General features: G+C 36.8%; 1 protein-coding gene and 1 pseudogene across 1 annotated transcript; one reads left to right on the top strand and one right to left on the bottom strand.

Moving 5' to 3' along the window:
- Window positions 1–16,578: 16,578 nt before the first annotated feature.
- On the bottom strand, window positions 16,579–20,158 carry LOC132613230 (uncharacterized). The gene is made up of 3 exons (XM_060327267.1): window positions 19,868–20,158; window positions 17,142–17,195; window positions 16,579–16,728 (listed from the first exon to the last, which is right to left on the bottom strand). The coding sequence occupies exons 1-3, from the start codon at window positions 20,156–20,158 to the stop codon at window positions 16,579–16,581; spliced, it is 495 nt and encodes a 164-aa protein (XP_060183250.1).
- A 37,349-nt stretch (window positions 20,159–57,507) lies between these two features.
- LOC132613229 (protein trichome birefringence-like 42) lies at window positions 57,508–68,612 on the top strand (annotated as a pseudogene).
- The last annotated feature ends 3,477 nt before the right edge of the window (window positions 68,613–72,089 follow it).

Here is a 72,089-nt window from a genome sequence, read left to right as displayed (position 1 = left end):
TTGAGTTGTAATCTAACTTGAGCCATGATTGTTAGTGTGTTTTGAGCAAAAATATTGTTGGGGGATAATAGTTGATGTTGAGAATGTTTTGACGTTATTATACTCGGTGTATTTGGAAGAAGAAACTGCGTAAGTGTTGAATACAAGCATATATCGGGTTGCCCAATTGTATATCTTTAATGTTGTGGATATGAGTTTAACGAAGATCATATGAGGTTGTTGTGTCGATTGTTGGTTGTGGTCTTTGTGGTGATGATTAAGAAATAGGGGAAAGTTGCCCATTTCACTTTAGAATCGAGTTATCATTGATATGCGTGATATACTAGCGCCATCTAAGTTGTATATGTATTCCTTTGTTATAGGATTGACGCTCGAGTTGTGATAAGCTTGTTGTTGGATTGCTTGGACGATTTGAGGTTTGTTAAGGCTAACTTTCCTTTTTTTTTTTTTTGGCATGATCCTTATGAACCGAACATAAACGTAACGCTATTCCATAATGACTCTATTCCTAGTAGTTAGAGATGTTCTATGATGATTCATGTTCTATGATGTTGTTTTCAGTAAGTCCGTTTTCAGATTCAGTATGTTCTCATAGAAACACTTGTTGAAGAAAATTCTATCTCATAACAATGTTCGGAGGTATAACGACCTTACGTCACTCCGATTGGTTCAAAATGTACTCTTATCGTATTCATGCATTGCATTATATATATATATATATATATATATATATATATATATATATATATATATATATATATATATATATATGTACAGACCTATGACCCCTCAGGCGTTATATACGCGTATATTATGTATTATATATGGGGTATGAGGAAGGTGACAGTGTTATATACGCACTACCACCTGATCAGTTGGTCACATGATAATGATGCCCACAGAGGCCGATATGATACGATGGGATGCCCACAAAGGCTTGAAAGGCGTTATATTTACACATACACAATATTTATGTATATCATTGGCCCACAGAGGTAGTTCAGACATACAAGTTGTATTCATTTCATCCTATGTACTCTTATGTCTCTTTCATGTTACTACCATGCCTTACATACTCAGTACTTTGTCCATACTTACATCTTTTTTCTGGGGGCGCTGCGTTTCATGCCCGAAAGTTTAGGTAGACAGGTTGACGATCCACTACTGTAGGCTGTTGTTCAGCTGATATTGGAGTACCCTCTTGTTCCGGAGTTGCTGTTGTATCTTGGTACATTATACTTTTGTGTGCACATGAGTACGGCGGGGCCCTGTCCCGACCTTATTATGTCATATAGTCCAGTAGAGGCTTGTAGACAGTCATGGGTTGGTTAGACGTTGTATGACCCCCTTCGGCCGACATTTTTGTTGTATAGTATTTCATGATGGCCTTGTCGGCTTGCACAATTTTTGTCCAGCATAGTTATGTAGTATGTCTTTTCGGGTCATCCCTTTTTCAACATATTTCTCTTATGATCTTGCAGATTTTTTTTTATTTAATGACCCTTGAGGTCCACTCTTGTTTATGATTATGATAGGAAAGTACGATTAGTGGTGCTCGGTAGGTAGAGCTCCGGTGCTCGTCATGGCCCTCCGATTTGGGTCGTGACAATTTCTTGAAAAATACTCATGAGATGATATATATAATATACTCACAGGGTATCATAGAGGATCATGTTCATTTATTCAAAAAATACACTTTCCTCAAAAAGCATTCTGTGGTATCATCATCTTATATACATATAATGAGATGGTATCATGGAGGATTGCTTCAATGAGACACTCCCCAGTCTTCCATGGTACCATCATCATATATACCATATTCTGAGATGGTATCATGGAGGAATGCTTCAATCCTTCAATGAGACACTCTCTTAGTCCTCCATGATACGATCATGATATATAAATATATTGAGATGGATTTATAGAGGATTGCTTCAGTTCTTTTCTTAGTTTTCCATGATACCATTATGATATATAAATATACTGAGATGCTAGCATAGAGGAAGTGTTTTGGGCGAATGGTACTCGGGTAAATATTTCGGCCGGCTGGGTAAAGCGAAATTAGTTTAGGAAGAGACATGAGCGGATAAGTTTTTTGCATTTAAGGATATTTTGTGTTGTTTTTCCAAAATAGAACCTCGATTGCCCAGATGGGGAGAAACTAAAAAGTAGTGGGCCCGATTTAGAGTAAGTCTGTGAAATGTGGTCCTTAGGCCCATGGGTCAGTCTGCAATCTCTGACGATTTTTAAAGGTTTTTATCATTTGAAACAGCTGATAATAGGTTATTTAACAAAAAAAAAAATTACATCCATAGAAAGGGAGGAAAAAGGAAAATGGTATTATATTAAACTACTTATGAGGTTTGATCCTTCATTTTAACGACAAAAGGCAAAGGAGCTGAGCAGCAATCAACAGTGGTTCATCAAGGTCCTCTTTATTTTTCGCATGATTTTTTATGAATTCAAAATCATGTAGTGTATATTTCTTCCTATGTCAAAAGTCACAACATTTTATTGATACCTCCCATCATATTTGAGGGAAAAACTTAATTATGTGTTTTACATAATTAATATTAATTGTGAAGTTTCTTTTCGTCTCACAAAAAATAAGTTCAAATCTGAGTTCATAAATTTTGGGTCCATTTTTTATGAGATAAAAAAAGCTTCACATGACTAGTGCCAGTTGTGCGAGGCGCATAATAAAAAAATTCTATGTACACATACAGAAATGAAAAACTGATCACAAGAGCTCGTGATCATATAATCTAAATTCGAGAATTAACATATTTAATTTTTTAAATAAAATTGGTGATTACATTTTTTATTTTTAAAATAATTTTTTACATACTTAAAAGTTACAAAAGTATTCAAACTCTTATATTTCATGTTAAGACTATTTAGAAATATTCTTCAAGATTGTAATAATATAAAAGTTTATTTGTTCTCCAAATAGCAATAGCGCAACACAATTTTGACCATTAAGGAATAATTAAATACATCTCCACTCCTCTTTATTTGAACATAGAAATAACTAAATAATTTAGAAATGCAATAAATTCATACATTAGTTATTGGGATAATTTCAGAGACCTCCCTCCAGATTTGACATCATAACACTAATTTCTCTTGTGGTTTACGATATTACGCTTACCTCCCTTATTTTGATTCTTTTGTAACGATTCTTTTAATCTATTTATTATTAATATAAAAATTATGTTGTGAATAAATTTCCTTTTAATATAGTAAAATCAAAGTACAAAAGTTCCGTCTTATAGGCAAAAGTTGTCTGTGTTGCTCAAGTTGTCACAAATTATGACAAATGTGCAAAATTTGGTATTATACCCATCATGTTAAGTTGGTAACAAGTTATGATATATTGCCAAAAGTTGCTTGTATTTTTTAATTAATCAAAACCTTTTCCTCTGCTTTATAACAAGTCATTTTTATAATCCACAAAATAAAATTCTACATCTTTTTAATTAAAGATGTATGTTGTTAAATTAGTGTTAAAAAGATACGATTGAACTTGAACATGATTAGTTGTTTTTTTTAAAAAAAATAAGTCAATCAATACAATTGGAAAATCATGCTCAACAAGCAACATATTGCTATATCTTCAATCTCTATAGCTTATTAAAATGTCTCGAACTCCTGCCTCATAAGCATAACTAACTTATATACACATTACAATTAGAACTTATGTATGATGGGCAACAAAATTTGTCCAGCGTATTTTTTTAAGAAGCGACAAAAATTCAAAACCACCCTTTGTGATATCCTATTTCTGCAATTTTATGCATGAAATTTGCTTTGGATGCCTGGTTTAGTGGTTGGTTTGCACAAATAGTCATTTGGTCTTCTATTTTAAAAAACCACTTTTTTAAAATTTGAATAGTGTGGTATGAAATTCGAAAGTGTTCACCCGATCTGAAGTATAAAATTCAAACAAATAGTATAATATTGAAAATGGCTAACTCTTAAATATAAGGCCACGAAAGTGGCAACCTAGTGTTTATAACATCTTGTATGAATCATGGAAGCTTGGATTAATTCATAATTATTGGACATGAGTCAAATCCAAACATATTGGCCCATCAGATAATCCAACTTGAGTCAAACCATCATCCACCCGAACCAGATCAACTTTTTGCGCGGATTGTCCATGGACTGGTCTTTAATTTTTGAAAAACTAACACAAATAGCTATCTTTTAATAGCTTCTAACTAGTTATAATTACAAGTTGAAGATTTACAATTCGTAGCTGCTTTTGGCTGTATTTCAATTGTATCTCGCATTTTTGAAATACAGTGAAATATAGCGAAATAGAGCGAAATACAGAGAGATACAAAACACGTTAGAGTAAATTTAGGCTCTATTTTTGGAACATATTTTAAAAAACAAAATCTGAGAGAAAAAATAGGTTATATTTTTGGAACATAATATTCTTTTCCTTTTTAAATAGTAAGTCAAATTAAATCAACCATATTTCACACAAATCAATGAAGAGTAAAATCAGGCCCTATTTATGGAACAATTTTTTTTTTTTAAATTATGAGATTCAATTTAAAACTTCCCATAAATCACGCATAACGGTTGTTCTTCCATAAAAGCTTACGAATCTCTCTCAACTTTTATCAGAATCAAAACTTTTTCAATTAAAAAATCACTAAAGATTTAAAAACTTCCAAATACAGAAAAATATACACTGAAATATAATGAAATATGGTTAATTGTTTAAGAAATATAAAGTTGTAGTATGCGTATATACAATGGAATACAATGAAATATATCAGAAACTGTTTCATAAATTAGAAATACAAAATGCAGAAATACATCGAAATACAGCGAAAACACAAAAGTCATGAAAACAAAGTGTAGTAAAAATAGGCTCTATATTTGGAACATTCACTATATTTACACACAAAAAAAAAAGATAAATACATTGAAATACGGCAAAATAATATGCTGAAATACACTGAAATATACTGAAAATTAAATATACTGTTTGTTAATACACAGAAATACACTGAAATATACTGAAACATTTTATCAAACACTTGGTGGGCATGAAGGTCCACAACTTTCATCAATGGTGTTCTCATGGGAAAAAAGCGAGTCGTCTCAGATTGCTACAAAAAGGACGTTATCCGGAGATAAAGACTTTCAATTGGACTAGTTAATAACGCTTCACTCCGTCGTCCTTCACCGTTGTTAGAGCTATTTTTTCACTCCGTCGTCGACCATGGCTTCACTCTGTAATTTTCTCAGCACCTTCTCTTTCATCTCTGCTTTCTTCAATCAGCTTCAACACTACATCTCTTGGCAGCTTCATCTTCAGCTGAACAGCAACTCTATTATTCGTCTTCGAAGTCGCCATATCAGAAGCCGATCTTCTGCTCAACATAAGGCACTCTAGTCGATCCTTTGCACTCATATGAACAATAGATTTCACCCTTCTTGTAACCTTTCTAGTAATTTCTTCTTTAGGAAACGAAGATGATATTTCACTTATTTGAACAACAGATTTCACCTTTCTTATCCGGAGACCCTGCTGCTACTACTTTAAGATTCTTCCAATTTGTAAGAGAAAATGAGATTTAGGGTAGGTGATGGAACATAGAGAGAAAGAGGGGTGAGGGAGAAAATAGATTTGATAGGTGAGAGAAAATTATTTGGAAAAACAAAGATTGTTGGTAAGTGGGAGAGAGGTACCTTATTTTTAGGGAAATACACTGCAGTTACAAAAACAAGTTATAGATGGTAATTTGATAAATAATTAAGCTACCAAATATAATTAAAAAAAAGGTAGCTATTACTAATAAATAAGTCTTAGAGGTAGTTATGGGCTGTAAATTTTCCTTAATTTTTTCTCCTCAAATCCCTGGTCTTTAATTTTTACACTACTTCGCATACAATATAAATGTGGGCCAAAGTATCCTTATTCGTATGTCTATGAACCCAGAGATTCTGTGTTCGAACCGAAGCAGAGTAAAAATAAAACAAATAATTAGCAAGGCAAGATTTTCATAAAAATTATGTCTATTCGGGCAAAGTTATATAGAAATTATTAGGGGTGGGCATGGTCTGGTATGGTACGGTATTTGAAATTTCGGTTCGGTAATTTTGATTTTCGGTATTTAAAAATACTCTACCATTACTGTATCAAATTAATTCGGTATGGTTCGGTATTTTTAAGTTTGGTTTCGATATTTTGCAGTACGGTAATTCGGTAACCATGTTTTGTTCCACTACGACTTACATATATACATATAATAAAGAATTATGACTTTGACTATTCAAGAAACGTTTTACGTTTTAATTATATTATACTAACACCTTACACGTGTAAAAATATTCAAAAGAAAGTACAAGCAATGCCCTTCGTTAATCAATTACACAAAAAGGGCATTTCAATCATGATATATGTATACTTCGGTACACAAAAAAAGCATTTCAATCAATTATATCATACTAACATCTTACCCATGTAAAAATATTCAAAATAAAGTACAAGCAACTACAACGTCTAAACAATTAGTTTGTACTATTACTAATTATTGTAGGAAATCAATCCGTAATTTGTATTGATGTATGAAAGTCATTATATACAAAGTAGGTATCTCACTATCAGAATGATACTCGGCTAAATTATAGGACCTAATTACTATACATAAGGAAGAGAATATTTACAATATTTACATAGCTCACACCCCCGCAGTCGAAGCGGGAGGTTGTCGTACGCTTAGACTTTCCCTGAAATCATCAAAGAGCACGCGCGGAAGACCTTTAGTGAAGATATCTGCGATCTGGTAACGGGACGGGACGTGAAGAACACGAACTTCTCCACGGGCAACATTCTCACGTACGAAATGTATGTCCATCTCAACATGTTTAGTGCGTTGGCGCTGAACTGGATTACCTGATAGGTATATGGCACTAACATTATCACAATAAACCAATGTAGTTGTCCGGATGGGACAACAGATCTCCAAAAGAAGGTTGCGAAGTCAACAGGACTCAGAGACGACATTAGCGACGCCACGGTATTCGGCCTCGGCACTCGACTTAGACATAGTAGGTTGCCGTTTGGATGACCATGAGAGGAGATTATCGCCAAGGAAGACACAGTAACCTGATGTGGATCGGCGAGTGTCTGGACAACCATCACAATCTGCATCTGTATAAGAAACAAGAGAGGCAATGGAGGATTTGTACAGATGGAGACCAAACTCAATAGTACCTTGAATGTATCGGACTATGCGTTTAAGAGCATGCATATGTGCAACCTTTGGATCATGCATGTGAAGGCATACTTGTTGAACCGCATAGGAGATGTCTGGTCTTGTGAATGTAAGGTATTGCAACGCGCCGACCAACTTACAATATTGGGTGGGATCATCGCAAGGAGGCCCGGCCGTGGCACCAAGTTTGGCTTTGGTGTCGACCGGTGTCTGACTTGGCTTACAGGCAGTCATGCCCGCACGCTCTATAATATCTGCTGCATAATTTTTCTGAGAGAGAAACATGTCGTGTGAAGTGGGGGTAACAGCGATACCCAGAAAATAGCTTAGAGGGCCCAAATCCTTCATAGCAAATTCGGCACTAAGCAGAGACATGATGGATTTTCTGAGAGCATCTGTGGAAGCTGTGAGAATAATATCATCAACATATAGCAGAATGTAAGAAATGTCAGAACCACGACAATAAATAAAGAGAGAGTGATCAGATCGGCTATGTGAGAAACCAATAGTGGAGACATAGTCTGCAAAGCGTTGGAACCATGCACGGGGAGCTTGCTTAAGTCTGTACAACGATTTCTTCAAGAGACAGACATGATGTGGATGCTTTGGATCCTTAAACCCAATAGGCTGATGCATATAAACAGTCTCATTAAGATTACCGTGTAGGAAAGCATTCTTGACGTCCAACTGATGAATGGGCCAAGAGTGTGCAAGTGCAATGCTCAAGACAATACGAATAGTAGTCGGTTTGACAACCGGACTGAAAGTCTCGTCGCAGTCAACTCCAACCTGTTGAGACCTGCCATCACAGACAAGACGGGCTTTGTGCCTCTCAAAAGAACCATCAAATTTCTTTTTATGACGAAAAATCCACATAGAACGAATAAGATTCACATCAGTGGGACGTGGAACCAACTCCCACGTCTTATTACTAATTAGAGCATTATATTCATCAACCATGGCAGCTTTCCAATTGTGGTCATTTAGAGCACTGACAGGATTTCGTGGGATAGGCGAGATGGAGGGAGTGCTAGAAGTATTTAAGTTGAACGGTTGTTTGGGCTTAAAAATCCCATGTTGGCTTCTAGTGACCATGCGGGTGGGCTGCTGGGCAGTCACGGGTGGGGCAGTGGGGGGTTGGGGCTGTGGGGCAGTGACCGTGGTGTTGGACTGCTGGGCAGTGGGGGGAGAGGGCTGTTGGGCAGTCACGGGTGGAGCAGCGGGGGGAGGGGCTGCTCAGCAGTGGGGTGGAGGGGCTGGACCGAGGGAACGACGGGTGGAGGAGGCTGTGACAGAAAATGCAGGGTATATGGAGAAATCCCATGGTCCAAAAAATCATAAGAAGTTGGGGTTGGTGAGTGCAATTTGGAGAAGGGAAATTGAGTTTCCTCAAAGATGACATGCCTTGAGATGATGATTTTGTTGGTGGATAAATCATAACATTTATATCCTCTATGATTCAACGGATAGCCCAAAAATACACATGGGGTGGATCTTGCTTGTAACTTATGAATAGTTGTAGATAGAAAAAGTGGATTGCATAGACACCCAAAAACCCGGAGATGAGAATAGGAGGGGGTTCGTTGATAGAGAACTTGCGTTGGTGATTTATACCCAAGGACTTTGGTGGGAAGTACATTAAGGAGGTATGTGGCCATTTGGAGAGCATGATGCCAAAAAGAGGGGGGCATGGAAGAGTGGACAAGAAGAGTGCGCACTATGTTGTTAATGGATTTAATTTTTCTTTCCGCTTTGCCGTTTTGAGGAGAGGTATGGGGGCAAGAAAATCGGAAATTTAAACCATTTAAGGCGCAAAAAGATTGAAAATGCCCATTGGCGAACTCCCGCCCATTATCACATTGAATGTTTTTAATGTCTCTTTCGAATTGAGTCCGTATTAATGCCTTAAAAGATAGAAAAGTGGAATAGACTTGGGACTTGTTAGAGATTGGAAAAGTCCAAAGAAAATTACTATAATCATCAAGAAAGAAAACATAATAGCGGTGCCCATTAGAACTTAAAACAGGAGATGTCCATAAATCACTATGAATGATATCAAACGGCATAGTAGTAAATGACAATGAATCATAAAATGGCAATTTAACATGTTTCCCCAAAGGACAAGAGGTACAAAAAGAAGTTCGGGCCCTATTACATTCAATTAAGGCATTACTACGAAGAGAACTAAGGATAGCATTTCCCGGATGGCCGAGTCGGGAATGCCACAAGCTAGGTGATGCGACAATGAAGATGGATGGTGGAGTGGTCCATTTTGTGGCAATGATAGGATACAATTCCCCGGTGCTCTCACATCTCATTAGGCGGCTCCCCGTCGGTAAATACTTCACAGAAAACCCAAGAGGATGAAACTCAACAGAAACATTATTGTACTTAGTGAATTTACGTACGGAAATAAGGTTTTTGATGAGTTTTGGAGCATGCAAGACATTTCGGAGACGTAATTGATGATTAGGAGGGGGTAGGGATGTATGACCATAGCCTCGAATTGGAATAGTGCTACCATTACCAACAATGATTCCAGAATTATTGCTCAAATTAAAATAAGACGTGAGAGTACTTGAGTTGGCAGTATTGTGGGAAGTCGCTCCGGTGTCCATGTACCAATTATCATCCGGTTGATGCATGGATAGAGTGTGCATGGCTGCCTCCACGTCTGTCGGAGTGTACCCAGAATAGGTCGGACCATGCATGGAATAGGCCTGCTGAGGTCGTGGACTCGCACCGAGAATGCCGCTGCCGAGCCGCGGTGTGGTGGGACGCTGCTACCACTGTCTCGTCGGATACGGGCAAGGGGAAATTGGCCACTGCTGGGGTGGCCAGGCAGGCCAGTAGTAGCCCCCTGCCGGTGGCTGTCCCGTCGGCCACTGGCCGTTGCTGGTCTGTCCGCCGCCGCCGCGGCTGGATTTCCCGCGGTTGTTGTTGTTGTTGCTGTTCCCCTTTCCCTTTTTCCTGTTAGAATTCCTGCCACGATTATTATCACAACGGTTAGTTGAATTAATGTTGCCGCCAGGTGGCGGGGAGGGAGTATCATTATCAACAAGTAGAGCCACGGGACTAGAATCGCGGGCACGTTCCTTGGCTGCTGCGTCTTCGAGCTTGAGTCTAGAGCACACTTCAGAGAAAGAGGGCAGCACATCCTTCTATTGGATGGTGGTGACAAAGTGTGCATATGTCTCCGGTAAGCCTACAAGGAGGCGTAAGACCAGACGTTGGTCGGACACCGGCGACCCCACATTAGCAAGCTGATCCACGTGAGCCTATTATAATTGGCCATAACTGAGCCGAAGTCGGCCATTTTTGTGGTGGTGAATTCAGTTTCAAGGTACGCTGCCCTTGAGTGCTTGTTATCTTGGAAAAGTTAAGCAACTCGATTCCAAGCCTTCTCTGCAACATCATCCGCCACGAGAATAGAGGTAAGAATATCATGGGATACGGTGGCGTATATCCATTGAAGGACCACCGCATCTAGCCGTTTCCAGAGCGGAAGGTTAGCCGCCTTTGTTGCATTGTACGCGGTGAGTTCAGTGGTGTCAGTTGGTGGTATGATGTGTTCAAGTACGGAGTGGACGCGGGCTAGAACTTTGAATAGTGTCGCCCATTCGTGATAATGTCCGGTTTCCATGTCTAGAGTGATTGGGATTAAAGATTTCACATTCGTGACGGTTAAAGCAGAATGAAAATTTTTGTTGTCAGCCATTGAAGAGAGAAGAGGGAAGAGGACGGGTGGCGGCTACGGCTAGGGTTAGGAGAGAAGAGGGAGGTGGACGACTAGGGTTTAGGAAGCTAGGGTTTTTAGGATAAACCTAGTCTGATACCATGTAGGAAATCAATCTGTGATTTGTATTGATGTATGAAAGTCATTATATACAAAGTAGGTATCTCATTATCAGAATGATACTTGGCTAAATTATAGGACCTAATTACTATACATAAGGAAAAGAATATTTACAATATTTCCATAGACTATTACATAGTCTATCAATTATATATTTGTTATTTCATATATATATATATATATATATATATATATATATATGAATTGTATATGTAACTATATGGAATACTTTGGTATGATATTCAGTATGATATTCGGTATTTTCTTTTTCAATACTGTATACCGTACCAAATACGAAACTTTTCAAAAATGCATACCAAATACCGCACCAAATACCATAATACTAAAACCGCGGTATCAAAAATTTCGGTTTCGGTATGGTAATCGGTGTATACCCTACCGTGCCCACCCCTAGAAATTATGCCTTGTCCGACATAGTTCTGCAGGATAACTTAATTTCTACAGAACTATGCCGCAAGGCATTGTTTCTATGTAAACTATGCCACACAAGGAATAATTTCTATGTAACTTTGCCCGAATAGACACAACTGTTATGAAACCTTGCCTTGCGATATATATATATATTTTTTACTTTGCTGGTTTCGAACCCAAAATTTCTGGAGCATTTTTGGCCACTTTTTATTAATTAAAGTGCCGAAGGACAAAAATTAAAGACCAGCGATTTGAGGAGCAAAAATTAAAGACCACCCCCAAGATAAGGGCAATCGTGCAAATTGCCCAAACCAGATAAAGAAGAACAGTGTATCGTTGCTGAGCAAAGCATACAAGATTTCAGTTTAATTAATATTACAGTTGAGCATGAAGTCAAACATTCCTGTAATATAGTGATCCTAATGTAACATATGACGTGATATTAATGTTTTCAAATTCATCCAATACTTACGTTAAAGTATAAGTAGAGACGGAGCTAGGATTTTAAGCTTGTGATTCCCACTAAAATGACCTAATATGCAATAACAACTGGACAAAAAGACTCCAAGGGAAATCGCCCCACGTCAAGGACGCAAGTGATAAAACAAGGTTCTTTCGCTGCCACTGAGCCAACAACTCCTCAGTATAAATACAGGGTTCGGGCTATGGAACTCACACCCGATATTCTGGATCCGTCCCTGAGTATAAATACTTCAAATAATATTAACTTTTTATTTTTATTTTTATTTTCAGTAACGGACACATTTCTCTTTTTGTAACTATCAAACATGTGCCTCTAACGTGTGTGTATATATATATTGATGATTCTCCTCCCCTTTGATCTCCCTTTGATCCCCCTTTGCTGAGCTATTGCTCCTTTGGTGACTTGAACCCACAACTCTAGAGCTGTATGTTGGGGGTGCTAACCATCTGAGCGACCTGCTCTTGTACATGAGTAAGTATACATATATTTGTAATAAGTAGTTCCTTTAGACTAATAAGCACCTTTTTAAAACAACCTCTTCTTTCTAAATATACATTGAACTATGTCGTTGAAAATTTTAGGCATTTATCGAAAGGGAAAATTTTCTATATACGAAATTAGGCTCATATTTACGAAATGTAGCTGTATCTTTCTATTTACCAAACAACATAGCCGGGATTTTTGTTTTAAAATGTGTACAAGAAAAGTGAAAAACAAATTACTGCTTAATTTATACAACTAATTATGCCCATCATTCACGCTTTTAACGGATTTCGTGTGATGATCTTCACCAATTAATGTTCTCCCCCATCCAAAAATGTGCGATCTTCTTCCCCAAGTTTCTTCAGTTTTGTTCCAAAAATCCCAATCTCATGAATGATGGTTGTAGGCCTATTGAATCTCTGGCCGATGTTGCAACCGTAAGAGGAGGAATGATGAATAGAGGGTGATTGGTCATAGAGGTAGTAATGTGAAGAAAGAAAAAAGGAATAAGAAAACTCTAAAAACCCAAAATTAGGGGGAAAGATCAAATTTTCCCTTGACGTATGCTAAAGGTTCAAATTTACCCTAAACTATGAGAAAGGTTCAACTTTACCTCCCTTAAAAAATTAAATCATAATTGCGTAACACGTGGCATCACTAGGTGCTAAGCTTCCACCGTTTAAAAATAAGGTCAAAGTCATTCCATTCGCATAGTTCAAGGACAAATTTGACCCCAATTGTTAACGTAGGGTAAATCTATTCCATTTTGCATAGTTCAGATAAATTTGACCCTTTACCCTCGATAGAATAACATTAGATTGCCAAGATAAAGATCGTAATGAGCATTTTCTCTGGCAAAGGACTTCAATTTTCTAGTTGATCCATGACATACTCAGATATGTTATACGTGTCCACTTTCAAAACTAAGGGTCAGGATCTAGTCAACTTAAAGAAAACCTTAATCATAGTTAACTCTAGTCGTTCACTCTTTATCTTTCCCAAAATGGTAAATAATTACCTCGAAAATATTGTTGTAAATTTCCTTTTGTGGAGATGTATTTTCTTACCATGAACATCACTCATTCAAAGGAGAAATGGTGCAAAAATTACGAAAGAGAAATAAAAAATATTTATAGGGTGCAAAAAATGTCACAAGAAGAAAAAGAAAATCAGTGAGACTAGTTTTTTGGTGTACAAGTTGTTAAAATGTTAAGTGAATAATTGACGACACCAAAAGAAAAATGTTACTATTTGTTCTTACGCTATTTTTACTGCGTAGACATAATATACATGTGCTCTTTTGCTTCTTATTGAAGAAATCATTAATAACCGTTGATGTTAATCAACAAGAAATCAAGGTTTAGAGAGAAAGAAGGAGGAAGAAGGTAACACAGAATTTAGAGAAGATTATTTCATTCAATGAGTAGTATGTTATTTTCTTGATTCATTTGTACAATATACAAGTGTATATATACACAGTTGAATCTATGATAAGTTACTCATAACTGTCGTTACGAAAATAACTAAATGTATCTCAACTTTCCTAACTAACTGAACTACTTTCCAGAAGAGCTGATATTGCAGTTTTGCCCTTGCTCACTGATTTCACTTTGTTCAACAGTCCACCTCAAGCTAGGAGTTATAAAGATATTGAGAAGTCCTAGCTTGGACCATATGTACTGATGTTGAGCTTTAGTCGGACCTTTTGTAAATATATCAGCAAGTTGATTTGTAGTATTGATGTATTCAGTTTTCACTATACCTTGTTGGATTTTGTCCCTGATAAAATGAAGATCTATCTTAATGTGTTTTGTCCTTTCATGAAACACAGGGTTTGCTTCTATTTGGATGGCAGATTTGCTGTCAGTATGAATTGTAACTGGTAGAGTTATTTTAACTTCAGTTTCCTTCAATAAGCCAAGGATCCAGGTTAGTTCTGCAACTGTTGCTGCTAAACTTCTGTATTCAGACTCAGCAGAACTTCTTGAGATTGTAGACTACTTCTTTGATTTCCAGGAAATCACTAAATCACCAATTTTGACTAGGTAACCAGTAACTGATTTTCTGTTCTGAGGGCATGCAACCAAATCAGCATCACAAAGGGCAGACACTGTTTCTTATGAGTTGTTAGCTAATAGAATACCCAAACTAGGTTGATCTTTGACATATCTAACAATTCTGAGTGCTGCATCTAGGTGAAACTTCTTTGGTTGTTCGAGGAATTGACTTAGTGTATGTACACTATATGATATGTCAGGCTTGATAACAATTAAGTAGAGAAGCTTGCCTATAAGTCTTTGATAAATATTGATGTCTTGAATGATCTCATCATATGCATGCCTTTTATCTGCTACATGATCATCATGCCTTGTATCTGCTATATGATCATCGTACTCCTTTGTAGTGAGTTTGACACTACAGTCAATGGGGGTGCTTATAGGCTTGGCACCAGATAAACCAAGTTCAGAAATGAGTTCTAATGCATACTTTCTTTGATGCATTAGTATTTCTTTACTGGATCTTGCAAATTCTATCCCCATAAAGTATTTCAGTTCCCCTAGATCTTTCATTTTGAAAGCTTTCTGCAGTGCTTCCTTTGTTTCTTCTATTTGTTCTAAGTGATCACCTGTAATTAGCATGTCATCTACATACACGAAGACCAAGATGATTCCTTTACCAGTCCTTTTAGTGAATAAGGAGTGATCATACTGACTTTGTGTGAATTGCATTTGAATTAGAGCCTCAGTAAGTTTGAAATTCCACTGCCTTGGTGCTTATTTCAGTTCCTACAAGGATTTGATGAGCCTGATGTTGGTTTATACTCCCCCTGGCTCTTGAATCCTTGTGGTAATTCCATGTAGATTTCATCATTGGGATCACATTCTAAGAAGGCATTGTATACATCCATCTGATGTATGTGCCAATGTCTAATTGCTGTAACTGCTAGAATTGATCTTACCGTAACCATCTTAACAACAAGAGAGAATGTCTCTTGGTAATCAATCCCTTCCTTTTAACTATAACTGTTTACTACCAATCTTGCTTTCAGTCTCTCAACTTTACCAAAGGCTTTATACTTGATTTTGTAAATCCACTTACATCCTATAGGTGTTTTACCATCAGGAAGACACTATGTCCCAAGTATGGTTGTCTTGTAAAACAACAATTTCTTCTTGCATTGCTTCAAACCACCTAGGATCTTTAGATGCTTCTGCATATGACTTTGGTTTAGTAACATTTGAGAATGTTGTAAGAATGGATTGGTATTTGGGTGAGATAGACTGATATGATATATAGTTTGCTATAGAGTAATGTGTGTTTGTACTGAGATTTTGAATAACAAATTCTTTCATCCAAATATGAGGTTGTTTGATCCTACCTGATTTTCTACTTGGTTCAGTAGGTAATGGAGCTGTTTGGATCTGAATATGACTTTGAGGATCAGTACTGTGACCTTGAGAGGTAGTATGACCGTTGTTTGAAGTAGGTAGATCAATATTTAGATTTACAGAATTAGTGTTTGTAGGACTTGTAGAAGTTGTATTTGAGTTTTGAAGGTCAGTATGGCTTTGAGGAGAATGTGTAGGATCAGTATGACTTGTAGTTAAGTGTTGATGAACTGGTAAGACAGGTTGCTCAGCTGTTGTGTCATCAATAGTATGAGATAGATTATGTAGAAACAAGGGATGTTCTGATGTACTCCATTCAGTTTCTCTGAAACTAACATCTCTATTGACAAAAAATAGTTTGTGCTTCATATCATATAATATATAGCCTTTTTGTACCTTAGAGTATCCCACAAAAATTGCAGTTCTTGTTCTGGATTGCAGTTTATCAGTACTAGTTATATCTTTTTCATAGTATAAACAGCCTAAGACTTTCAGATGAGAAATAGAAGGTTTCTTGTGATAGAGTTTTTCATAAGGTGTCATACCAATTACTGATGAAGGGAGTCTATTAATGAGTTATACTGCAGCTTTGACACACAGTCCCGAAAACCTCAATGGTATGTTTGTATGAAACCTGACTGCTCTTGTGATTTCTAAAATGTGCTTGTGCTTTATTTTAGCCACTCCATTTTGCTAAGGAGTATAAGCACAAGATATTTGATGTACAATTCCCAGATATAAGAACAACTTGCTACAAAACTCATTTACAAACTCAGTACCATTATTAGACCTTACAGTTTTCACAGTTTTACTGAATTGAGTTTTCACATACTGTAGGAAATACTGTAAAACAACATATACATCTGATTTGAACTTAAGCAAATAAACCTAAGTCATTCTTGTAAAATCATCAACTATAGTCAAGAAGCATTTATTTTCATTATGAGTTTGAACCTTATAAGGGCCCCATACATCTATATGGACTAAATCAAATCTAACTAAAATTTGATACAACTACTAAGAAAAGGAAGTCTACACTGTTTTGCACAATGGCACACATTACATCTCTTGAGAGTTTTCACAATGTTATCAGAACTAGCAGAGATCAACTTGCTCAGTACACTACAGAAAGTATGTCCAAATCTACTGTGCCACAAACTTATTTCTTCTTCACTGATCAAAGTTGTTCCTCTAGCTTCTAGACTCAGGTTTCCTTATGAGATTCCAGCAGTTCATAATGTCTTATTTAGCAGTACATATAGTCCATCCTGCAGCTTACCAATCTCCTTCACCCTCCCATTGATGAGATCCTGAAATAAACAGAAATCAGGTGTCATGACCCAATTTACCAAGTAGTGATGGTGCTAGTCCCACTGTACTAGTAAGCCAACACCAATCATTAACAACCCAAAATAAGCATAAATACTAAAGCAGAATTAAGCATACAAGTCAATTTCAATTCTTAACGATCTTAAATAGAAATACTTAAGTAGTTATTACAATTTCCCCCCAAAATCTGATATAACCATAATACAAGGACTACTAAGAGTATGAAATAGCTTGAATACATAGAAAACTGTCTGAACTGAAGAAGACATAAAATAAAGGATAAAGAGAATCTGGATCCATCCAGAATCCAAAGAACTCATCCCGGTCTCTTAAGTAAGGCTCTAGCGGGCAGCCTGGTAGTCACGAGCTTTACTGGTGCTAGGAACCGAGTCTGCACAAAAAAAGGTGCAGCAAGGGTAGCGTGAGTTCAATAAACAACGGGTACTTAGCATGCATCATTGACTTACCCTTTCCGAAATAGAGACGAGGATTGGTTGCGATACCACAATCACACTTGTCCGCCATTAGTCCAAAATTCAGGATAACCATACTTTAACGATTAACCTCAAATAGCAAACAGAATCCAAGAAAAGGCAAGTCAAATACCAACAATCACAACAATAACATAAGATAAGATGAATGAGATGCAAAAGCAATGCAAGGCCTTTGTCTCCACTTTCCGATATACACATGTTCGAATATTAACGAATCGTGACCCATAGGGGTCTCATGAGGCCCGTATATCATCGCTCCGAAAAGTCATCGGATCACGGACCGCTCTGGTAGCAACCTCGGATGATGGTTTTCACATATCATATCTCAAGTACCTGTCACTTAGCCGACCGGACCCATTTGTCAACGGAACGGGCTAAAAGCATCATCACTCATCCAAAATAAGATCCCATCGGACTCACAATCATATCCTCAAATCGTATGCATGAATACATATAACGTATGAATATGGCATACATCAAGTCAAGAACAAGCATATAAGCATGGAATCTATCCTCATATTTACAATATCATAAAAACTTCACCTTTTTACTTTCCTTTTACTTTATTGAGGATATATGAGCGGTATACATGCAAACAGACAAGACAGGCAATAACAATAAGAGACATAAAGTATGGGCATCAGACCTCAATCACAGATCCAAAGGATCGTACTATTCTATTAGCTAGTGCCCAAAGCATGGCATTCAGACCAACTATACAATTGAAATTGCAAAAATACCCATAACATGATGACGGGTATCCAATACTGGTGCTCGTCACCTCACGAGTATCGGAACCCCTTTAATTCGCCCCAATTCCCTCTTATTAGATTTATTTTAGCCAACACACACATTCAAGAAAGAGTTCAAGGTCTCAACATGCCTGGAATTGCCGAATCTCGAATCACGAAGACCGTTGCCGTTCCACATAATCTCCAAACGGAAAAAGTCTAATCAAATATGGATAATACGTTAGAACACAAATCCAACAACACCCATATTTCTACATAATCCAAAATTCCCAAATTAAGCCCTAAAATTAGGATTCCGAACCCAAAAGGGCAAAACAGTAAATTGAGCCTAGAATCACGTTTTTCATGCTTCATATAACTCATAAACTGAGAATCATCCGATAATAATCACTAATTCATGCTCAATTTCTAAACCCCCTAATTCTTAGGTTGGGTTCCAAAACCCTTCAGTATTTCTCCTAAGCATGGGGTTTTGATTCTAACCATGAAAATAATCATAAATTAGAGTTAGGAGACTTACCCATTAATTCTTCCTTGAATTCCCTTCAATTCGCCTCCAAAATTGCTCTCAACTTAAGGGTTTAGAAATGGAATGTCCAAGGAAGGAAGCCACTTAAAACATCATTCTGCTCAGCGAATTGCGCACCCAAGTTCGCACCGGTGGAAGAGACCTCGCCACGGCACATTCCCACAAAATATCCCAAGCTCGCGGCTACGTACACGCTCGTGCAGGGAAATCTTCGCTGGGGCGGACCAAGGCCAACCCAGCTGTCCTTCGCTCTTGCAGGCCTCCTCTCGCCGGAGCATTTCCACAGGGGCAGGACCCCGTTCGCGCCTGTGCGAACACCAGAACCAGAAAAAATCTGGTTTTTACTCTCTTAACCAAAATCCCGAGACTCTCCCGGAACCTCCCCAATACAAACCAATTATGCAGACACATATAAAAATGCTACGAACTTACTCGTGCACTCGGAATTCCCAACAGAGGTCTTGTTGACCAAGTCAACCCCGAATGGGCAAACACCAACTTTCCAACCAAATGTTAAAATTCCCCCAAGACCCTCGAAAACTGAACCAAACACTGAAAAAACCTAGATTCGATGTTCCGAAGCTAATGGAACCGACGAAATTTCCAAAATGACACAAATACCCCCGATAATGCCTAAAGTCAACCCAACACTTAAAGATTCCTTAACTTAACAAATTTCCAAATTAAGAGATTTCGACTACCTCGAGAACTGTGCCAACCACGCCCACTACACAACTATCCAAAACAAGTACAGGGGCAGGTTCATAATGGCCAAATAGGCAAAAATGAGAAAACAACCAAAATGACCTAATGGGTCGTTACATCATCCACCACTTAAACACATGTTCGTCCTTGAACATGAAAGAAAGAAGAGATACCTGAATCACTAAAAGAATGGAGGTATCTAATCCGTATAATTGATCAAGTATTACTGAATCCCATCTAATCACATAAGAGCCATCCGAATGGTACTTCTTTAGCATCGAAATATGAAATACGGGGTGAATACCCAACAAACCAGGAGGCAAAGCCCACTCATAGGCTAACTCACCAATAAACCGAATGATCCCAAACTGACCAATGAACCTGAGGGCTAATTTTCCCTTCCTTCCGAACCTCATCATACCCTTCATGGGTGAAACTTTCAGCAATACTCGCTCACCAACCATGACCCTGAAGTCGTGAACCTTCTGACCCGTACAACTATTTTGTCTAGTCTGAGCTATAAGAAGCCCCTCTTGAATCTCGCAACAAGGCTGTACCCCGAGTTCTCACCTCAATGCATCAAACCAACTAATTGGATAACAACACCTCCTACAATATAAGGCCTCAAGGGTGCTAACTCAAAGCTCGAACGGTAACTATCATAGACAAACCCCGCTAAAGGCAGAAATTGATCCGAAAGGGCGCCAAAATCCATCACACAAACCTGCAACTTATCCTCATGAACCCGAATAGTGCGCTCGAGCTGTCCATCAGTCTGAGGGTGATATGATGTACTAAGCTCCACTCGAGTACCCAACTTATTTTGCATAGATCTCCAGAATGAGATGTAAACTGAGTGCCTCGATCCGTAGCGATAGAATAGACACCCTATGCAAACAAACTAACTTTTGAAATTCAAACCTGTCCAATTTCTCTGATTTGCTAATAGTCTGAATCGATATACAATGAGATCACCTAGTCTATCGATCTATAAAGACCCAGATATGAATCACATTTCCCCAACTACCAAGGTAATCCTACTATTCTTCCATAGCAATTTGCTTCTCTACTTGATTTGCCAAAGCTTCCTTTAACTTAGCCAAATATTTTGATCCTCGCACGCTCGGTCCGGCCTTACTTAAAATACCTGAATTTGATTATAACCATAACTCTGACGCAATTCGATAGATTCCACAATTGTCATTATAGTTGCCATAATCTTCTAACTGAAACCGTCAGCCATAGTCAACTATACCCACCAAGTACTCTAATTCCATTTATCTTTCTTGCACACCTTCCAAAATCATCTTTAGTACCATGGATCCTTAGAAATCACCCTATCACAAACCATGAGTACAAATCAAGACTCCGTCTATCCAGAAAAGGATTTGTGCTTACCCTGAGCAAATCCCAAGCATTCCAATAAAAAACAAACCTTATCCAAAGCCGATTGCGCAAATCTGAAATCTAATAGTTCGTTCCGATTAGTTAAAACCACTGAATCAACACTCAATATCTGAATCTTTTTATTCTTCAAGCAACATACTGAGCAGATCATCCTCGGGGTTATCTTGACACGCCAATGCTGTAAAATCAACTAATCACTCCAAAAACCTCCCTTATCCATTTGTACCTCCTCCACATCACTAGGCATCTCCACAGACAGATAAAATTTGCCCGCAAGCAGTCGTCACTAAATTTTATCAAATTCCCTTGTAACCTTCATACGCTCGGCAATATGCAATACCTCTAATTGAACTGAAGACCATCAAATCGTTAGACACGAGTTACTCGAATAGCCATAAATCTTTTGGTAACATAACCATAAGTCACCTGACATTACAAGAACAGACTTGGCTCGGTTAAGACGCATCATACCCTGAATGTCACCAATAATCAGCCGAACCATTACCAAATCTCTATAAGTGAATATTAAACCTTCCATAAGTCTGTGGTGATCCATTCTAATCCGATGTTTCTCCTTAACCTCGTGCTGGCATTTCCAACCTCAAAATCTGAAATTTGCCCTAGTAGTCAATCAAATACAAACGAGCTATACCTTAAGACAATACATCTTCATATCCGTCAACTCGCACTACTCGCCCAAATATGATCAACTTCAAAGAATCCTAATTACATCGATCTCTCTGTTCATTGTATTTCCACTAACTTGTTAATCATTTCAAATATTCCACAGTACATAACCTTAAAATTTCTGAGTACCATACTTATTACGCTTTTAGCAATTCCAAAAGTATCACTCTTACAATCCATAAGTCTTACCTCGCACGATACCCTCAGGTCATCTGTATTTGAAATACTCAACCATACAACCTATCCATCAACACCTCATTATCGTCTCACCTCAGAATTATAACTCCAACTTTCCATAGAGCCTGCCCTTTATTAATCAACTCTTACTTGTCCATTCAAGTATACTGTAGAAATACCCATGTTAGTAACACACACGTGGCCTTCTCATCAATATTCCATCATAAAGTCCCTCTGGCACCTGCCAGTCCCTAAGTCAAATCATAAATAGACTTCCTCAAGCAGACGTACCATTCCCACACCCAACCAAATAAGATAACATAATGCCACCATAACCCGCACATGATTTAAGTGGTCACGCTGATACAAATCCAAGTTATATGAACCTAAATCCTTAGAAGCCGATAGTAAGATTCCCTTTATCCCGAATATCTAGTTTCTATCTTACATTCAAGCCCACGTTTATCATCATCAATCAGAAATTACTCAAACCTACTAAGGGGTGGATCGAAATATCATAAATCTTAAAAAATAGCCAAATCAGTCATAGAGATAGTAGTAAGCCTAGATCTAGAGCGTCTGAGAGTTTTCTTTGCCTCACTCGAACCTTATAACTGAATGCGCTTCTAAGTCGAATGCATCACATATACCATTCCACATGATACCTTCCTACCAAAAAATACCTGACCAACCCTAGTTATCCCAACAATTGATCACTGCCGATGCAACATCTCAAACACTATGAGGTGGTCCATAATCTGTCGGAAATCCTTGACTAATACACCTGACTCTTTACCAACGACCTCATAAAGCTCATACCAGTTTCTTTGTCAAAATTATTAATAGGCGAATCGTTCTTCCATCTTGGTTCATGAATTAACCAACTCCGCACAAATACCTAAAGTCCTTAGGTGAAATCACTGCCCTTTGCCTAGCCTATTTCCACTGATCCTCAATTTAACTGCTGAAATGTACTTCACGACTTAAATTATTTAACACCTACTACTAATCATAGAACCCGTTGAGCCAATTACATAATCACAAAATCCACATTCTCTCTAAATTAGGACAACAATTGATAACTCTCCAAGTAGTCAAATCCTTACACTCATCCATCGCTAGATTCGTTCTTATTAACCAACCACTGTTTTCCCCAGGAGCCTACAACATAGTCCACATACCGACTAACCCATGATTCTTAGCAACATTTCATAAACGAAAGGGGTCTCACATAATCAACTGACCCGAAGCTCAAAATAATTCCTTCTTGTCACCATATTCCCGAGATATCAATCGAACCAGCAACGCGACCCTTTACTAAAAGACGATTCCCTACTATTCCTACAAGATTTAGTTACCAATAGTAACCTTTGCCCATACAAGCTCATCCACCACTTATGCTTGTCTTATAACTGAGAATGGTCCATTTGAATTCCTTTCATTACGTCTCTGTTCCGTCAAGTAGCTAAAGACTTTTCACACACATCCTGAACGAAGTCCTAGTTCCTTATACCTTACTATATAAGTCATCTTTCCTGATTATATGCTTTCGAAACTCATCTGAATAGCCTCATCAACTATTCCTTTTGTTCAATCAACTGATTTATGCATATTCTCCTTCTTTTTCAGAGTATTTGTACATGTCACATCTTGTTGCATCCTCAGAAACCTTTATGTCAGGATGAAACCCTTCGATCGTAGTCTTCGAAGCCATAATATTTATCACATGGTTATTCAGCTAACCGAACCATTTTACAATTGACCATGTCTTCCCATCACTTGATATACCCTAAATGCGCTTCCTCAACTCCGATTTCCTAGGGATGTAGCCGAACCAGATAATCTGAATCATAATCCCACTCTATCGAGTCTTCAAATCATAGCTGAAATCTGGAGTTGATCACATGTCCCTACCACGATTGCATATCTCGAACCATACCAGGCGATGTCACACCTAGTTGCTCGTATATCAAGAACGTGTCCTCACCATCAATGAGAGATTGGAATAATGAAGTTTAGACCTCAACCGACTGATACAAACATGATAAGAAATGAAAGAATGGGTTTTTTTTAATGTCCTATAATCTCTCGAAGATAGATACGGAGATCTTCATACCCATCTGCAAGACTCCACTAGACAGTGTCCTTGTATCGGTGAGATCAATTAACCTAGGGCTCTGATACTAATTTTTCACAAGCCATTTTACTAAGTCGTGATGGCACTAGTCCCACCATACTAGTAAGCCAACACCAACCATTAACAGCCCAAAATAGGCAGAAATACTAAAGTGAAATTAAGAATACAAGTCAATTTCAAGTCTTAACGATCTTAAATAGAAATACTTAAGTAGGTATTACAATTTTCCCCAAAATTTGATACCACCATAATACAAGGACTACTAAATGAAATAGTCTGAGCCATCGTTGAGTTTGGGACACTGAACAGACTGTCGGTGATAAGCCGGAAGAAGATACAAAGAAAACTATTTGAACTGAAGAAGACTGAAAATAAAGAATAAGGAGAATCCAGAGCCATCCAGAATCCAAAGAGCTCATCCCGGTCTCTCAAATAAGGCTCTAGTGTCAGCCTGGTAGTTGTAAGCTCTACTGGTGCTAGGAACCGAGTCTGCACACAAAAAGGTGCAGCAAGTGTAGTGTGAGTATAATGAACAACGATTACTCAGCATGTATCAATGATCGACCCTTTCCGGAATAGAGATGAGGGTTGGTTACGATACCACAACCACACTTGTCCGCCATTAGTCCAAAATACAGGGTAATAATACTTTAAGGATTAAGCTCAAATAGCAAATAGAATCCAAGAAAAGGCAAGTCAAATACCAACAATAACATAAGTTAAGCTGAATGAGATACAAATGCAATGCAAGGCCTTTATTCCCACTTCCCGATATACACAAGTTCGAATATTAACGAATCGTGACCCGTAGGGGGATCATGAGGACCATATATCACCGCTCCGAAAAATCATCGGATCACTGACTGCTTCAGTAGCAACCTCGTATCACGGTTTCCACATATCATATCTCAAGTAAATCACGGTTTCCACATATCATATCTCAAATACCTGTCACTTAGCAGATCGGACCCATTTGACAACGAAACGCTCTAAAAGCATCATTACTCGTCCAGAACAAGATCCCATCGGACTCACAATCATAGCCTCAAATCGTATGCATTAATACATATAACGTATGAATATGGCATACATCAAGTCACGACCAAGCATATAAGCATGGAATCCATCCTCATGTTTACAATATCATAAAAGCTTCACCTTTTTACTTCAATGAGGATATATGAGTGATATGGATACAAACATACAAGAATGCAATAACAATAAGAGACATAGAGTACAGGCATCGGACCTCAATCACAGATCCAAAGAATCGTACTATTCTATCAGCTAGTGCCCAAAGCATGGCATTCAGACCAACTATACAATTGAAATTACACAAATACCCATAACATGATACGTGGTATCTGATACTGGTGCTCGTCACCTTACGAGTATCAGACCCCCTTAATTCAGCCCAATTCCCTTTTATTAGATTTATTTTAGCCAACACACACATTCAAGAAAGAGTTCAAGGTCTCAACATGCTTGGAATTGCCGAATCTCGAATCACGAAGATCGTTGCTGTTCCACATAGTCTCCAAACAGAAAAAGTCTAATCATATATGGATAATACGTTAGAACACCAATCCAAAAACACCCATATTGCTACATAATCAAAAATTCCCAAATTAAGCCCTAAAATTAGGATTCCGAACCCAAAAGGGCAAAATAGTAAATTGAGCCTAGAATCACATTCCTCATGCTTCATGTCACTCATAGACTGAGAATCATCCGATAATAATCACTAATTCATGCTCAATTTCTAAAACCCCCAATTCTTAGGTTGGGTTCCAAAACCCTTCAATATTTCTCTTAAAATCAACATTCTAAGCATAGGGTTTTGATTCTAACCATGAAAATAATCATAAATTAGAGTTAGGAGAATTACCTATTGATTCTTCCTTGAATTTCCTTCAATCCGCCTCTAAAATTGCTCTCAACTTAAGGGTTTAGAAATAGAATGTCCAAGGAAGGAAGACACTTAAAACCTCATTCTGCTCAGTGAATTGCGCACCTGCGCACCTAAGTTCGCCCCGGCGGAAGAGACCTCGCCACGGCGCATTCCCACAAAATATCCCAAGCTTGCAGCGGCGGAGCTTAGCTCGTGGCTGCGCACACGCACTTGCGGGAAAATCTTCGCAGGGGAGGACCAAGGCCAACCCAGCTGTCTTTCGCTCCTTCTCTCGCCAGAGCGCGTCTGCAGGGGACAGACCCGGTTCGCGCCTGTGCGAACACCAGAACTAGGAAAATTTGGGTTTTGACTCTTTTAACTGAAATCTCGAGACTCTCCCAGAACTTCCCCGATACAAACCAATTATGCAGACACATGTAAAAATGCACTACAAACTTACTCGCGCACTTGGAATTCCCAAAAGAGATCTTGTTGACCAAGTCAATCCCGCACGGGCGAAAACTAACTTTCCAATCAAATGACCAAAATGCCCCTAAGACCCTCGGGAACTGAACCAAACACTAAAACAACCTATATTCGACGTTCCGAAGATAATGGAACTGATGAAATTACCAAAATAACACAAATACCCCCGATGATGCCTAAATTCAACCCAACACTTAAAGATTCCTTAACTTAGCAAATTTCCAACTTAAGAGATTTCAACTACCTCGGGAATTATGCCAACCATGCCTACTGTACAACTATCCAAAACAAGCAAAGGGGCGGGTTCACAAGGGCCCAATAGGCAAAAATGAGAAAATAATCAAAATGACCTAACGGGTCGTTACATCAGGGTAGATGGTTGTTGTACAACACAATTCTCTAGTCAACTTTGAAACTGACATTAAGTTGTATCTAAACTGTGGTATCAAGAACCCATCATTCAATGTACTTTTATCTTATACACTACTTGAACCAGTATGAGTGACATATGAAACATCTACATTAGGTAAGTAAACTAGTTTTGAACTTGAAGTTTTGGCTACTATAGCCTTATCCAATAAATCTATATTAGACACTATATGATTGGTGGCCCTTGTGTCAATGATCCATTGTTTCAATATATTTGAAACTAGAAAAGCTTTATGACAACTAATACCTGTTGCATCTGCATATGGTTAAGGAACAGATGGTTGAGCCACAACCTTAACATTTGACCCAGTGTAAGTTTGATTCAAAAGCTGCACTATTTGTTCATATTTTTCCTTGTGAGAATCTTGGTACTCCAAGTTGGTGTTGATTCATACTAGCACTCATACAGACTAATGATGTGCATATGCTCTACAGTAACCAGTATTTTTGTTTACTACATCATTGTTAGTCATATTACCTTCAGAATAGACACTGTATGCTGTATGTTCCTTCCTCTTGGATTTGAATCCTGGTGGATATCCAACAACTTTGCAGTAGAATTCTTTAGTATGCCCCTTTAACTTGCATACTTCACACACCAAGTTATAGTTCTTCTTGAACTTAGATGGTCCTGCCTTAGAATATATTGTTGTAGGATCAAAATTAAAGACATTACTCCTATTAGGTACAACACCTAACAATCCTACAGAACTTGGAAATGATTTTTCACTTTCATCACTCATAATCATGGAATAAGCCTTGTTTACAGAAGGCAAAGGGGTCATCAACAATATTTGGCTTCTTTCCTGTTTGTAATTTTCATTGAGTCCCGTCAAGAACTGGTACAGTTTCTGTCTTTGGATCTTTCACAATTGCAACCAGGTGGAGGAACTAATGACTGAAATTCAACCTACAGATTCTTGAGTCTAGTAAAGTATTCAGTCACAATAGCAATTCCTGGACACAAAGTGTCTATTTCTCCATGTAAATTATAAGTTCTTGAACCATCTACTTTGTCAAATCATTCTCTTAAATCCTCCCATACCTCATGTGCAGTATCACATAGACCATGCCACTAAGAATGTTACTAGACACAGTATTCATAATCCAAGATTGAACAATTGCATTCGCCCTATCCCATTGATCCCACAACTCTTCTCTATAGTTTTCTTTCTTGCAATAACCATTTACAAAGACAAATTTATTTTGACCTAACAGTGCTAACCTCATTGACCTACTCCATAGGGCATAATTTTCACAAGTCAATTGAAGATTGATGAGGGAAATTCGACTTACATCAGAGGATTGTAAGAACAAAGGGTGGTTATGATCAATGACATGTTTAGATCCAGTTGGTGCTGTGTGACTGCTATGATTGGCTTCATTTCCAGGTTGGGAAATTCCATTTGAGTTATTTCCATTGATTTGTGTTTGTGATGAACCCACTCCATTTACATCAAACATTTTGAATCACAAGTTTTTCAGAACTTTCAGAAATGGTATACATGATATTTCTTGGTAATATACAGACTGCTCAAGAACATAATCAAGAAAAGAGATGCAAAAAAGAATCTTTAGATTTTTAGAAGATGCTGAAGAATGGTCAAACAATTGAGTAGAATACTCACTGCTCTGATACCACGAAGAAATTATTGATAGTCATTGATGTTAATCTGTACCACTCCGTAAATCTGAGTTAAGTAAGAAAGTGCTTGGAGAATCGGGACTCCACTGTTTTTGTTAAATGTAAAATACGGCCACAGAATACGACCCGTATTCCTTGGACGTATTTCACCCGCCTTCCTAGGTTGCTCATGTCATGACCCAAATCGATGAGCCGTGACGGGAGTCTGACCTCTAACGACCAAACACCCCTAAACACGTATCTGAAACATACTGAATATCGAAAGCCCATAAATGGCATAAACCAATCTCGTAAGAAGGAAACATCAGAACTCTGTACAATCAACATACACATACACAACATGCGGAAGAACAGTGCAAGCTAGCTAGGCTGCTACATAAACTGTACACAAAAGAATAGAATCCGACATGGCTACATCATCTTACTACTACATACAACTGTCTACAGACCTCTACTAGAATAAAAGCTATAGAAAGGACAGGACAGGGCCCCATCATACCCATATGCATACACATCTCAAAAGGGGCATACCAAAACTGACTGTAGCTCTGGATCGAATGGAGCGTACTAACCACTGCTACATCTAGAGGTCCTACTGAGCTGGACCACCTGTCTGTCTCCCTGTACCTGCGGGCATGAACGCAACCCCTCGAGCAATGGGGAGTCAGTACGAATAATGTACTGAGTATGTAAGGCTTAAGAACAACATATACATAAGAACCATGGATAAGATCTGAACTCATAAACTGAAATGACTGACTGCATGTACTTGTATGAAATAGTGTCTATCTAAATCTACATAAATCTGCGTGATTGACAATGCCTCTGTGGGCACATAATATGCATGCTCATACCTACCAATGATGATCGTGCATCTATATGAGTGCGTATATAACGCCTGATGTATGTGCGTATATAACTCCTGTAAGCCTCTATGGCATCTCATCATATCATATTGGCTCCTCTGTGGCCATAATCAATATCAATATCATTATCATAGTAGTAATGCGTATATAACGCCTGTATTTCTTCTCATACTTTACATATATCTAGTATTCGCGTATATAACGCCTGATATGCGTGTGAGTATATAACACCTTCTAGTCAAATGTACATAAATATATAATGAATGTAATGCATGACTAAGCTATATGCACATAACTGGCTATATAAGACTGGATCTATGAATAGAGGGATTTCTCATAAATAGGGTACATGAACATCAAAGACTGAATTACTTCTAATGCTTCTAAGAGTAGAGTAATATGGAAGCTCGCTTACTCGCTTGTTAGATCATATCATAGGATCATGCCAAAAGAAGGAAGGAATGACCATATAACCCACACATACGTATCTACGAGCTTCTAATAGAGTACTAGACATATGGACGGGATAAGACCCCGTCGTGCCCAAAATACATATACATATATATACACAAAAGTATAAACCCGATTAGCACCTCCGGAATAATGGAGTGCTCCTGAAAATCTGCTGATAGCTCCTATAGATCTGCGCCGTCTCCCTGTGGGCATGAACACAGCGTCCAAAGAAAACGGACGTCAGTACGAACATTGTACTGAGTATGTAAGGCATGAATGAAATAAACATGATAGAGAATCATAAGTCATGAGGTGAAGGCAAAACCTGCGCGACCTTTAAGGATGAATGCATTTCATACATATACCACATAAACATAATCGTCGTACATGAATCATCATAGCGTATATATCATCACATCATATAATTCATCATCATAATACCGTATCTACTCATACACATAAAACGTTATCCGTATTCGGCCACTTAGGGCTCGATAATATCCGTATTCGGCCACATGGCGGCTTGACAGTATCCGTATTCGGCCACGTAGCGGCTCGACAGTATCCGTATTCGGCCACGTAGCGGCTCGACAGTATCACATACATATCTTCCATATTCGGCCACATAGTGGCTCGACCATGTCACATGCATCGCACAAGGATCAATATATCTCATCATCATCATTATCATCGTATACATCTCATAAGCTTATCGCAACCTTTTATTAATGTACACAATTAAATCTAAGACAATTTATGAAAGTCACATCATATTCATAGCATGAATTTCATGTAATTATCGGATGATAGTCTTTATAATCTTTAGGCTTAAGCAAAACATTACCACTATCGTTTATATAGCATATCTCTTACCTTTATCTCATATGAAATCCTCTAAGAACATAGACTCATAACTATGCGGAACATTAGTCATAGAATATGCATTAAGGCTTATGGGCAATCTATAACAATGTCGGGGTGACATAAGGTCGAGACCCCCGATTCCATTATGGAGCATTCATAAGCATTATGCCTCACCTTGAAGGAATTAGCATATAAGGTGAGTGTAGTCAATGAACAATATCAATGGATCGTAACGTGGATCATTAACCTTGTAGAACTATGATATTGTAGGCCTTAGTATCTTTAGACTTAGACTCATCATCGTCATTACCGCATTCGTAACATGCCTCTTATCTTATCCCATATGGCTATTCATGAACATAGGCTCTTAGTTTTCCGGAAAGTAGGAAAGTCATGGAGAGGTAAGGAAAATACTATCATAGGAATCATATAAGGATCATTAACTTCGTAGGAATATCATATCATGAGCTTTATGATTTCTAGACTTAGATTCATTATCAACATCGTCATACTCGTAACGTGTCTCTTTTCTTTATCTTGTGATGCTCTTTATTATCGTAGACTCATAGTTTCTGATACGTAGGGAAAATCATGAAGAAGGAAGGAATATCATATCATAGGATTCATGCCTTAGAAAGAAGGGACTAGCCTTACATACCTTTGTCGTTTAGCTATTCTATTGCTTGCTCGTCCTCTTTTGATGACACGCCACTACCTTCAAGAGAGAATTTATACTAACGTTAGTCAATTGACGACAAGAACACACTACTATTTCTAGGGAAAATTGGACAGCATTTCCTTTGTTTCTACTACGTTTCCCATGTTTTATTTCAACTCCCAAACATCTACAACAAAAACTCACAATATTGTACCAACATTCATCATTTATCTACATTTAGCAAAATCCACCATTTTTCTCCAATTACTCCACATTCATGGTTATACCTTGTTACCACATTTCCTTGTATATAATACTCATTCCATGACCTAAACATAATTTACAACGTATTCATCATCATAGCACACCAACATTCATGATTCAACCTAGCTATCACCCAACTATGGCACTATTCACTTAGTAATGGTCCATTTTCTATGTCTTGCTACAATTCAAGTATTTTAGCCTTTCAATGCCTTAACCAACATGTTATAGTCATGAAACTTACCTTGGATGTTGGTTGAACAAGCCTTGAATAAGAATACTCCTCTAGCTCCAAAACCCTATCTCACCTCCTTTGGTTTTCTTTGATGAAGGTGAACTTTACTTGGGTTTCACACTCTTGTTTTCATGAACTTGATGTTGTTGATCATGGATTCCCTTTGAATCTTAGTGGATGAGTGATAAGGAATATTCTAGAGTTTTCTTGAAGAGAGGAGAGGAGATATGAAATGAAAAATGTCCCTTACACTTAAACTTAAAAGCTGCCCGACCATGTTATACGGACCAACATACGGTCCGTACTATTTATACGGACCGTATGTATGGGCGTACATTTGTTCCAGTGGCTGGTGGCCTTCTTGGCCAATTATACGGTCCAATATACGGCTGGTATAAATTATACGGTCCGTAGATTGGGCCGTATAATGCCCAGTGAGTCCGTTTTCGTTCTCGTCGTCTCGTTTGATCTCCGATCCTTATGGAACCTTCTTGGCACTTGTTTAACACTTCAATATCAATCTTAGGGACATTATTACACTTCTGTAAGACATCATTATGCCATCATGGACTCGTTGCTCGAAATTCTTTTCCGATACATAACGTATGATTCGCTTTCCTTAGCAACTTTCTTTCCTTGCATTGTATGCCTTTAAAACCTTGTTGAGGGTCATCTAATACTCTCTCTTACTCGACAAAACATTGTATACGCCGCGTCCTCTGTTAGCCTATTCATTGTACATGTACAGGGGTTTTTTCCAAGGTGTAACACCATCCTCAAATACGTATAAAGCTCAACGAACTATAGACAATAACTCTCTAACACCTCTCTAACACCTCATTCGATCCAACATCAACTACAATACTCACATCAACAATGACAACACATATACATATCAAAATATAATCACATCCATCCCCAATCATCTCTTAACATAACCCCAAGTCACTATCTTGCCCATCATCAACTTACCACTTCCACAACTCTCCCCTCCTAACTAGAATCACTAAAACTCTTGATAGTAAACTCAAATACAAGGTTAGGAATCATTTAAATACCTTGAGGGGTCAAGAATCCGAAGAATCACTTCAACTTCAACTCCCTATGCTTCACAATCTTGGAGAAACCCTAGAAGCAACCTTCTTCTTCAAAAGCTTGGGTTTACGGCCCGGTCTTGTCAAATCTTTACTAATATGATATAAATGTTAGGAGAGCAAAATATTAGGGTTTTCTGATTTGGAAAGAAGGAAAATCTGAAATAGGGTCGTGGACCACCTATTTATACTTGGAAGCCAAAAGGCTACAGCAGTCCAGTTTGACGAGCGGGTCGACGGCCCGTCAACATGTCGATGATCCGTCGACTTGCACCATCGACCTGTGCCTGCAGATGCAAGGCTGCAGGATCCAATCGATGCCGCAGGTTGACGGTCCGTCGAACATGTCGACGACCTGTCGACGATGACTGGTGTCCTGCAGGTTTTCTGATTCAGTTCAGATCACATCGACTCGATTTGTTCAAATTCTAACTCTATAAATTGCCAGGAATATCTGCTGGTACCCTCGTACACGGGGTAAGACATTTTCTACCTCCAAACTCGGGCTCGGGTCTCTATTCCAAGGGCATACCCGACTAGGAAACCATAGGTTCTACTACTTTGAACACGAGGGGTGTAACATTCTCTCCCCCTTAGGAACATTCGTCCTCGAATGTTCGAACAATCCCGAGTTATAAAAAAATTTCAGCAGAGTTTCTCCTGTACTTATACCAATCCACCCTACACGCAACAACCCAAAATAATGCCACACAGGGCCACATACTATAACACACAATACCATGGCCTCACACGACCAGTCACGATAACTATAATGAAATAATAATAGGGGAATATGATATCTCGGATCGAACCTCCTGTACTGTTGGGAACAAATGCGGGTACTCAGTCTTCATTGCCTCTTCCGCCTCCCAAGTCACTTCCTTAACATTCTTATTCCTCCACAAGACTTTAACGGAGGCTACATCCTTAGTCCGCAACCGACGGACCTGTCTGTCCAGTATAGCCACTGGAACTTTTTTGTATGATAACTGCTTGGTCACCTGAATATCATTCACTGGTATTACTCTTGAAGGATCTTCGATACACTTACGAAGCATAGATACATGAAATGCTGGATGCACCGACTCTAACTCAGAAGGCAATCCTAGCTTATATGCGACCGTGTCCACTGTACGAATTATCTTATATGGCCCAATATATCGAGGGCTCAATTTACCCTTCTTGCCAAACCTCATCACTCCCTTCATCGGCGAAACTTTCAGGAACACCTAGTCGCCTATCTCGAACTCTAGCTTACGTCGCCGATTATCCGCATAGGATTTCTGTCGGCTCTAAGCTATTAGAAACCTCTCTCTAATAACTTTCACCTTATCAACTGCTTGTTGAATTAAGTCTGGGCCTAGCAACTGATTCTCCCCGACATCGAACCACCCTATGAGCGATCTGCATCTCCGCCCATATAAGGCCTCATAAGGAGCCATCTGAATACTGGAATAGTAACTGTTATTGTACGCAAACTCAATAAGAGGCAAATGATCATCCCAACTGCCTTGAAAGTTAAGTACACAAGCTCTAAGCATATCCTCAAGGGTCTGTATAGTACGCTCCGCCTGCCCATCTGTCTGGGGGTGAAACGCAATACTAAGACTTACCTGAGTCCCCAATCCTTGCTGAAAAGACTTCCAGAATTTGGCTGTGAACTGTGCTCCCCTATCCGAAATAATGGCTAAAGGAACACCATGAAGTCGTACAATATCCTTAAGATAAATCCTTGCATAATCCTCGGCTGCATAAGTAGTTCTGACAGGTAGAAAATGAGCTAACTTTGTGAGCCTATCAACTCTGACCCATATCGAATCACACTTCCGCTGAGTACGGGGAAACCCTGTAATAAAGTCCATATTAATTAACTCCCACTTCCATGTCAGAATCTCCATAGCTTGCAATAGGCCTCCGGGCTTCTGGTGCTCTATTTTGACCTGCTGATAGTTTGAACACTGAGCGACAAATTCTGCTATATCTCTCTTCATGCCATCCCACCAATAACCTTCCCTGAGATCACGGTACATCTTTGCTGAGCCTGGATGAATAGAATAGCGGGAGTAATGTGCCTCTCCCATAACCTGCTGACGGAGCTATGCAACATTAGGGACACATAATCTGTTTTGATACCTGAGTACCCCATCACCTGTGATCACAAAGGGTGTCTTGTCTTTATGAGGGGTTGTATCTCGGTAATGAACTAAAACAGGATCCTCATACTGACGCTCCTTTATCTCTACTACCAAGGATGATACCGCTGTGTCTTGAATAGTAACTCCTACATCACCTAAATCTATCAATCGAACTCCAAGGCTAGCCAATTGATGGACCTTATAGACCATTTCTCTTTTCTCTGGCGACACGTGAGACAAGCTACCCATAGATTTACGACTGAGGGCATCGGCTACTACATTAGCCTTCCCGGGAGGGTACAGAAATCCACATCATAGTCTTTTAACCTCTCCAACCATCGCCTCTGATGCAAGTTCAAGTCCTTCTGCGTAAATATGTACTGGAGACTCTTATGATTAGTATAGATACCAACATGGACACTGTATAAGTAGTGCCTCCATATTTTCAAGGCATGAATCACTGCCGCTAACTCAAGATCATGGGTTGGATAATTCTTTTCGTGCATCTTCAATTGTCTAGAAGTATAAGCGACAACCTTACCATGCTGCATCAACACACAGCCCAATCCAAGACCTGACGCATCACAATATACCACATAGCCATCTGCTCCTTCTGGAAGAGTCAAAACTGGTGCTGAAGTTAACTTATCTTTCAACGTCTGGAAACTCTGCTCACAAGTATCCATCCTTTGGAACTTAGCTGATTTTTGAGTTAATTTAGTCAATGGGGCTGAAAGAGAAGAAAATCCTTCCACAAAACTTCTATAATAACCTGCCAAGCCCAAGCAACTACATATCTTCGTTGGTGCCGTGGGCTTTGGCCAGTTTTTCACAGCCTCAATCTTCTGGGCATCCACTCTAACGCCTTCCACTGAAATAATGTGACCCAGAAAAGCCATAGAGTTCAACCAGAACTCACAATTAGAAAACTTGGCATACCACTCTTTACCTCGAAGAATTCCAAGCACTATCCGCAGATGTTTTGCTTGATCGGCCTCTGACGGCGAATAAGCCAGAATATCATCTATGAACACAATCACAAACAAATCTAGAAAGGGCCTGAATACACGATTCATCAAATCCATGAATACAGCTGGGGCATTAGTTAGCCCGAATGACATAACACGAAACTCATAGTAGCCATATTTAGTCCGGAATGCCGTCTTTGGAATGTCCTCTTCCTTGACCCTGACCTGGTGATATCCTGATCTCAAGTCTATCTTCGAGAAATATTTAGCACCTTGCAACTGATCGAACAAATCATCGATCCTCAGGAGCGGATACTTATTCTTTATAGTCACTTTATGTAATTGCCTATAATCAATACGCATTCGCAAAGAGCCATCCTTGTTTCTCACAAATAACACCGACGCTCCCGACGGTGATGTACTAGGCCTGATAAAGCCCTTTTTGAGCAAATCTTTCAACTGTTCCTTCAACTCTTTCAACTCCGCAAGCGCCATCCTATAAGGAGGGATAGATATTGGCTGAGTGTCTGGAAATAGGTCAATAGCAAAATCAATCTCCCTCTCTGGGGGAATTCCTGGAAGCTCAATAGGAAACACTTCTGGGAAATCATTAACTATAGGAATAAACTGAAGAGTCGGTGACTCTGCTTGCACATCTTGAACTCAAACTAGATGAAAAATATACCCTTTTCTGATCATCTTCTCTGCCTTAAGGTAGGAAATAAACCTACCTCTAGGCGAAGTAGCATTGCCCTTCCACTCTAGGACTGGCTCGCTTGGGAACTAGAATCGAACCATTTTTGCTCTACAATCGACATTAGCATAACAAGAAGCCAACCAGTCCATGCCCAAAATAACATCGAAGTCGATCATGTCTAACTCAATTAGATTTGCTACGATAGGGCGGTTGTTGACACCCAATTTTGTCCCACCTCTCTTCCGAAATACTTATTTACGCTTCTAATATTTTGGAAAATAAAAAAATATATATTATATTTTACTAGCCTTTAATCAATACTGGCGTTTCATTATTCTATTACAGTTACTAGCCATCATTACCATCATCATTATTATCATTAATTATTATTATTATTATTATTATTATATTTTATTATTATTATTATTATTATTATTATTATTATTATCATTATTATGACCGTTATTCGTTACTATTATTTATTACTAGTATTATTTGCGTTTCAGCATTTTTACCAACTTCTGCATACGCATCGCATTTATTTTTTACACAATTAAATCTATTGTTAAAATATTATTGTACGGCTATTACAGCATCATATAATTTTATTATCTGAGCCCTAATAATTACATATTTTGTATCAGGTAATATTTTGTCACACTCAGTATATGGTTAATTAAAATGGGTCTTTTATTTAAATTTAGAAGCCAAATTATTTCTTGCACTCAGTCCGTATTTTTGATTTATCTGACCCAAATCAAAGTCCAATTAACTCCTAAATATTTTTGGACTAGCCCATATTTTTATCTCAATTTTTAGACCAGTCCATGTTTTAATTCACTGGTCCATTCTTTTAATACTCGGTCCAAAAATTGACCCAGTCCATAAATGGACCGGGTCCGACCCGCACCACTTTCAAAATAAGGGAAACCCTAACTTCATTATCATTTCTGCCGCGCCTCCCCCATTCCTTATCCTCCCTCTTTCTCCTTCTCTCCTCGTTTCTCCCCTGCCCCTCCACCACTGCTCTGACACCCCACTACCTCTATCGCCACCCCACTTCGTCTGTTTCCCACCACGTTTTCATCTGTCTCCCCCCCCCCCCCCCCACTTCACTGTCCTCCACCATGTCTTGTCCCCCACCACGTTACACCCCATACCTCTGACGCTCCACCTTCCCCTGTCCCCCCACGCTTCTGCCACCTCACTTCTCCTGTCCCCCCGCTCCTCTCTCTCTTCCTCAAAACGAAAACCCTAGCCCCAAATCCTAAAAATCGAGCTATAAATAAACGTTCCTAGAATGAAAAAAGGGGTCTTTTTTTTTATTGGCGGAAAATCCCATAAAAGAAAGAGTTCTTCAGCCGCATGAAAATTTCCTTAAAAATCAGTCGCTTTAGCAGTCATAATCTTATTTAATATCGGGTCAAAATACTAGATCCAATTTGTATTCGGTTGTCTTGTTTGTTGTTGTGAATCCGAGCATCGCAAGCTCGGATTTGGTAGTGTTTCGAGGTAGGTCGGAGACTCGAAGCCTCATTTCGCTGCACCCGAAGAAGGTAATTCCCCTCCCTTAGTATAACGTCTTTAATTAAATGTTTGCGTCCGTAGGTTTAATATTGGGTTATGTTTGTTGGGATTAGTCTACGATTAGTACCAATAAATCTGCTTTAGGTCTGATTTTGTCGTTAAGTCGAAAGTTGTCGACTATGGTTAGATTAATTGATTTGTTTGATGTTGATATCAGTTCATATGGGGACACCTAATTAGTTTGGTCATTTGCCATTCGTTCAAATAGTTGGTCAATCTGTTAATTTTCATGAAGTCGGTCCGTTAATCCCCTTTCCTCTCTTTTATTTTGCACATTTTTAGTTTCTTAGCTATTATGTACTAGTTTGGTCTATCGTTTGTATGATTTAGCATGTTATCATGTTAGTTCAGTTTGCGGTTCTTGTGATTAAAGCATGTTTACGTGCTAGTGATTGGATAAGAATGCCTCTGTTTTAATTCTGCTTAATAATTAAACACGATTTAGTATGTTAGATTAATTCAGTAATGCACAGCTTATGTGTTATAGCCCTCACGCCTTTTACTTTTTCTGCATTTTAATTCAGTTTCTCAGTTGTTCATGTTATGTATCATATGTTTATGTGCTGATTCCATTTAATGCTAAATGTGCTCCTGTGCTGTGTTAGTTCAAGCAATTGAATATGTGTTTATCTTGGTTTAGTTTCACTTAACTTTAGCCTAGTTTGTTTAATATGCCTTCATATGTTGATTTAGATTGGCTTGGCCTATATTAAAGAATGTTCTTATATTGTTGGTTTTTCCAATGAATTTTTCTTGCATATTGTCCTAACCAAGCTTGATCAGATTAACCCTCATGTAATAATGTTCAGTTTTTTTTATGTTGATCTGATCCCTGTTCATTTGCCCCCTCTTAAATACCTAGTGCAGCCTTGTTATAGTATTGTTTAACCCATGTTAGTTGTGTTTTGATAATGTGATAAGAAGGGAAGGGATACTAAGAGGTTTAAACATCTTATGATCAAATGCTAGTCTGTTTTCTTTTGAATCACTTTCTTCACCAAAATGTCAGGTTTTTTTGCTTATGCATAACTGAAATCTCTGTGGATTAAATGCCTAAGGTTAAACTAATGATATGCCTATATGCCTTTAAAATCTGTGTACTGAGAATCATCATGTCCTTGTCTATTCTCTAAATTAATTCTGTGTGACCTACTGCTGTGTTGTTTAGTGAAACTACATTTGGTTTAGATGGATAAAATTTGCTAAGCATGATTGATATGTGTCCAAAGGCAGTTTGATTGTTTGTGATGGTTGTTCATATAGAATGTTAGACTTAACTTCCTGTTCTAAAATGCATATTGAACTAGTTCTTAAGTATCTTTGTTTGCAACAAGACTGATATACCAAACCACCTCCTTGATCTTGAACCAACTTCTATTAGTGATTGATTGTAGGCAAAGGATCACACTTGTTCATGCCTAAGCTTACCCATTTATGACTCATATTTTAAGGCATTGGATGGTCTCCTCTGTACTGTGTTTTGTTAGAACCAAATTCTGTCTTTGAAATATATTTGAGGATAAAAAATGAACATCATGTTAACTGGACCCGAATTGAATCTTTGGAGATAAAATATGATATATGGCTTAACTGAATAATGTCCAAATCCTCTGTATATTTCCTGAATCATCTTATGCCAAGTTATAAGGTTTATGCTGCTTGGTTCTACTGTTGGTCTAGTGTCATAAATTTAAAAATGTGTCAAAGGGGAGCTTGAGTTTAATCTGCTTCATCTCTGAATCAACATTAGAATTCTGTCAAAGTTTTACACTGAATATTTGAGATGTTATTGTGGGAATACACTTGAAATATACGAGGTATGCATGCTCCGTATACACTTTAGTGTATATAGGAACCTATACTTTGTATATACAATTCTTCTCTGTGTATACTTGAAATTTCCTTACTGTGTTTGTCTTGGCCAAGTTAAATTTAATTTCCTTACTGTGATGGGATAATATTCCCAGTTCTTACTTTGAGTTATGAACTTTGCCTTAATAATTATCTAGACCCATACTAATCCTTTTCTTTCGTTTTTATGCATGATCATCGTATACGAGTCCGAGAGACTCGTTTCTTCTTCCATATTCTGAGTTGGGCTAAAAGCCCAACGCAATCTTTCCGAGTCAACCCCATCAGACGTATAAAATGATGCTGGGCCGAAGCCCAATAAGCAACAACAGCCCGTAGCAGCAACATATAAAATTTATTGGGCCTTAAGATGGACCAGATCCATTGCATCTTCTCTTTCTCTCTCTTCCTTATTTTTATTGTTGTATATTTTTATTTGCTTTGTATGACTAACCTTATCTTATTTTTTTTATTAACTTAGATGAATCCTAATGAATTAGTAGATTAGTTTTTAGTAACAGGTAGTTAGTTTAAGGAAGACTAACCATAAATTCCATAAATCTTATTATCTTCCTTTTATGTTAAAACTATTTATAACGTCTAATATTCATATTTTATTCGGAATGATTGATTCGCAAAAATGGCATGACTATATATTTTTATCATAAACGTTTCAAGACATCATTAATATGTCACTATAAACTCAAATATATTTTATAGGAAACTCATTCAAGTTGAAATAACATGCATATTTTTAGCTAAGCATAATTAATATAACATATTTAGAATCCTATTTATAAGCCTGGATTTTTCTATATTGCTACATTCATGTAACATAATTTATTCAAAGTTCAAAATTGCTAAATCTCTTCTCAAAAGCTATTATTGATGGGCAAAATATCATAATTTCATGCAAGTCTTATCTTGAATAGCATTTATTATATTTTTCATATAAAGTCTTAGTAATATTTAAGCTTTATTTTAAATAGCATTTAAAATCCTCTTTTATGCAAGCTATTATATTTTCTACAAGAATTATTTTAAAAAGTATTATTGTTGCTTTCATTTAAAAGTCCAAGCAACATTTATAAGTCTTATTTTAAAATAGCGTTTAAAGTCCTCTCTTGTGAAAAAAATCATTTTATTTTTTTCGTAAATCTTAACTAACATTACTTTCCTTTAAAATCTAAGCAATATTTGTAAGTCATTTGTAAAACTTTAAACATTATTGAGCCCTAATTAATTAACCTAAGTTTGGCCGGATAACCGTAAGTTAACGGATTCTAAAGGATGCCTAATCCCTTCCCTTTAGGATAATATAGAACCCTTACCTAGAATCACATTGATTAAGCAGACTATTAACGGAGGTTCAGTTAAGCTTTACCTTAGTTAATAAATTAGGTGTCCTAATTCACCGTTAAATTAATTAGGTGGCGACTCCTTAAAACAAAGCAATTTAGGAATCTCCAATATGTTGTACTCTACTTTAACTCCGGTTGAAATGGGGTATAACAGCTTGGCGACTCCGCTGGGGAAAAAATAGGTTCTAACTTAGGTTAATAATTAATTTGTTGGATGTTTGGTTGTTTTCTTTATGTTTGCCTTTATTGTTGCCTTATTTGTTTCTTTTACTGGCTCGCTTGGGAACTGGAATCGAACCATTTTTGCTCTACAATCGACATTAGCATAACAAGAAGCCAACCAGTCCATGCCCAAAATAACATCGAAGTCGATCATGTCTAACTCAATTAGATTTGCCACGGTAGGGTGGTCACAAACTATAACAACACAGTCTCGGTATACCCGCCTAGCTATAACCGGATCACCAATTGGCGTAGACACCTTAAAAGGTCTAATCAACTTGGGCTCTACCCCAAACTTTCCGACAACAAAGGGCGTAACGTATGATAAAGTGGAACCTGGATCAATCAGTGCATAAACATCAGGGGAGGAAACTGATAATATACCTGTAACAACATCAGGAGATGTCTCACGTTCCTGTCTACCAGCCAATTCATACACGCGGTGCTGAAGGTCGCTCGAGCTGGATGTTTCACTCCTCCCCCTACCTCGCCCTGCTGGCGTCTGAAAAACTTGCCCTGAAGGGTGCACTGCAGAGAAAGAGCCAGCCACAGACCCTGTAGGCTGAACCATACCTGAACCAACCCCCATCGAGTACTCTCTCATCGTGTGGCCTAGCTGTCCATAAGCATAGAAAACATCTGAACCCAACCGACACTGACCTGCATATAACTTGCCACACTGGGGACATCGTGGAAAAGGGGGCCTCACCTAGCCTGACTCTAGTCAGTACTGAGAGCATGACGCTCTAGAACTCTGGCCCACTCCGAAATAAGAAGACCGGTCAAACCTCGAACCTGGGAACCGCGGAGGTACACTCCCTGCCAGCTGATAAGAATACCTGGGATGTTGTTGTCTCTGTCCTCCCCTAAACTCACAAACCATATCAAAAGATCTAGACATCTTACCACGGCTCCAGTCACGCTCACACTCTATCCTCCGCTGGCGTTTACGATCCTCCAAATTCTGTGCATACGCCTGTATACGAGAGATGTCCATGCCTAGCTGTAGTGCAGCAGTCGTGCACTCATCTATCAAATGTGGCCCTAGACCGGCAACAAAGCGATGAACTCTATCCTCCATCTCAGCCACCATGGCTGGAGCATATCAAGCCAAAGAATCGAAGTGTACACAATACTCTTGTACATTCCTACTACCCTGCTCAATACGTAGAAACCTATCTGCTCGGGCCTGCCGGACCTCTGGAGGTAAGTAATGGCGAAGAAAAGCATCTGAGAACTCTCGCCACACAGCTGGAGGGGCATTTTCTCTCCGTGATAATTCTCATGTCTGTTACCACTGTATCGAAATATCCCGAAGTCTATATAAAGCCAGCTCTACCGATTCAACCTCATCAGTGTGCATAACCCTCAAGGTCCTCTGCATACCATCAATGAAATCCTAGGGGTCTATATTTTGCTTCACCACAGAAAACTCAGGAGGACCTAACCCAAGGAAGGTCTTAACCCTTGAACTACTGGCCCTGTCTGCTGAGTCAATACCAACTCCCTGCCGTTGTGCCTGGGCTGCTACTAATCTGGTCAACAACCGTACAACATCCCGTACGTCCTGGGCCTCTGCATCCGACTGAGGAACTGGGGCTGGTGTTGGAGGCGGGGTATGCGATGTCTCAGACGTCCCCTCACTCTGAATCTCATCTTGGGCCCTCGTGGCCTGTCGAGTACGACTAGTGGCCTCACCGGCCGCTCTCTTGCCCTTCTGTGCGGCGGTAGCTTTTTTGCAGGGCATCGCTAAAATCAGAATAATTCATCAGGAGCGAACGCTTAACATAGGGCTCGATCGCACAATCTAAGAGAGAAAAAATGACATCATCATAATGTCCTGTAGCCTCCGGTATGTAAGTATGGTGCACAACACGCCCATAAACAAGACTCTACTGGACATGGTCTATAGACAACCCTAGGACGAACTGCTCTGATACCACTTCTGTCACGCCCCAAATCGATGAGCTGTGAAGGGAGTCTGACCTCTAGCGACCAAACACCCCTAAACACGTATCTGAAACATACTGAACATCGAAAGCTCATAAATGGCATAAACTAATCTCGTAAGAAGGAAACATCAGAACTCTGTACAATCAACATACACATACACAATGTTATAACTTATTTTAACCGGAGTCAAAATAGTTTACAACATCCCGGTAATTCCGAGGTTAATTAAAGTTAGGGAGTCGCCACCTAATTATTTATGGTGAATTAGGACACCTAAAGTTCATTAAAGTTATTTTCTAAAGTTAACTCCGTTTTAAGGTCTACTAACTTAAGATTCTAGGTAAGGGTTCAATTAATCTAAAAAGAAGGTATTAGGCACCCTTTAAGATCCATTTAATAAATGGTTAACCGACCGAACTTATGTTAATTAATTAAGGCTAAAAAAATGCAAATGTAACATTTTACAATATTTAAGAAAATATCTTATAAGAATTTCTAAAGTTATAGATAGAAATATAGTAATGCTATTTAAAATAGGACTTGTAGAAAATTATAATTTGCATAAAAGAGTTTAGTCATAAACAAACTGAAGAAAGTGTGGGATGGTGCACGTTTTATAAACATTTGGAGAAAATAAGTTATACCAACTATCAAATTAAAAGAATCATTATAAGATTAATATCGGTAAAGTTTTAAACTTTTACGGTATTAAAATATGACGAAATCGTTGGAAATCGGAGAGAGGATTTTAATGTCTAAAAAAAGAATGATCCAAGTCTTCATTATTTTAAAATATTTTGAAATCAACATGATTTGTTTGGATGGTATGGTTACTATTTATCCTTTGGCGTCCTTTTGGGAAATCATTTCGTGTAGCTCAAAAATGTTGTAGATACTAACATTTAAATTCATTCTAAGTTTTAAATGATCCTACTTAATCTTCCAAAACTAGAATTCCTACAAACCCCGCTAGGATTCATCTAAGCTAAGAAAAAAAAAGAATAAGATAAAGTGTTGGACAATCCATACAAGTCAAATACACGAAAGGAATAGAGTAGAGGAGGTAAATATAACTAAATGGGCTTAGCCCATTTAAACGCTGTTGCAATCGTCTCTTTTTACCATATGGGCTTGGCCCAAGAATCTTTTTTATATGCTGCGGATTGAGAATGACTCGAGAAGAAAATTTCGTTGGGTTTTGGCCCAACACTGAATGCGGAAGATGATGAGTCCCTTGGACTCGTACGCGATGGTCATGCATAAGAATGAAAGAAAAGGATTAGTATGTAATCAATAAATAAGGCTAAACATATATAATGTAAATTCAAAACAAACCAATGGATTATGTATATATTGTGTATATTTAAGTATATCTCGTGTATACACATTCGTAAGGATACTTAGAAGGTTAATATTGGAAAGCTTTTGTCGCCGTCTTCCCGATGTTGCACAAGTTCCAAGGGATTTCATGAATCCCAGGCATGGCTAACACTGGGGAGGGTTCAAGCTTGATCCATAATGACCAATCTAACTTCCCTATAAATGTATTGGCTAAAATATACTAGTCATATACACACATATACATAACCGATACAGGTACACTTAGCATATAAAACTGAATAGCTGCAGAGCGTAACATGCTTCATAGAGCTTTCTAATTTTGATTACAACCAAAGGAACAAGGAAAGAGAGGGAAGAACAAAGGGGTCTCACATCAAATCTATATCAAATACACTAGATATACATATGGCATGACATACTTGACACACATTTGATTCATATATTCATCAAAAAGAGATTCCAAAATACCCTCCGTACATAACAATGGCACACAATGGTCCACATACTAAAGCTATAGCCTCATACATATAACATACTCTTTAACGTGACTTATGTTAATACTCAGTGATATAGAAAACTAGTATTTCGACGGTTCAAAATTTCATACAACCCAACAGTGTGCCTACGCCATCATAAAATGAACAGAATAGGAAGGGGAACTTCTTAAAAGCTTATGTCAACATGGTTCCGTTCAACATACCCACGTAGGAGAAGAACAGAAAAAGAGAGATGGCGAGATGTCATACAATCAGGCAGGATGCAGTATGTCAATCAAATTAAATCAGTTTCACACATAGGTTCTCATATGTATAAGAAAGCTTAACACACTAGTCCATTTTTCATTTGTCATGGTGTTCAAAATCTAAAAAGGGAAAGACACATGTTGAAGGTTTAACACAAAGCAGGGAAAGGCATGAAAAACTCTATATGGTCAATATAAGCATGCACTTTGGCCTAGCATTTTAAACATGGCATACATATGGTGGGAAACATTGTATCATGATTCAAAGAGTTCCAAATGAACATCATACTGGTTTAAGGTACACAAAAAACATGATATCATTTCCTCTTTCCAGTAGGCAGAAAGCAAAATGATGGTTTCAGGTTGTTATAATTGTCTTCAATGGCAAAACAATATAGCAGTGATATATTATAGCCTAGGCTGTCCCAAAGGGGCAACATCATTCTAATCCTTCAACAAGAACAGACATTCGTAACTCCAGCAAATAACAAGTTTGGCCTTTCTCAAGGTAGAAATAAAAACAAAAACCATATATCTTAACCACAAGTAGTCATGTTTATCACAATAACAAACTAAATGTTCTTTCAATAGGTCTCCATCTAAGCAGTCCATGTTACTATGTCATTACTAATATTATATTAGGCATAAATAACATTATAGGAGGTATTATAGGCTAATCTACTCATGGACAGGTAAAGTTTGAATACAGGTTACTATTAATCATGTTTGACTTTAAAAATAACATTTAAACGTAACTGAACATTCAACCAACAGGGCATACAAACCACTACATTAGCACATACTCTATTAACTAACAAGTAAAACCTAAATAGATATGCTAAACTACTACTAATAATAACAGAACATATTAATGACATAAAACTTAAGCTAAGCACAAACAAAGACAACAAATGATGAACTAAACAACACAAAATAACTTAAAGGAAGAAAGATTACCCCTTTCGGGTGCAGTGAACAGGGTGCGGGAGTCTCGGATCCACACTCGAATGTTAATATCTCCGAGCTTGCATATACTCGGATTCAAAACAATAATAGAGTAAAAGAGAGTAAAAATGTTTGGTATTTTAAAATCGATGTCAAGAAACAAAATGAGACTGTTTTCTATTTTCAGAGAATTGAAGCTGCTAAAAAAAGAACCCCCCTCTAACGAAGTAAGAAGCGAACATTTATAGGAGATTTCTAAGATTTTTGGGGCTCGAAATTTTGGGCGGGATTTTATCGATCAACAACCGTTCGAATTGAAAATCGAATCTTTTAACAGTAAAGCTTTTCAGAAACTTCAAAAGTTTTTGGCCATTTGTGTTGACTGGCTCGTTGAAGAGGAGAGAGGAAAATGTTGCACAAAACTGGGGTGGCAAGGATCTGCCATGGTTGAAAGGGGGTATGGAAGTCGTCCATAAATGGAAGGGAAAGAGGAGAGGCGTGGCTACTCTAATCCGAAAATGGGGGTAGCAGTCTGTGATGGTGAAAGAGGGTTGTATTGTAGCCGAAAATGGAGAGGGGAGAGAGAGAGTAGAGAGAGGGCAGAGAGAAGAGGAAAGAAAGAGGGCTGTGACGGATCTTTTGTGAAGAATAGGTTTAGGGATTTAATTATAGTGGGCCGGGTCGGGTTAAGAATGATGGGCTGGCTGATTGGGCCGGATGGTAAGCTGATTTGGTGGTTGAATATTTCGGATAGTGGGCTTGATTATTTGGGCCATTTATTTGGCTGAAATTGCTCTTCCATATAAACTCAATGGGTTTCTAATTTAATGGCAAGTGCAACATATTATTATGTGATAGCAATCGACGATCAATACGTAGAAAATAGAGTACTAATATTATAACCCCACCATGTATATAGATACTAATAAAATATGGATTTATAATTAATTTAACAAGTCGAATCTTGATATGAAATAACCACAATCTATTAAAATGGTGATAAATTAATACTATTGTCGTTGATAATAAAATAGTCAAGATGACAGTAAAAAGAATAATAGTATTAATAGTAGTAGCGTTAAAATAGTGATGAAAATAAAGTATTTAGCTCGTTAATAGGAATAAAGGAGGGACAAAATTGGGTGTCAACACACAACATGCGGAAGAACAGTGCAAGCCAGCTAGGCTGCTACATAAACTGTACACACAAGAATAGAAGCCGACATGGCTACATCATCTGACTACTACATACAACTGTCTACAGACCTCTACTGGAATAAAAGCTGTAGAAAGGATGTGACAGGGCCCCGTCATACCCATATGCATACACATCTCAAAAGGGGCATACCAAAACTGACTGTAGCTCCGGATCGAATGGAGCGTACTGACCAGTGCTAGATCTAGAGGTCCTACTGAGCTGGACCACCTGTCTGTCTCCCTCTACCTGCGGGCATGAACGCAGCCCCCCGAGCAATGGGGAGTCAGTACGGATAATGTACCGAGTATGTAAGGCATAAGAACAACATATACATAAGAATCATGGATAAGATCTGAACTCATAAACTGAAATGACTGACTGCACGTACTTGTATGAACTAGTTGTTATACCCCATTTTAACCGGGTTGAAGCGGAGTACAACATATTGGTGATTCCTGTTTATTTTGTTTTAAGGAGTCGCCACCTAATTAATTTAACGGTGAATTAGGACACCTAGAGGTTAACTAAGGCAAAGTTAAAACTAAACCTCAATTGATAGTCTGCTTAACCAATGTGATTCCAGGTAAGGGCTCTATATTATCCTAAAGGGAAGGGATTAGGCATCCTTTAGAATCCGTTAACTTACGGTTATCCGACCAAACTTAGGTTAATTAATTAATGCTTAAATAAGATGCCTGAAATTTAAGAAATGGGGCTAGGAAATGTTGCTAAGATTTTTAAGAAAATATAAGAATGTTGCTTAAGATAGGATTTAGAAAGAATATAATAATCTGCATAAAAAGAAAATTTTAAATGCCTTTTAAAATAAGACTTATAAAAGTTGCTAGGGCTTTAAATAAAAATACTATTTGGAGTGGGATTTGTAGAAATTATAATAATTTGCATAAAAGGAAACTTCAAATGCCATTTAAAATAAACTTATAAATGTTGCGAAACTTTAGATAATAATGCTATTTAAAAAAATATGATTGCTTAAAATATATAAGTAGAAAAAATGTGAATTTGTGCAATGTTTAATAAATATTTGAAATAACTGAAATGCCAGGATATTGATTAATTTTAGGAGTATAAAAATACGAAAATAGCTAATAAAAACTCTCTTTATCCTTTTCATTACTTCTTATTAACTGTGCTTCGCTAAAATTTTATGATTGATTCAAACTTGAAGAGCTATTTATAAAATATACTTGAATTTATGTTTACATATTAGTGACGTTTTGGAATTTTCTAGGATAATAAGAATAAAATATGATTCTCTTAACTCGAAATATAAAGTCGTGCTGTTTTGCAAATCAATCATTCCAAATAAAATAATATTAGACATTATAAATAGTTTTAACACATCAAAAAATAGACTTATGGAATTGATTGTTAATCTTCTTTAATCTAACTACCCATTGCTAAACTATCCATACTAATTTCCAATAATTCATCTAAGCCAAGGGACAACAGAATAAGGAAAAAGTGTTAGTCAAATAATATACAAGTTAAAGGCATAAAATAAAGCAGAGGCATAAATAAAGTTAAATGGGCTCAGCCCATTTTTTAGGACTGCTGCTGTTGGGAATGGGCTCAGCCCATTTTAAAGCTGCTGCGAACTGTTCATGCTTATTGGGCTTTGGCCCAAGATTTCTTTTTCCGCTGTAGACTGTTGCTGCCGTATGGGCCTCGGCCCAACATTATTTTTTATTCAACTGATAGGGCTGACTCGATAAAGAGTTTCGTTGGGCTTTAGCCCAACATTGAATGCGGAAGAAGGACGAGTCCCTCGGACTCATATGCGATGGTCATGCATAAAACGGAAAGAAAAGAATTAGTACATAATCAAAGAATAGGGTCGAAACATACGAACTGTAAACTAAGAAAATTTCGTTGGGTTTTGGCCCAACACTGAATGCGGAAGATGATGAGTCCCTTGGACTCGTACGCGATGGTCATGCATAAGAATGAAAGAAAAGGATTAGTATGTAATCAATAAATAAGGCTAAACATATATAATGTAAATTCAAAACAAACCAATGGATTATGTATATATTGTGTATATTTAAGTATATCTCGTGTATACACATTCGTAAGGATACTTAGAAGGTTAATATTGGAAAGCTTTTGTCGCCGTCTTCCCGATGTTGCACAAGTTCCAAGGGATTTCATGAATCCCAGGCATGGCTAACACTGGGGAGGGTTCAAGCTTGATCCATAATGACCAATCTAACTTCCCTATAAATGTATTGGCTAAAATATACTAGTCATATACACACATATACATAACCGATACAGGTACACTTAGCATATAAAACTGAATAGCTGCAGAGCGTAACATGCTTCATAGAGCTTTCTAATTTTGATTACAACCAAAGGAACAAGGAAAGAGAGGGAAGAACAAAGGGGTCTCACATCAAATCTATATCAAATACACTAGATATACATATGGCATGACATACTTGACACACATTTGATTCATATATTCATCAAAAAGAGATTCCAAAATACCCTCCGTACATAACAATGGCACACAATGGTCCACATACTAAAGCTATAGCCTCATACATATAACATACTCTTTAACGTGACTTATGTTAATACTCAGTGATATAGAAAACTAGTATTTCGACGGTTCAAAATTTCATACAACCCAACAGTGTGCCTACGCCATCATAAAATGAACAGAATAGGAAGGGGAACTTCTTAAAAGCTTATGTCAACATGGTTCCGTTCAACATACCCACGTAGGAGAAGAACAGAAAAAGAGAGATGGCGAGATGTCATACAATCAGGCAGGATGCAGTATGTCAATCAAATTAAATCAGTTTCACACATAGGTTCTCATATGTATAAGAAAGCTTAACACACTAGTCCATTTTTCATTTGTCATGGTGTTCAAAATCTAAAAAGGGAAAGACACATGTTGAAGGTTTAACACAAAGCAGGGAAAGGCATGAAAAACTCTATATGGTCAATATAAGCATGCACTTTGGCCTAGCATTTTAAACATGGCATACATATGGTGGGAAACATTGTATCATGATTCAAAGAGTTCCAAATGAACATCATACTGGTTTAAGGTACACAAAAAACATGATATCATTTCCTCTTTCCAGTAGGCAGAAAGCAAAATGATGGTTTCAGGTTGTTATAATTGTCTTCAATGGCAAAACAATATAGCAGTGATATATTATAGCCTAGGCTGTCCCAAAGGGGCAACATCATTCTAATCCTTCAACAAGAACAGACATTCGTAACTCCAGCAAATAACAAGTTTGGCCTTTCTCAAGGTAGAAATAAAAACAAAAACCATATATCTTAACCACAAGTAGTCATGTTTATCACAATAACAAACTAAATGTTCTTTCAATAGGTCTCCATCTAAGCAGTCCATGTTACTATGTCATTACTAATATTATATTAGGCATAAATAACATTATAGGAGGTATTATAGGCTAATCTACTCATGGACAGGTAAAGTTTGAATACAGGTTACTATTAATCATGTTTGACTTTAAAAATAACATTTAAACGTAACTGAACATTCAACCAACAGGGCATACAAACCACTACATTAGCACATACTCTATTAACTAACAAGTAAAACCTAAATAGATATGCTAAACTACTACTAATAATAACAGAACATATTAATGACATAAAACTTAAGCTAAGCACAAACAAAGACAACAAATGATGAACTAAACAACACAAAATAACTTAAAGGAAGAAAGATTACCCCTTTCGGGTGCAGTGAACAGGGTGCGGGAGTCTCGGATCCACACTCGAATGTTAATATCTCCGAGCTTGCATATACTCGGATTCAAAACAATAATAGAGTAAAAGAGAGTAAAAATGTTTGGTATTTTAAAATCGATGTCAAGAAACAAAATGAGACTGTTTTCTATTTTCAGAGAATTGAAGCTGCTAAAAAAAGAACCCCCCTCTAACGAAGTAAGAAGCGAACATTTATAGGAGATTTCTAAGATTTTTGGGGCTCGAAATTTTGGGCGGGATTTTATCGATCAACAACCGTTCGAATTGAAAATCGAATCTTTTAACAGTAAAGCTTTTCAGAAACTTCAAAAGTTTTTGGCCATTTGTGTTGACTGGCTCGTTGAAGAGGAGAGAGGAAAATGTTGCACAAAACTGGGGTGGCAAGGATCTGCCATGGTTGAAAGGGGGTATGGAAGTCGTCCATAAATGGAAGGGAAAGAGGAGAGGCGTGGCTACTCTAATCCGAAAATGGGGGTAGCAGTCTGTGATGGTGAAAGAGGGTTGTATTGTAGCCGAAAATGGAGAGGGGAGAGAGAGAGTAGAGAGAGGGCAGAGAGAAGAGGAAAGAAAGAGGGCTGTGACGGATCTTTTGTGAAGAATAGGTTTAGGGATTTAATTATAGTGGGCCGGGTCGGGTTAAGAATGATGGGCTGGCTGATTGGGCCGGATGGTAAGCTGATTTGGTGGTTGAATATTTCGGATAGTGGGCTTGATTATTTGGGCCATTTATTTGGCTGAAATTGCTCTTCCATATAAACTCAATGGGTTTCTAATTTAATGGCAAGTGCAACATATTATTATGTGATAGCAATCGACGATCAATACGTAGAAAATAGAGTACTAATATTATAACCCCACCATGTATATAGATACTAATAAAATATGGATTTATAATTAATTTAACAAGTCGAATCTTGATATGAAATAACCACAATCTATTAAAATGGTGATAAATTAATACTATTGTCGTTGATAATAAAATAGTCAAGATGACAGTAAAAAGAATAATAGTATTAATAGTAGTAGCGTTAAAATAGTGATGAAAATAAAGTATTTAGCTCGTTAATAGGAATAAAGGAGGGACAAAATTGGGTGTCAACACACAACATGCGGAAGAACAGTGCAAGCCAGCTAGGCTGCTACATAAACTGTACACACAAGAATAGAAGCCGACATGGCTACATCATCTGACTACTACATACAACTGTCTACAGACCTCTACTGGAATAAAAGCTGTAGAAAGGATGTGACAGGGCCCCGTCATACCCATATGCATACACATCTCAAAAGGGGCATACCAAAACTGACTGTAGCTCCGGATCGAATGGAGCGTACTGACCAGTGCTAGATCTAGAGGTCCTACTGAGCTGGACCACCTGTCTGTCTCCCTCTACCTGCGGGCATGAACGCAGCCCCCCGAGCAATGGGGAGTCAGTACGGATAATGTACCGAGTATGTAAGGCATAAGAACAACATATACATAAGAATCATGGATAAGATCTGAACTCATAAACTGAAATGACTGACTGCACGTACTTGTATGAACTAGTTGTTATACCCCATTTTAACCGGGTTGAAGCGGAGTACAACATATTGGTGATTCCTGTTTATTTTGTTTTAAGGAGTCGCCACCTAATTAATTTAACGGTGAATTAGGACACCTAGAGGTTAACTAAGGCAAAGTTAAAACTAAACCTCAATTGATAGTCTGCTTAACCAATGTGATTCCAGGTAAGGGCTCTATATTATCCTAAAGGGAAGGGATTAGGCATCCTTTAGAATCCGTTAACTTACGGTTATCCGACCAAACTTAGGTTAATTAATTAATGCTTAAATAAGATGCCTGAAATTTAAGAAATGGGGCTAGGAAATGTTGCTAAGATTTTTAAGAAAATATAAGAATGTTGCTTAAGATAGGATTTAGAAAGAATATAATAATCTGCATAAAAAGAAAATTTTAAATGCCTTTTAAAATAAGACTTATAAAAGTTGCTAGGGCTTTAAATAAAAATACTATTTGGAGTGGGATTTGTAGAAATTATAATAATTTGCATAAAAGGAAACTTCAAATGCCATTTAAAATAAACTTATAAATGTTGCGAAACTTTAGATAATAATGCTATTTAAAAAAATATGATTGCTTAAAATATATAAGTAGAAAAAATGTGAATTTGTGCAATGTTTAATAAATATTTGAAATAACTGAAATGCCAGGATATTGATTAATTTTAGGAGTATAAAAATACGAAAATAGCTAATAAAAACTCTCTTTATCCTTTTCATTACTTCTTATTAACTGTGCTTCGCTAAAATTTTATGATTGATTCAAACTTGAAGAGCTATTTATAAAATATACTTGAATTTATGTTTACATATTAGTGACGTTTTGGAATTTTCTAGGATAATAAGAATAAAATATGATTCTCTTAACTCGAAATATAAAGTCGTGCTGTTTTGCAAATCAATCATTCCAAATAAAATAATATTAGACATTATAAATAGTTTTAACACATCAAAAAATAGACTTATGGAATTGATTGTTAATCTTCTTTAATCTAACTACCCATTGCTAAACTATCCATACTAATTTCCAATAATTCATCTAAGCCAAGGGACAACAGAATAAGGAAAAAGTGTTAGTCAAATAATATACAAGTTAAAGGCATAAAATAAAGCAGAGGCATAAATAAAGTTAAATGGGCTCAGCCCATTTTTTAGGACTGCTGCTGTTGGGAATGGGCTCAGCCCATTTTAAAGCTGCTGCGAACTGTTCATGCTTATTGGGCTTTGGCCCAAGATTTCTTTTTCCGCTGTAGACTGTTGCTGCCGTATGGGCCTCGGCCCAACATTATTTTTTATTCAACTGATAGGGCTGACTCGATAAAGAGTTTCGTTGGGCTTTAGCCCAACATTGAATGCGGAAGAAGGACGAGTCCCTCGGACTCATATGCGATGGTCATGCATAAAACGGAAAGAAAAGAATTAGTACATAATCAAAGAATAGGGTCGAAACATACGAACTGTAAACTAGGAAATAGATCAATAGGTTGTACATATACCACGTGTATCAAGAATGAAATAGAGGCAGGGAGAAAAAAGAAAGGTTTCAGAATAATTCAGGCAACCCACAGAAGGCTCAAATCAAATAAGTCACTTAAAATCAAATTTAGACTGGCCCAATATGAACTGAAAGTTTAGTACGTAAAGGAGGCCCAATAATAAATAACTAACAAGACTTGACCCAACTGCATGCATAGACTACAAATTTGTACTTGTACCAATGATCTACCTGATTCATGCCAAATACACAAGTTCCCTTATGCTAACAGTGTGCAGGACTGCCTATATCTGGTATATTCAAGTATATCCGTGGTATACTTGCTCGTAAATCTACAACCAGACCCACATAGAGGAGGGGGAAGAAAGAAAGAAAAAAAGAGGCGAAGCAACAATTCCGATTCCTAGTAGCTGTTAGGCAAATTAATCTCAGTTACTCAAAACATGACACATAATTTCGAGATATTACCATCCCAACAGAATCACTATAGCAGCAGTCTCAAAAGACTGCTGACTTCCAATTCACAAAAAAAAATGATCTTCTTAAAATCTTTGTGGGTATTTAAACCAGTCACCAGGTCCTATGTATTAAACTTATTTTTTACTTAACAAACTTTCAGATAAGCACATAAAAATCTTTTATGCGACCACTGCAAGTTCAAATGAGGACAAAATGACTTGTGTTTTTGACACACACACACACAAGCAAAGTCTACAGACCAACAACCAGACATTGTTAACTTGAAAGAAATCTAAACGAGGCAGCAGCCATGTGAAACAAGTTATGCTCTTAGGAAATATATCAAATCAGCTTTTCAGACACCAACCAATTGACTATTCATGCCTTCGATATCGAATCTGTTTCAGTGTCAGTGAATGCCAACAGTATGGTCGTATGTTTATCATCACTCAAGAAAACAACAAAGGAATGAAAAATATAGACATCAGGTGCATGACTGAAGCAGACAACATCACTGATCAAGATGAGGTGCCCTAGAGGCCATGTGATTCACACAGACAAACACACAGCATGCATACTGTTGGAATAGAAGCTGAGGGGAGGAAAGCATTCAAGAGGACCCATATCAAGAGGAAACAAAGTTATCATATGAATATTACAAGGTAACTTGGGCTCAGGAAAATGCATAAGCATGCAACAAACATAATCAAAGAGGACAAGCAGCTATAAGCAATGCAGGAGAACATACTAAACTTAGTTGAAGTCATCAGGTGAGATATTTTCAGCATGAAGTGAAATAACAGGCTATGGTTGGTGAAGAACTGAGTTACTGTGAAAAGACAAGATAAGGACATCCTGGCAGTCTATATCAATGACTGTCCCAAGCCAAACTCAACATACCAAAGCAAATACAAAGCACAATTACATGCATAACCAAAACACTTTCTCAGAGTCAAAGTAAACTTATTAAACTGTATGCAACATCATATAGGTTGGTTTAGCTGGTCAACTTCAATTCTAAAATGGTTCCCTGAATTTGACACAATTTACATATACACCATATTTTAAAAGTTAACAGTTTCCACTTTTAACTTGGAACAAACTTTTGACTCTGAATCTAGTCTTCAAACTGGCCTTGACAAACTAATCCTTATTTTTCTTTAACAGATCTCTCAAATGCATTTGAGCATATTATTACCGGTTTAATAAGTCTTCATTTTCCTAACTCATCTTAAACAAACACAATAGCATATTTGTCAAGAAAGGAAAGGAATACAATAAACCCTTTAATCAATTTAACCTTATGCTTAAACATACACTAGCTCATGGATTCTTGGTAATATTTGGCATCCTTTTATGATAGTGAGAAAGAGCCCATGATTCTTGCTAATGATGTTAATCAGTTCACAAGTGGCATAACTTAATGACTCATACACAGGTAATGATATCAACATAATTAGATAGACTGTGAGCCTGAAACATGCAAGATTAAGCCATTTAAGTATGCAAATATGATCCTTGAAGCTGATATAGGCGGATAGCGTATCATCTTGAGGGATTAATTTGAATTCAACTAATCACAGGGAACCAAGTCTATACGAAAACTTATCAAATAATATAGGACTTCACAGAGATGAAATGAACAATAGCTAATCCTTTAACAAAACATGCCCTTGAAACACCGGATGGATCTAAACTGGCTTACAAAGCCAACATACTCACAGAATTAAACCAAACAAAACAGGTCATGATTAATTCGACCAGAATAATTACGAATAAAATTGAAACGAAAACAAAAATACAATTAAGCGAACCAATCGACAAAGACAGTTTAAAACATTCCAGCGGTCACTAAAATAACTTTAAAAGGAGGGAATTTACCTTCTTCGGGTGCAGCGAAGTGGGTACGAGTCCTCGATTCACACTCGAACACTTCAAAACTCGATTCCCAGAGATAAAAAGGACTGATAAAACTGAAATTTTGCTTAGGAGGTTTTTTTTTTAGCGACAAAAACGAAAGCTTTCAATTTCTATAGAATTTTTTGGGCTAAAGAACTCAATTTTTTCAAGGGATTTTGTATGGCTCCGAATTTCCTCTTCGGGAATCTCTCTGCTCCCCCTTCGCCGTTCAACTTTTGATCCTATTTATAGGGCTCGTTTGTGTTTAAAAAAAAAAAAAGAGGAGCGTCGGGGAGAGACGATCGGCGTTGGGAACAAGAGGAGATGGAAGTGGCAGGGAGGAGGATGGCGTGGGGAACAAGGGCGAGTGGAATGGCAGGGAGGGTGGGGATGGCGATGGTGGGGAGAAACTTGAGGAGAGAGAGAAGTAGAAGAGAGAGATGAAGAAGATGGAGGAGGCGGAAAAAATGAGAAAAAAAGAAAGAGATGAGAGGTTAGGGTATTAGTATGTTGGGCCGGGTCGGGTCAAAAGAATGGGCTGGTCCGTTTGGGCTGGCCTATTAATTTAAATGTGGGTTGAAAATGTGGGTTAAGTATTAAAGTCGTGGCCTAATTATTTGGGTATGAAAATGATATTGTATTTGTATTTTGGGCCATTAATTTGGCTAAAAAATATTGGTCCTTCCTCCGCTATTTTAATTATTTTCGGGCTTCCAATTTAATAACTGGTATAATATATATTATGTAAAGACAATAAATAATTAATATGTAAAAAAAATAGATATTTTATAAAATGCTGTCTTGTAATTAATTTAACGAGTCCAAACTCAAAAAAATGAAATGATGACAAAATCATCCAAAATTTGTAGTAAAGTGATACTTGTAATGTCAAAAATAAAAGTAATGATATTAGTAGTAGTGGCAATAAAATATTGTAAAAATAAAGTATTTAGCTCGTCAGTAAATTTAGAAAACTGAGTAAATTAAATAAAGGAGGGACAAAATTGGGTGTCAACACTAGTATCTATCTATATCTACATAAATCTGCGTGATTGACAATGCCTATGTGGGCATATAATATGCATGCTCATACCTATCAATGATGATCGTGCATCTATATGAGTGCGTATATAACGCCTGATGTATGTGCGTATATAACGCCTGTAAGCCTCTATGGCATCTCATCATATCATATTGGCTCCTCTGTGGCCATAATCAATATCAATATCATTATCATAGTAGTAATGCGTATATAACGCCTGTATTTCTTCTCATACTTTACATATATCTAGTATTCGCGTATATAACGCCTGATATGCGTGTGCGTATATAACACCTTCTAGTCAAATGTACATAAATATATAATGAATGTAATGCATGACTAAGCTATATGTACAGAACTAGCTACATAAGACTGGATCCATGAATAGAGGGATTTCTCATAAATAGGGTACATGAACATCAAAGACTGAAGTACTTCTAATGCTTCTAAGAGTAGAGTAATATGGAAGCTCGCTTACTCATTTGTTGGATCATATCATAGGATCATGCCAAAAGAAGGAAGGAATGACCTTAACATACCTTGGAGTATACTCAATCATCCAACTTCTACCTCTCGAACTTGCAAGTCTACAATTAAGATAACACACGGCTTAGTTAGACTACTTACTTCGCTTACTAACCATCCTCAAATACGTATAAAGCTCAACGAACTGTAGACAATAAATTCCTTTGTGAGCTTACAACTCTCCAACTCCTCATTCAATCCCACATCAACTACAATACTCACATCAACAATGACAACACATATACATATCAAAATATAATCACATCCATCCCCAATCATCTCTTAACATAACCCTTAGTCACTATCTTGCCCATCATCAACTTACCACTTCCACAACTATCCCCTCTTTACTAGAATCACTAAAACTCTTGATAGTAAACTCAAATACAAGGGTAGGAATTATTTTGCATACCTTCAGGGGTCAAGAATCCCAAGAATCACTTCAACTTCAACTCCCTATGCTTCACAATCTTGGAGAAACCCTAGAAGCAACCTTCCTCTTCACAAGCTCGGGTTTACGGGGTTCGGATCTTGTCAAATCTTCACTAATATGATATAAATGTTGGGAGAGCAAAATATTAGGGTTTTCTAATTTGGAGAGAAGGAAAATATGAAATAGGGTCGTGAACCACCTATTTATACTTGAAAGCCAAAAGGCTCCAACGGTCCGGTTCGACGAGCGGGTCGACGGCCGGTCGATGAGTCGACGATCCATCGACTTGCACCGTCAACCTGTGCCTGCAGATGCAAGGCTGCGGGATCCAATCGACGCCGCACGCCGACGGTCCGTCGAACATGTCGACGATGACTGGTGTCCTGCAGGTTTTCTGATTCAGTTCAGATCACGTCGACTCGATTCGTTCAACTTCTAACTCTATAAATTGCCAGGAATATCTGCTGGTACCCTCGTACACGGGGTAAGACATTTTCTACCTTGAAACTCGGGCTCGGGTCTCTATTCCAAGGGCATACCCGACTAGAAAACCATAGGTTCTACTACTATGAACACGAAGGGTGTAACAACTCACTGTTTTGCTATCATAAAATACGGCCATAGAATACGGCCCGTACTTTGAAATCCGGTCCGTATTTCTGGGCATATTTCACCCGTTCCCTAGACTGCTCATTGTTCTGTAACGTTACATACGACCACAGAATACGGCCCGTATTTTGAAATACGGTCCGTATTTCTGGGCATATTTCGCCCGCCACCAGCTGTGTATATATATAGCGGGTTCAGTTAATTTTATCACTTATTCACATTCTTATAAACCCTAAGGATGAAAATCTTTTCTCCAAGTCTCCAAACATAAAGGTAAGAACATCTTTAACGTTATAATCAATCTAGCATTAAACCCGTGATTCTTAACATGATTTTTGAATGAAAAACCTAGGGTTTGCAAAGTAATCATTCTCAAAGTGACTCAAGCTAGGATTTTGGGTGTTATTCGCTAAGAAGGCGAATTGTTAGGATACGTAAGGCTTAATTAAGGTATGTCTCTCTTTTAAAAATCTTATTTTGGATGTATGTCTTCTTCTCAAAAGTTCTTTATTGAATAAAAAGGTGAACTTCTCATACTTTAAAACCCTATTTCATGCTTTGATTGTGGTTGGTGTGCGTGAGGGGACAAGTCCACATTAAACCTTGATTGTATTATCCTCTATATACGTATTTGAAATCATAATCGTTTTCTTCTATAAGATGATCAATAATGATGGCTAAGGGTTGGTAATAATGTTTTCATGTTGAACCATGACAATGGAGTCTTGTTTAAAGAAGTGGAAACGTTTTCAAGATTATCTATGAAATTATGGACCTTCGTAATGGCATAATGAACCTTAATGCTAATTGATGGTGTGACTACTTTGAGACAAATTGTGAATCGGCTTTTATGCTATGAACTTTATTGTTGTGTTTGGCCTAGCTACTCGAGAGAAAGGGTAGCCACTATGGATCTTAGTGTGGTAATTGCCTAGCCATTCGGGAGGAAGAGTGGCCACTGCCGGGTTCGCTACTCGGAGTGCGGTTTACATTGATTTCACATGGTTTTCAGAATTGATTTCTTTAAGCATTATTGTATTCTATTTTCATATTACTTGTTGTCCCCGAGGCACTCACTGAGTACAAAGTACTCAGGCATACCATTGTTGTTTTTTATGGTATGTTAGGTAACGGAGAAGAGCAGGTTCTTGATACTTTAGGCGCTTAGGAAGGACTTGCTGTGGCTGCTGACTTGGTGAGCCCACATATTCATTTGTGGGACACCCCTATTATATTTATTCATTATTTTAGTACTTTAGCGAGCTGTGTCCCGATGTGTCAGACATTCATTCTTTATTTAGAAGCTCCATAGTATACATTCTTGTGGGTAGTTGTCGAGTTGATTAACTCTTGGGCATGTGATACGTTTTGATTAAGTGTTATGACATTAAAGACTTCCGTTGATTTAATTCATATATCATGACTCGTTTGAATTTGTTTTATAAACTGTTGGAGGTGATATTGAACCTGGCGGGTTCAAGTGTTAATAGTGCATCATTTAGGTTCTTCCGATGTTGTTCATGACGTCGGATGCCGGTCACGTCTAGGGTGGTGTTTGGGGCGTGACATAATCAACAAGAAATCAAGGTTTAGCGAGAAGGAAGGAGGAAGAAGGTAACGCAAAATTTAGAGAGAAGATTATTTCATTCAGTGAGTAGTATGTTGTTTTGTTGATTCATTTGTACAATATACAAGTGTATATATACACATATACCCAACTGAATCTATGCTAAGTTCCTCATAACTGTCATTAGAAAAATAACTAACTATTTCTCAACTTCCCTAACTAACTTAACTACTTTCCAGAAGAGATAATATTGCAATTTTGCCCCTGCTCACTGATTTCACTTTGTTCAGCACTTATAGTTCCAATTTATAATTGTTAGATGTTAAAGAATGTCCACGATATGTTTGATTAATTTGTCATGATTTAATTTATTCAGTTTACAAGGTCTGATTTATTCATGTAGTTGATCTTTTCATTTGATAAGCTTAATTTATAAATCATGTAATTTACAATTAATTTCCTCTTGAAACAGAGGTTTGAAAGGCGGATAGGAAGAGACAGATAGCTTAAGTTGCACTTCCTTTGTCTCAAAATATTTGTCATGTTTTTTTTTAAGAGTTAATTTGATTAATTTTCAAATATAAATTAGATAATATTAATTTTAATATTTTAAAATTAAAATTTAGATATTCGAAAAGTATACGAAATATTATAAATTGCAATTCTTCTCATATTAATATCATGAAAAAATATAGCTTAAAATATTGGTCAAATTCGAAAAGCGAAATATGGTAAGTATTTTGGGATGGAAGGATCATTAATTAAGCTTTCGTCAAGAATCAATTTAGGATGAAGCTATACCAATTTAGTATCCGGATGCCAAAAATATAAAATGAAAAATTGCTTAAGCTGTATTAATTAAGCTTTCTTCAAGAATCAATTTGGGTTGAAATTATACTATCTGGATGCCAAAATATAAAATGAAAAATAGTTTAAGCTGTACTATTAAGCTTTCTTCCGGAATCAATTTAGGTTGAAGTTATAGCAATTTAGTATCTGGATGCCAGAAATATGAAATGAAATTAATGATGTTAATTATGTAGTACATATATTTTTCATACAAAAGATGAGTGCGTTCCTAAAACCAATCCTCTTAATATGGTTAATATGCTTCTTATTTTATTTAATCTAGACCCCTAAAAATTAATTAGGACAAATGTCACTCGTCAAAGCGTGCACTTGACGAAATGTAATTTACATTTTCCGACATTTTTTCCCATTCAGAAGACGTCATTAATCACTTGGGACTAATTAATTTACATTTTCTGCAAGAATGATTTAATATCATTAATGAAATAACGACTCATCACCATTGAGAATTACTATACATGATTTGATTAATAAACGACTCATTAGATGGCATTTCATTTGTTTAACTATATATATTGTCATTTCCAGTCTACATTTTCTCAACATGGTCTTATCTAATGGAAAGGACTAGCTTCTATATTCATTTTCTTCTCTCCTTAATATCATTCTTTATTCACAAATCAAATGGGATGAATTTAACAATGGAGGGCAAAACGAAAAAGCTAGAAAATTGGGAAATTGTAGTTTGTAACTTTGCATCAAGGAAGTTGGGTTTATGATGATTCTTACCCACTTTATGATTCATTAAGTTGCCCTTTTTTATTTAAGGGTTTCAACTGTCGTAAGAATGGCAGGCTTGATAAGTCTTATCTCAAATATAGATGGCAGCCTACTGCTTGCCATCTACCCAGGTATGACTTGTAAACTCTTTTTTCTGGTTCTAATTCAGTTTTTTATGGATTGGATTATGCTAATGAAAATATGTATATGAAAAAATAGAGATTGTTCTGTTGGGCTAAAACGGCCCAAAGATACTCTGAACATGATGTGATATTGTCCGCTTTGGGCCAAGCCCGCACGGTTTTTCCCAAAAGGCCTCACATCATTAAGAGTATCCAACTCCTTATAAGTAGCTCCTTTTTCTTTCCAGCTACCAATGTGGTACTTTGTTCGCATATCTAACAATTTCCCCCTCGAACTAAGTTCACGTAGCTCATTATCATACCATGGATCAGAGATTCAACATGTCTGTGTGTCACCCACACTGTCAGAGTATTTACAGTCACCGAAGCCCAAAGGCTGTGTATGCGTCTTCAAAGCTACGGGTAAAGGTTGTAAACCGTCCCATAGACAGGCAAAGGGAATAAGCCGGGCCCCACGCCACACTATGCCATCTTCATGCTCGTCCCGCCAAACCATTGGCTCTGATACCAGTTGTTGGGCTAAAACGGCCCACAGATACTCTGAACATGATGTGATATTGTCCGCTTTGGGCCAAGCCCGCGCAGTTTTCCTCAAAAGGCCTCACATCATTAAGAGTATCCAACTCCTTATAAGTAGCTCTTTTTTCTTTCCAGCTACCAATGTGGTACTTTGTTCGCACACCCAACATGTTCGTGATATTTTCAATGATGCACATAATAAGTAATCAGGGGCGGACATATATATTTTAAGGTTATGAGTTCTTAATTCTAGAATAAGATAGTATTTGAGTTCCGAATAAATTGTCTATACATATCATGTAACAATATTTTTAATGCATATAGAGTTTGGACTAAAGATACTAAATTTTAGCGCGCGAACTCATAACTTCAATGCTTGAGTTACAGTTGAAAATATATAATGGATATAAGTAGAGTTTTAATGAAAAAATCAAATGTAAAAATGATGATTGAAAGACAGTCTCATAACTTATCTTCCGAACTCATAACTTCAATGATAGATCAGGGGAAGATCCAGAGAGTAATATGTGAGTTCATAAGAATCTAGTATATATACTCACATAAGAATCTAGTGTGTATGTGTATGTGTGTGTATATATATTTTTTTTTCCGGGCCCCATACATATAGCTAGTAAAATACTCGCTAAATTTATAAATATTTAATTGTGTACCTAGTTATTAATGTATATTAAGTCGTTATAGGAACTCATAAACTTTAAATCTTGAATCCGTCTCTACCCATTTGTATAAATTATAGAGAAATTCATCATCAGTCCATTTTATTTAAAATGAAATTAATATTGCAGTGAAAATATTGTAGTAAAAGTGAAATATGTTTTCTTGAATTTTGAAAATAGGTTTAATGGAAGAGCTTTGCTGGAAAAAATGAAAGCTAAAGAGGTAGTGTTTGTGGAGACTCATTAGGCAACAATCAATGGGAATCCCTTGCATGTTTGCTTCATGCAGCTATCCCTGCTTCCAAATACGTCTATGAGCCAGGGGATACTCTTGTCACTCTCAAATTTGCGGTAAGCATAATATTTACAAACACAACTCTAATTAAAAAGGAATTTCATTTATATATGCTATCAGTTTAAATACTACGGATTCAAAATTTAAACTTGTAGTGTAGTCATGTATTAGGTTTACTATTGAAATCATAACAATTTTATAATTATAGGCAGTGTTGTAAAAGGTGGGGGCATAGGGTGGGACGTTTTAAATATGTCTCGGCAAGACGTAAGCTTCTATGAGTATTTAATTATTAGTATTTCATAAAATAATATAATTACAATAAATATTTTTAAATTAGTAAAATTACATAAAAAAAATAAAAGAAATTTGTAAATAAATGAATATATATAGATGTGCTTGATCCTCACAAAAAATTAATTAAAGCAATCCATTATACGCCACTTACAACTTGTAATTATATATAACATAATTTTACAAGTATAAATAATACAATGAAATAAAAGCTATTATGAAATGCAAATCAACTCTAACGTCTTAACTTTCAAACAATGAAATAATCACAATTTCTTAAAATAATATTACTATCAAACTATTCATTTTATCTCCTAATAAGCAATTAATCAATAAACTTTATCAGTATTATAATTAAAACGTAACTTCTTCATGAATAAAAATAAAATTACTTTCAAATAGCGAAATAATAAATATGATAATTTTGATACATAGGACAAAAGACCAATGACAAGTGAAAATGTACAATTCGGCTATGTATTTTTAAAAGAAATATTAAGTGATATGCACCCTCACGATGTTCTCAAATAGTAAATATCCAATACTATGACTTGTTATTTGAGTTACACCCAATCATCTTATTTCTATAACTGAAACCTATTAAGTATCATTCATTTGTTAAAGAATTATGAGGGTCAGCGATTTTAATTAAGGAATTTAACATATAATTTATTAAGCCTCATAGGAAATAAGCCCCGCACATGAGCCCCGGGGCATTTTGCTGGTGACCTGTCCCGAGGCGAGTCATGTAACTGCCTTTTAAAATGTTAATTATAGGTTCAACATTTCATACTTGTTAGTTGCCATCTTAGAGATTTTTCACATGCATATTTATGTAGAATTTGTTATCATCCTGTCTAACAGTTTAAGTTATTAGAGATAACGTAATTTTATTTAGTTAATTAGGCTTTTCAACATGTTTGGCCCTCATGTGCAGGTCTATTACTTTTCCCTAGTCAAGCACGTGTAGTTTTTTATAATGAGAGGCGGTGGGACTTAATAGGAGTTTTGCCTCCTCTTATAAGAACATATTAAAATGTGTGATCATCTCATTTGAAAAATTAAACTGTTCGAGAGGTCACACTTTTATTTAATTAATTATGTCTTTAACAATCAATCTACTCTAATTAGAAAAACTAAGTTCAGCTGAACCAACTCCATCTACATTACCTCAGTCTTTAAGTATAAAGATTCTTTACACCATCAAAGAAATGTAATATGTAATAGCAGGTTAATTATCAATTTACAACTTATCATATAGATTTATCTTTAATTACCTAAAGTTCACGTAATTGTGTTTTTTAAAGAAGTTACTCTTCTTGTTGACTTACCAAATTTGTTATTTTGCCCTTGCAAGGATTATGGATTCTCAATGCAGTACTTGAAGAATGAATTTCTGGTAGACTATTCCATTGAGAAAGCTGGTCGAATTTTGAAGCTTGACTCCATTACTAGCAGCTCATACTGGAAAGGAGCTGATGTTTTAATCTTTAACAGTTATCACTGCTGGACTCATACCGGCAAATTACAAGCGTAATGCCACTACTACTCCCTTCATTTTAATTTTATGTGAAACTAAAGAATGATTTTTTTAATTTTGTGATCTTAAATTAAATATGTACGTAAATGTCTTTAAAAATCTTGTGGATCTAAATACGGTTATGTGGGCAGAGGCGGATCTGCAGTGTCTCAAACTGTTCATGGGAATCTAGTAACCTTTACTTAAATCGGGCATTTATATCAAGAACTTCATTAAGTATATAACAATATTTAGTCGGAAACACAATATAAAATAGGCTATCGATCCAGAGGAACCCATAAATATCAAACACTAGATCCGCCTTTGTAAATGAGATATCAGAATTAAAGAGTTACTCATATAAAATGTGATATTCTTTTTTAAATAAATTAAAAAGAAATTAAGACAATAAATTAAAAGAGAGGGATTAATTTTCTTTTTTGTGAATATGAATGTTCTACCCTTCATAGATTATAGGCCAATTAGTAAAAATCATTATATGGAGCTCTTAATAATTGTTCCTTTTGTTTTGTCTCCCCAATTAATGTAGGTGGGATTTCATTGAGCTTGGTGGCAAACAATTTAAAGATATGGATCGTATGAAAGCATACAAAATTGGGTTGACTACTTGGGCTAAATGGATCGACTCCAACATTGATCCTACCAAGACTAAAGTGTTCTTTCAAGGAAATCCTGCTGTCCATTTTGCGTAAGTCCTCTTAAATTTGATGAGTTACTCTCTCCTATTTCAAATATTAGTCGTTTTAGCATAGAGTTAATTAAATGAGATGTTTAAGTAGAGTTAAAGACTAGTTTGGTCAGAGATTGTTATTATTAGTGATGAAGCTAGAAATTTCGTAAAGGTGTTCATAATTTAATTTGGCGGAATACATAGACAACCTCTTAATTTAAACGTATAAAAACTAAATTTTCGACAAAGAATATTTAACTGACCACTCTTTCGTCTAGCTCCGCTATCGATTGTGACTAAGCAAATTAACAAATTTTTTGTAAAGAGTGTAAAATCTTAAAAGACTTATAATGAGAATGGGATGGAGTATTATTTAAGGATAACACTTTATTCGTGATCTTTTTCTTGGTTGGCTTTGAGACCAGTGGTGCAGACTGGGATGAGCCAAAGGAGAAAACTTGCAGCGGGCAATCTAAACCCTTAGGAGGATCAAGTTATCCAGGAGAACCTTCATAAAGGAAGTATTGAACACAATGAAGAAGCCTGCTTATTTGCGTGGTATTACATTATTGACTCAATTGACAAAAGATGGGCATCCATCTTTGTATGCCGAACGTGGTACTAGACTGCAGCCATTGGTGTGTTGCTGGAGTACCAGATACTTGGAATCTGCTATTGTATTATTTCATAAAAGTGCTTTTTTAATTAATTAATCGATGATATATCCTCTCAGTTGAAAAATACAACATTCTTGTCATGTAAAATAACAAATTGAAAGGTTCTCCCTGATTAATCAAGTGGTTAAAAGTTCACAAGTTGGATCGCAGTGTCACAAATTAGAATTCTTATAACAGTATGGTCATAAGTCGGATTGTTGCAACGTCGATACTCCATTATCGATAAGCTATGCTGAGAGAAATGCAATTATATATTCGATGTGTAATCAGTAATGTCACAAATTAAAATTAAAATAGCGTCGTATTTGCAGGCATATATATATATATATATATATATATATATATATATATATATATAATTGGACCTTCTTGCAAACTATATGAGAAAACACAGTTGGACCTCCCTTCATTGTAAACTATGTTGGTTTTTTTATTTGATAATTTTTAAAACAAAACTGGTGAAAAAATAGGGAAAATTACACAGTATGTCTACTGAGAGAAAATATTTACACGCTTTATCTCATATTTTGAGTTTGTTATCCAGTTTAGCCCATATTTGTGTATAAACACCTTTTATATACTTTTATACAAGGTTGATACATTATATATAATGCTCCCCCACCCTGGGTATAGTGTTGTATAATATTATATAATCTATATATATAATTATATAAAGCAGAATATTATATAATCTATCTATATAATTATATAAAGCAGGGCAATAGGCCCAGCATGTGGCATCTCTCATTGATGAGGAAATACATTTATCTATTTTCTCCAATTTTTAGAGTTTCTCTCCTATTTTCTTAAAACAGAAAACCAAAAAAAAAAAAAAAAAAAAAAAGAAACTCTGAAGAGCCACAATAGCAAAAAACACAGCCGTTCGGAATGGGTGTCAACATATCAATCAATATGAAACCTGGTTTCCTCTTTCTCCAACCTCAATACATTTGACCAAATTATCTGATATAAAAAAAAATACAAAATAAAGTCGCTGTAGGTTTGCTACTTATTTCTTACTCTAGCAAAAATAGCATCATCATTACGTCACTTTGAATAACATGTTTGCTTTTCCTTGCTTTTCTTTTTCCCTTTCCTTTATTTCGCGCATTTACACATTATTTTCCTCCTATCTCCATTTTCTTCCCTTGATTTCTTCATTGGTTTTTGCAGTTGCAGATTCTTTCTTATACTTTACCTTATTGTGGCATTACTATTGATTCTTTGGACAGTTATGACTCCAAATTGAAGGTTGACACAAAATAACTTCAGTCTTCTTTTTTCCACTTAAGTTTCGATAAAGATACCACAGAGATAATAAGTTAAGGTATAGCCAACACATATAACTATTTTCCTTTCCTCTTTTTCCTAAAAAAAAAAAAAAAGGTTTCTATCCTTTACCTATTTGTAGTCTTTTAATTGTCTAAGCAATTTCTTGGTTCATTTTAGCTCACGATTGTGATCGTTAGTCATCTACCAACATTTTTGCTTCTGAAATAATTACCTAATGGATGATTATTTATTTTATTTAAGGCATTTTAGAGTATTTTTTTTTTAAAAAGGAAAATGCCAGAAGAATTTACACGATAGTACTTTAGTAAGTACGCTCTATTTATCTTATTTATTCTTGTGTTCCGTCTTTGATGTTGTTTTGTTCTCTTTCTTCTTTGTCCTTTTCATTTCATTTACTTTTTATTTACTCAGATGACGCTCATTTGCTTTGTGAATTTGCAGATCTAGTCTTTAATTTTTTTTTTTAACTGTGGTGTCCGGAGCAGTTTTCGCGCACCTAGACTAATTTCACGGGATACCTCCCACCAGCAACAGGTACCAGGTACTAGTTTTGAATATTATTTTTAAAATTACATTCTTTATGACATTTTTTTGTCTTTTAGCATCTCTGCTTAAAAAATAATTGGCTAACTGATGATATTTTTTGTTTTAGGCATTTCGGGGTTCTGACAACTTTGAAAAAGGAAGGTTGAAAGAATTCATGGCGATTATGCTTTATTTCATTTATATACATTTTTATCTTCTGATGTGTGACTAATAAGAATTTAGATACTTTAATTTGGGTTTCTTTTATTAATTTTAGATCTCCTTGAATCTTTCTTAATTACATGAAAGTTAAAAAAGCTTCCTTAATATAATAGTATAATTAACTATACATTACATAGAGATACCTACTAAATAAATAAAATTAATAAACTAACATATATATATATCAATGAACCCAAACGTTTTTTTTTTTTGGGGGGGGGGGGGGGGGGGGGGGTAAAAGAACCCAAACGTATGTTATTTTATGAGCATTTCCTTTTTTATAAAAATAAAAGAGAGGTATAGTATCTAAATACGTTATTTGCTTAAATTTTTCGTAACATTCATTAATGACTTTTACGCGCGAGCAACTTTACAAATTTACTATATAAATGGTAAATGGTCATAAGATTGATCAGATGAATATACGTTAATATCTTTTTTTCCTACTCTTTAAATTTTCCTTAGAGCATAATGAATTGCTTAATATGTGATTAAATTCCTGTTTAATTATTTCATTTATCATTTATTGGAAGATAAATTTACCATTTAGTACAAAAAATTGTACAAATAGTGTTTAGATGAGGGGTAATAACATCATTTAACTTTTGATGTAATTTTGGTCATTCAACTTTACACTTAGGTCTCTCCATTTTTAGAATTTGGTTTTGCTTACCTCAATGAATTTTATAATTAAAAATACTCTCTTCATTTTATAAAAGTGTTGTGTTAGCTTGGACACACTTCTTAAAAAAACTACTCAGTCCTATAAAGTAAGATATATTTTTACAAATTTACACTTAATAAATGCCTTGAAAAAAAAATAGTTTTTAGTAGTTTCTTGATTATGTCAAAATTTCTTTACTTAAATAAGGCTAAAATTGAAAGAACAAAATCAACGCATTCTTAATTATGTAAAACAACACTTATTTTAAAACCACTTGAAAAGGTGAAACACCATTTATTATGAACAGATAGAGTATGACTTTATATCATTTCCTAGCACAATAAAATATTGATATATATATATATTAACTTGTTGTCCTTCTGGCTTTTAGTTTCGTTCCATTTTCTCATGGAAGATGAAAGTTAATTTGAGATTTATACTAACTTTCAGGAATTTTTCAACAAAAATCAGCGAATTGCTCTTTTCTTTAATTTCTTGAAGGATTGAGAATCTTCTATCTTATCAAAAATTCTAAATAATATTATCTGATTGTAAATTGACTAATTTATTTTAGGATCACACGAAGGGCGGCAATTTACTAATTTAAATAAAATGATCCTTGCTTGAACCTTTCAAAATCGACCTTCCTAAGTCTTAAAATAGTGAAGAATAAACTAAGATAGTATAAACATGTCTTGTGTTTCAGATTCAAGTGATGTGGTTAGCATTATATCTGCTATAGTTTGCACTCGCTCTGAGCATATTGACAAGCGCTGAAGTGGATCATGAGATATTTGAAGGGTACTACAATCCCAACCAAGTTTAGGTATTGTTTATACTTGAATGGTGTGTGTGTGAAGAAACGAACCCACCCTGATCGATTTTCTCTCTCTAGAATAGACGCTTTAAGAAATGAACCCACCTCGATCTTACACCGCCTGTTGGGTAATCATCCAACACCACCGTAGAATGACACCTCTACTGGGCAACCACCCGGTTAGGACGTCAGCATCGCAGATACTACTAACGATACGCCCCCAACTCCAATTCCATCTTCATCGGAAAATATTCAACGAAAGAAACATACGCAAAAGAAATGCACATCACAAAACCCTCAAAACAAGCGATCAAAGTCTTCAAACTTACTTTCTGACCATTCGAAATAGAAAATGGCACTCTGACAATCTCTTTCACTATGGAGGAAGAAGATCTCCTCGCACACAAATGCTGACTGACATTAGGCGGCAAATTCTCAAGAAACAGACCACAAATTGAAACAATCAGAAAGGAGATTAAGCGAAAATTTCAAATTAAAGTTGATCCAAATATAGGGCTTTACGATTCTAGGCATATCTTTCTTGATTTCTCCGATGAGAACAACTGCAAGAATCTATACTAAAGGCGGTATATTCCGTTTAATGAAGAGGAAGTGATACAATTACAGAGATGGACAAAGGATTTCAAACCATCAAAGGAAAAGACATTGACACCTGTCTGGGTGATCTTTCCAAGGCTAAAGTGGCATTACTTCCATTAGGAAGCAATATGCAGGTTAGTTGCATCAATTAGATATCCCTTAGCACTAGATAAAGCTAATAATTCATAAATCAGACCGAGTGTA

This window comes from Lycium barbarum, chromosome 10 (genome assembly GCF_019175385.1).
Source record: "Lycium barbarum isolate Lr01 chromosome 10, ASM1917538v2, whole genome shotgun sequence".
Lineage (NCBI taxonomy): Eukaryota > Viridiplantae > Streptophyta > Magnoliopsida > Solanales > Solanaceae > Lycium > Lycium barbarum.
This window is presented reverse-complemented; position numbering and strand designations above follow the sequence as displayed.

What these genes read in the sequence shown, in the direction of transcription:
- LOC132613230 (XM_060327267.1), bottom strand. Translation starts at nt 20,158, where the DNA reads ATGGTTGGTGAGCGAGTATTGCTGAAAGTTTCACCCATGAAGGGTATG. An exon ending in CCATTCTTTTAGTGATTCAG is followed by an intron (nt 17,196 to 19,867) that starts GTATCTCTTCTT and finishes TGTTTATTTCAG; the next exon opens with GATCTCATCAATGGGAGGGT. An exon ending in AGCTGCAGGATGGACTATAT is followed by an intron (nt 16,729 to 17,141) that starts GTACTGCTAAAT and finishes GTTGTTTTACAG; the next exon opens with TATTTCCTACAGTATGTGAA.